We start from the raw sequence: 72089 nt of genomic DNA on the forward strand, positions 1-72089 counted from the left end.
AAGGAAATCAATAAAAACATGTTAGGTGATGAGAAGAAACATAGTCAAAGTATTCACTGGGACTTGCTGGTTAGGATGAGTGATTCTGTAGGATAATATAGTGGTCATTTTATTCTAGGATTTTAATATTTGGCCTAATACAGGAATGTTTTAAAACAGGATTTTCTGTGAAAATTATACTTCAGACTAAGATTTTGGAAAGAGGAAAAACTTCTTTTTTTTTTTGGTCGTGGTGTTGGGGATTGGACCCAGGGCTTTATGTATGCAAAGGAAGCATCCTACCAACTGAACTATATCCCCAGCCCATAGAAAGGGGAGAAACTGAAAGCTAAGTTACCAATGGGACAGTGACTAATTCAGAAGGGAATGTTGCCATTGCTATTTAATTTACTGAGAGTACCCAAGATGGCAATTTCCATGAAGTTTTGATTTTTACATATATGTACACGTGTCATGAGCAAATATAGATACAGGTATGTGTATATTTTTAAGTTATTTTTAAACCTTTGAGATGATTTTAGACTCATGGAAGAGTTGTAAAAATATTAGAGTTCCCAGATACTCTTCACCCACCTTATGTTGGCATCTTAAATAACCACAGAACATTTGTCAAAATCAAGACATTAACCTTGCTACAAAGCTATTAACTAGAGAGTTAAAAGTAGTGATTTTATGAGTGTTTTTACCAAAGCCCCCTTACTGTTCCAGGATGGGTTCCGGGGTCTCACAGCACACCTGGTGTAGTGTATTTCTGGTGTTGTTAACCTTGACCACTATGCTAAGGCGGTGTCTGTTAGAATTCTCTACTGTAAACTTACTGTATTTTCCTTTGTAATTACTAAATATTTGCTAGTGATACTTTAAGACTAGGCAGATGTCCTGTGTCTGCTTAAACTTTTGTCCGCTCCTTCTCCTTACTATCCATTGACAGATCTTGCTTGTAGCACTTACTACTGTGGTGTTCTAATAGTGCTTTTCTATTTCTCTTATTTCTCCTATATTTAACAATTAGAATTCTTCTTAAGGAAGAGCTCTCACTTCTGGAGTTATATTTTTAATCATAGTAAGATGTTCAGGATAGATACAAGCTTCGAACTTGAAGATACAAGCCATGTTAAAATAATCATGAATACCAATAAAAATAAGTTGACAACCCATCTTAGGAAATAGAGTGAACTTAAGAAGAAAATAGTATTTATGATTCGTAGAATTGGTTCAATGTTTTTAATATTGACTTCAAACTGAAATCAATTTTTTTAAAAAAATGTCATGTTCAGACATTTTTAAAGTATCTGAATTTATATTATTTGGGGGATTTTTTGTTAAAATCTTGAATAAAGTTACCCAGAACTGGCAAAATAAATAAATAAAAGAGAGCTGGTTGTCTCTGAATGTCTAAATATCAAGGGCATCAGATGCAAAATTAGCATACTGATCATGTTAGTAATCCTTCTGTGTGCAGCAAAAGTCACCACAGTCAAATGTTTTCTAGAAAGAGCTTTGAATCTAGAATTCATACCCTGGACATCTCAAATCATCACTAGTGAGCTCACTGTAGCACCCAAGTGACATGTACTCTCTCTTAATAAGGGTCTTAACTGCTAACTTGTTTTCTTTCTACTTATCTCACAACTTGAAAAATCTTATTCTTTGTACATAAAATGATATTGATTTTACAACACTTTACTCTTATAAATTACAGTGTACAGGGCTGGAGCTGTGGCTTGGTGGCAGAGCGCTTGCCTAGCATGTGTGAGGCATTGGGTTCGATCCTTAGCACCACATAATAAACAAATAAAATAAAGGCATTCTGTCCATCTATAACTATGAAAATATTTTTAAATAAATAAATTTCGATGTACATTCAAATTATAATTGGTTAACAAAATTCCAACATATAAAACATGTGGGGAGATTCTTCACCCCATGGTCTATCTCAGGGATTACTTATATTTGGAACTGACTGCTCAGTTATTTATAATAAACTTGTGCTTGTGACACACGTTGATGTGATGGAGACCTACTCAGTGACATGACAACTGATCACACCCAAGTTCAGGAATCCCCAAAATGAGGTTGACGTAAGCATCCGGTGTCTTCCAATGTCTAAGGGTAACACAGAAATCAAATCCGATTTTTTAACTATAGTTTTACCTACCTCCTATTACTCAACCCCAACTTCTAGCATATGCTGAATCTGTAGATACTGTATTTCCATACTGGGTACTTATCAAAAAGGCTTTGTGCTGTTTCGTCTTTTGTGACTCATAGAGTCAGAACAGAACAAAAGAGAACAACATCTGTGTGGTTAGTTCAAGAACTATAGAAATTTTGAGAAGTCTCATCAGAAACTGGAAGATACATTGGTATAATGCTTTTCTTTTTCTTACTGTGTCTGAAAAAAAAATCAATAGCCTTTTTAGAAATTATATGAAAATTGGCCAAGTTGCCCCCTGAGACAAGATCTTGAAGTTGGAGATGATCAAGGCTCTGAACCTGAGCCAGGATGCAGGTGGGAGCTACAGGGTGGAGATATGTGGGAAGAGGCAGGGGTGGTGACCCTCCCATATCTACCTAAAGATCCACCCCCCATGTTGCTTCCTGTCCTCCCAGCACTAGGTTCCTCTGGTCTAAGGTTTTATGCTGGACTGAAAATACCTCTACAAATGGACCCAAAGAAATACTCCTTAATTGGAAACAGAGAGTGCCACCTGGTCCCATCAGTTCCTTACACATTAGAGAAGTGGAAAGAGAGAGAGAGAGAGAGAGAGAGAGACAGAGAGAGAGAGAGAGAGAGACAGAGAGAGGAGAGATGAGGTATCCCGGAAGGGTGTGTATAATATGAGTGGTGAAATTTAGGGCAATGTTTGTGTGCTCTTGAACAAATACATCCCAAAGCAGGAGTTAACAGAAGCTACTGCAATCCTATAGTCCTACAGTCCTATGAATGTCTCAGATGGCTGAGGAATGAAAGACTGGGTCTTTCCACAGGCTACTCGCAGGGTGGGAGGTGTCCAAAAGAAAGGGGAACATGAAATGCGTTTTGGAGGACAGATCTTATATATCAGTTGCAAAAGTACGTATTCCTGTTTCTCCCTGTCTTTCCATTTTATTCCTCTCATTATCATGTATGAAATATGTTATTATGGTTAAATTTAACCATTGGTTCATAGGCTGCAGATTATCAATTTGGAATCACTCCAAAAATCCAGTGGAAATTGACTCCCTGGGAGAGCGTGAATTTGGATGGCTGTGGACTCCAGGACTCATGTCCAGGTGGAACAGCTGATGATGACCCTGCTCCTGGCACCTGTGTTGCCACCTAGCCAAGGGCTGACCAGGGCTGCATCATATGACTTGAAAGGTTTTTATAGGAAAAAAAAGATCAGAAACATTTATCAATAATAGTTGCTTTACTCCCTGCTTTCCCTTTTTTATAGCTTTCAGGTTAGAAACATGCTACATGTAGACCATGTCTTTATTTATTAAGATGGATTAAAGCAAAGGTAGTCACCTTCCCTTCCCCCTCTCCTTGCTCATAGAAATGCAAGCCCCACACATGGAGAGTTTTCTTTGCTTTCTTTCACTAAATAAAATATGGTACTTGTAGGCTGGGATTGTGGCTCAGGGTTAGAGCTCTTACCTAGCACGTGTGAGGCACTGGGTTCGATCCTCAGCACCACATAAAAATAAATAAAATAAAGGTATTGTGTCCATCTAAAAGTGAAAAAAAATTTTAAATATGATACTTGCTTCTCTCCATTTGTTATTTTTTTTACTTTATTATAAATTATAGATATTCCTCCATTCAATAGATACTTAACTATCTTTTCTCCTAATTTCTTTATGCAAAAATATGAAAGCCGGGCACGGTGGCACACACCTGTAATCCCAGAGGCTCAGGAGGCTGAGGCAGGAGGATCACAAGTTCAAAGCCAGCCTCAGCAACAGAGAGGCACTTAGCAACTCAGTGAGACCCTGTCTCTAAATAAAATACAAAATAGGGCTGGGGATGTGGCTCAGTGGTTGAGTGCTCCTGAGTTCAATCCAAAAAAAAAAAAAAATGAAATCATCTGTGTAATTTTACATTTAGGAGATCATATTATACATGCACATGTGAGGGCACCTTTTTCTTTTTAGTAGAGTTGTTTGTTTCTCTCCCTTTTTTCCCTTTCAGCCTTCTCATTTCCTCTCCTTCCTATATCCAGTGCCCCTGAGTTTCACAAATGACCATGTTCTCTGTACATAGCTGCATCCCATATCCCATAGAGGATTTGGGTACTGCTGATGGCAAATAATACACAGTACTTTGCATCTTTTTAATCTTTCAAGACCCTGTGGAAACTCTTCCAAATCAACAGTGTCCTCTAACTTCTTTTAATGAGCCTAATAATATTCTAGAATATTGATGGGCCACAATTCATGGATGCTTTCTAGGGTTTCCCCCCACTTACGGTTTGGATGTGAGGTGTCCCCCAAAAGCTCACGTGTGAGTCAATGCAAGAAGGTTTGGAGGAGAAATGATTGGATTATGAGAACCTTAACCCAATCAGTGAACCAGTACCCTGATGGGATTAACTGAGTGGTGACTGAAGGTGGGTAGGGTGGGGCTGGAGGAGGTGGGTCCCTGGAGGTATGTCTTTGGCATATAATTTGTATCTGGTGAGTGGAGTCTCTCTCTGCTTTTCTGATCATCATGTGAGTTGTTTTCTTCTGCCATGTTGTTCTGCCTCACCTCAAGCCCAGAGGAATGGAGCCGGCGGTCTATGGACAGAGACCTCTGAAAGTGTGAGCCCCTAAATAAATTTTTCCTCCCTTAAACTTGTTCTTGTCAGGTCTTTTCGTCATAGCAGTGAAAAAGCTGAGGAACGCACCCCCTCACTGAAATATCCATACATCTCAGTCACTTGAATTTCTGTTTCGGTGGTGTAGATTCCCAGGAGGGGGGTTGGGTGGGTCACAGGATATGTGTTTCAGATTGAAAACACCCTGCCAGATTATGTTCTGAAACAATGACCATAATTGACTTCACTTTTCCACTAGCAGCAAAAGAGAAAAACCCTCTCTTCTCCCTATCCAGCCAGCTCACTAAGCAGAGATTTCCAGGCTCCCAATGTGGTTAGTAGCATGAGCATAAAGTCATTTACTTTTAATGTAACTTGTGTGTTCAGCAAGTCTTGCTCGTTTGAATTTAGATTTGAATTTGAATTTGCTTTCTGTGAACTGCCCACACACAAGGGATGAGAAAGGAGACCATCATGGGAGTCATGGACAGATTATTGATGGATTCTACACACAGGTCTGAGGCAACGTGTTGGAAAACTCAAAGGAATTAGGAGATCTCTTAGAAAATTTTAAATGATCCAAATTAACCCAAGAAGAAGTGGAAAACATGAATAGACCAATTAATAGAAAAAAATGGAAAGGCAAACAAACATATTTTTGAAAAAGGCAGCAGAACCAGGTATTTTCACAGATAAGTTCTACCCAAACTTTAAAGAATATTTTTATGATATTTAAATCATTCCAGCTCATATATAAAGATGGATTCCTCCTTAATTTTGTGAAGTCTACCTGTTTTAAAGATAGGATGCAAAATCCATTCTATATATTAATATCACATAAATTCATAAGGAATAATCAAAACATTACTGAATAACATCCAGAAATCTATCACAGGATAATTCACTATGGTCAAACGATGTTATCCAGACATGAAAAGTTGTTCACATTAGGAGTTCTATTCTCTTAATGCATTAGATCAATAAATTAAAGAACAAAAACTCCATGATCATGTTAAAGATACTGAAAAATTATTTGACAAAACCCCGCAATGGGGTTGGGTTTGTAGCTCAGTGGTGGAACGCTTTCCTAGCACGTGTGAGGCACTGAGTTCAATCCTCAGCACCATATAAAAACAAATAAATAAAATCAAGGCACTGTGTCCATCTACAACTAAAAAAATAATAATAACTTTAAATTAAATAGAAGTTATGAAACTATTTGTGATGCAATCTGCTACCAAAATTTCTTAGAACACATCACCCCAAATGGTAAAACTAAGCCAAATAAATTAATTGGAACCCTACTCCAATGCTTACCGTCACTATTGTAATTTGATGTCTTCCTTAGATGTCTGTTTAATAAATGCAATGTGAACAAGAAAAAAGTTGGTAAATTTTTGTGTACTTATGTTCTTAGAAAACTCAAGAATCCCTCTAGGGGAAAAAAAAATCTTCTGGAACATTCAAGAATCAATAGCTTTTACTCATATTAAATAAGCAAAACAGGAACCCAGCAGCTATAAAAGAAAAGATAAACACCTTTGATTATATAAAAATTTCAACTTTTGGTAGCACAAAATAGACTAGAGCGAAGCCAGAATAAAAATAAACTTGGAGGGGAGAGAAACTTACAACAAAGATGACCAATAAAGTATTGATATCTACAATTGCATAGTAAACTCCATATTGTTCATTAGACTTCATGTGCGTTCTTATACATTTCAAGAAAAACAACGCAGTGACAAGGCATTGAAAGTCACACCTTGATGAGATAAGGAACTAGGTCACTCACCACAGATAACAGAGTTCCCCCCAAAATGGTTACTTTTAGAAAAAAAAAAAAAAACAATGAATTGTACTAGATTAACAATTAGGTTGCGATTCTGCTTTCAGCACGCTTTTGAAAAATGATTATACAAGGGAGAAAGATATGTGCTTTCTTTTAAACCCCATTACCACCTACAATCATAGGTCAGAAAATTCTAGTCTTGCATCTTGCCAGGCTACCTTCATCTGTCCTTTATTCTTCTCTAGACCCCTGCTATGCCCAGTGGCCCTAATAGACAGTTCACCTGGATTTTGGACATAGATTTAGATGGTGCTTGTTCTTTTGCCCACAGGACTCACCCACAGGACTGAGCTGTTTGGATGGAGTCAGGAACTGGGGTCAGGACAGTCCATTAGGCTCTGAACAGGATGCTCCCCATGACAGCTACTCCACCAGGTGAGATCTGGCCGTCCAGCCATTTACCCTGCCCTGGTCCAGCCCAGACCCCACTCCCTCCCATTACCTATTGGTCCACACGGAGCAGTTATACAACTCCTACAGTGACCCAGGGAGAGAAAAACAGCAATGAAGTAATAAAAGCCCACCAGTATCTGAGCTGCACCGAAGCCCATGTTGGCAGCCCCCATTGCCCATGAATCATCTCCTTCCTTGAAGTTGTGTGGGTGGATCTTCTGCAGAAAGCACAGTGACCCAGAGTGACAGCTGAGGTGGTGTGCAGAAATAATCCGGGAGTTGATGAGGTATGGATGAGGGAGGCCTCCACAGCACCTCTTCCCCAGAGAGAAGGTTGTTAGGGCAGCAAGATGGCGAGCTCCCAGGGAAACTGGCAAAAACAACCTGATGCATTCCAAGAGTGAGTGGGCTTACGGGTAACTGGGGTCAGGGAGAGGTAGTCTTTCAAAAACCAGAGGGAGAGATGAGTCATGTCAATCATAATTTAAAACCTGCAAGAAGGAAATCACCTGATCTATTTAAACTCAAAGGTTGTTAGTTTCAGTCCTTCTATCAAGACAAAAAGGTGAAAGGACAGGTGAGAAGAAGGGGATTTCAGCACAGGAATGGAAACTGAGAGGGGCAGAAATGTTTTCTTCTATTCGCCCCGGATCCTAGCTCCCATCCATGCTCCTCTGGAGAAGCGGATTGGTTTTATGATTTTCTGAGAGTTCCTGGGGTGTCCACCAAACATTTAGGCAACAGTATCCAAGGACACAGCATCATGTTAAGCAGGGGACACACCAGACAGAGTCTCTGCATGAAGCAATTGGAAGGCAATGAAGAGCAGCGCTAACCAGTGGCTTTGCTGTGGAGTCTCCCGACTCACAGTTGAGGTCTGTGGACAAGCAGCCTCCACATCCGTATGAGACAGGCCCCATCTCCAGCCCTACCTAGACCCATTGAATCCAAATCTGCATCTCTGTTGAGATTCCCAGGGGATTTGTGGACACATTAAGTTTGAGAAAGGCTCACACAGGCAATGAGGCAGAAGGGAGAGACTGTCTGGAGTTGAGTTCGCTGTAGAAAGCTTCACTAACAAAAGGGTGGGCCTTTCTCTCCCTCACACTTGACCTTCCTATTGTGGAAAACCCGTGGTTAGTTGCAAGTCACACACTTCCATTCCACTAAGGTGACCAGGGACATCACTTTTGCTTTAGAGAATAGCATCAAAGGGAAATTTTGACTCACGAAATTAAGAGAGAAAAAAACAACTCTCACACTAAGAACAGCCTCAATCCCTCAGCAAGGAACGGCTCTCTGGGTCCAGAAGGGGACACTCCTACATGCACATACATGGAATGACGAACATGAGCCAGATGCCACCCCCAGTTCCATTTCCCCACCCAGGGAACACCTCTCGCTGAATCAGGTTTCCACGGGTGACATCACTGCTGACTTAGATGGGGAGGGTTTTATTTTTACACTGGTCTCTGAAGCACACAGCTGTATTTACTCCATGGAATTGTGGAAGATGTTCATGGCATGGCCCACAGGTGCCATCATGTGCTTCATGAGACTCTGGTGACAGCTGTGTAGAAGAACGGGAACAAGAGGAAGAAGTCGAAGATAACTCTGCTGTGCTCCAGGAGCCCTGGAGGCTGGTCTGTGGGCCCTTAGCCCACCAACATGGCACCCTCTAGAAAGGAATCTAAGAGAAGGTTCTTTCCAAATTTATTTATACTCTTTTTTTTTTTCAAAATGGTCTTGTGTCAAATATCTCAGGATGGACTTCATCACTTCCATTTCCTCTCAAAGAAGCCTGGCAGAAGATATCTTTCTCAAATACATTCTACTGGCAATTACCTTTCCTGATATGGGGAGTCCCAAGACTTGGAAATTGTGTTTCCTTTTGGCATCAGCTGCTGGAAAGCTCAGAGCCAAGTTATTGGAAAGTTTCCATCTAGAAAATGCTCAGAACCGTGGAGCACACCCTCTTTGGCCCATGTCCACGGCACCTACTTCTTCATTTCCTCGTCTGCTTGTTTTAAATGTTTTTTTTTTTTTCCAGCGCTTCTCTATTTGTAAATCTCATTAAATCTTTTTTCCAGACAAAGATGCTAAAACGTTGAGTGACTTTCCCAGGTCACAGCTTAACCGTGAGAAATTTAGGCTGCTCCACCTGTCTTGAAAGCCTGTGTTCCCATGCCACCTCCCTGGTCCTGTGCGAGCTCATGAAAGACTGGGTGTGTGGGAGACACTGGGTTTCAGAGGAAATGACCATCACAGAACAACAACGATCCCACTTAATCATTCTCTTCCTACGCCTGTTTTTTGCTACCTACCCTCCTCCACACATACCATGTAGGATCTCTGCCGTACTTTCCAAAATTCTTCATCAGCTCCCCAAATCCAAGATCCTGACCCACAAGCCCAATGTGTGAACTTCTAGATAACCAGGTATAACAGAAATAATGCACCAAGCAGTCAGTACAGATGCCCACTATTATGTGACCGAAAGCCACAGGTGGCCAAAGGTGATCATTCCAGTGTATCCCGGTCTGCCTGTAACAGACCCCCAACCACTGAACTTGACTGGGTATGGCGCGTTACCCACAAGTGTCCCATTGCAACCCTGGAGTGAAGCTGTCATCCCCAGCTGTCACATCAGCTCCAGAAAGCTGGCCCACTGTCAGTCTCCACCCCACCCCAGCCCCATTTACATTCCAAGCAGGAAGAAAAATGAAATAAACTAGGATCCCTCCAGGATTGACTCCCAGGATCATAGACTACACCAAGAAATAAACCACTTTTTTTTTTCTAGTTCAACATTATAGTCATCCACAGAGTTCAGGGTGTATGTGAGGCACTGTGCCAGGTTCTGGGAATGGAGTAGGCGGGTGGATCCCAACATGAGGAAGCATCAGTCCTTTGAGACGCTCACAGCTTGTGCAATGGAGCTGGGAAAACAAGCAACTCAGAGACGTAAATGAGGAAAGAAACAATATGAGGAAAGAAAAATTTCCCAGGATGTCCCACCAGGCTTCCATTTAAGTCTCACAGGCCTGTCCTGTGCTGCATGACCACCTCTAGCTGCAAGGGAGGCTATAAGGAAGGAGGAGAGATGGGTTTAGGATCATCAGCTGGTGTGAGCTGCCACATCAAGGAGGCCACCTGATTTGAGTGCAAGATGCAGAAAACAGGCAGCAAGACCTGGGTGGAGAGCCACAGTGGAAGAGACAGAGCCAGACAGTAAGTGGTGCTCACTGTCTTTCCCTGCAGACTCCCCTTCAGAGCTGAAGGGCTCCTTCCTCCCTGATACTGGGAATACTGCTGACACCTGAACCACTATTGGCCTTCTTTGGGAATTGCAGCAACTAGAAAGCATCACTTTGTCCAAAATGGCGCTCCCTTCCAAGGGTAGCCCTTGTCCATTGTGCATCTCTGCATAATTCTTCAGGCCCATCTCAGCTCCAGGACTCCCCATAAAATGGGCAGAGGCATGGAGACTGTATGAGATTTCACAGAGCCCAACTTTCCCCTCTTCCAAGTCCTGCTTCCTTCCCTTTCTTCCTTCCCACCACCCTAGAGCACTCTTAATAAACACCCTCCAGGATCGACTCCCAGGACCATAGACTACACCAAGAAATAAACCACTTTTTTTTTTCCTTGTTCAACATTGTAGGCATCCACAGAGTTCAGGGTGCATGTGAGGCACTGTGCCAGGTTCTGGGAATGGAGTGGGCGGGTGGATCCCAACATGAGGAAGCATCAGTCCTTTGAGACGCTCACAGCTTGTGCAATGGAGCTGGGAAAACAAGCAACTCAGAGACACAAAATACAGCGGGGGAAAACAAGGCATTATAAGTGGTTTGGATCAGGAGTAGGGAGAGATTAGAGAACCCAGAGTGTTGGGAGTCTCCCTGAGAACTCCCCAGGCCTTTCAAACATGGCGGTGGGCAAATTGCCAGTAGGCAGCTAGAACTCCCCGGGGCCTTTCAGATAAGGAGCCCTTAATGCAACATGGCGGCGGGCAAGTTGCCAGTGGGTGGATAATAAGTTGTTTTGAAAACCTTCTAATTGGTCCTCCTGTCTTCCGCGCTCCTCGTGGACAGTTCGTGCCCCCGATGAATCTTATGCAGGGTGGACGTGCGTGCACAGTAGGTGATGACCTGACCTTTACTATGATTGGCCCCGGGAGCTTCCTGGTCTAAGATAACTGACTCTCACTTTCTATATAAGCTAGAACCAGCTTGCAGTAAAGTGCTTCATCTTTGTCACTGCTATCTGTGTGTGTGCATTTTAATCTCTGACGACGAACCTTGGCCTTTCACAGAGGACTCCATGGAAGAAGAAAGCTTGGACAGGGCCTCTAAAAGATAACTGGGCAGAGCCCCTGGCAGAGAAGCATTGAGGCAGGTCCAGTGTGAACAATTACAGAAGCCAGGTTGACGGATATATATCCAGAGCATGGCAATAGATCCAGTGAGAAGTGAAATTAGATTGACTGCAAGTTAAGAAGATTTGCTTCCATGTCAGAGAGTCCTGAGCTCAGCTCCCAGCTCTGTCCTCTCTGAGGCAGGGACGTTGGGCATGTTACCTAACCTCTCAAAGCCACAGTTTTATCATCTATAAAATAAGATTACAACTTCCCCTCCCTCTAAAGGGTCACTGTGGGGACTGAAACGCTAAAATAGATAAGCCATTGGAAGGGCAGGAGGCACAGCTGATTCTCTACAGAAGCAGAAATATGGAGGAAGGCTACTTTTTCAGTGGTTCTCAAAGTGACGTCCCCAGACCAATCACATCTTATTAACTGGGCTGCAGATACTTGGGCCCCGCCATAGACTTACTGAAGCAGAAGTTCTGGGAGTGACACCCTGCAATATGTTAACAAGTCCTCCAGGGGAATCTGAGATGCATTAAAACTCGAAAACCACTGGTTTAAGTCAACAGGAGACTTTATTTTGAGGATGCAGGGGTCTTTGTGGAATTCAAAGACAGAGGTGGAATAGCTTCAAAAATGGGCAGTTGATAAGAGGGAGGCCTCGAGAATCAGGAGTCTTCTCTCTCCTCCTCTCATCTCTTCTTTTACCAGACACCTCTCTTTCCATAGCTACAAATAAGCTCTTTCTGTTTCCTATTTCTGCAAGCCGAGGATTGTCCGAGCAAGTGGCTGAAGTCTGTCTGTCTCAGCTCCAGTTATCCTGGAAGAGGCTCATTGGGACAGCTGGAGGCAACTGTCCCACGTGAACTGATACAAGTGATCTGGGGGCCGAGAGAGTCGGCCTGAGCATAGGTGCTCTTCCCTGAACCACATGGAAGGAAGCCAGAGTCCTCCAAGCTGGGGAAAGACGTCAAGCCGAGCATGAAACCCTGAGTTACTCACCTTGAGTCCAGGCCCTGAGACAAAGGTTCTCACAGTGCCACCCCAGACCAGCAGCATCAGCAAAAGGTCATTAGGGATGTCCTCTTCCCCGCCGCCACAGACCTTCTCTGGGAAACTCTCTAGAAACTCTCTGGGTAGCCTTATCCATCTGTGCTCCAGCAAGGACAAGTCTGAGACCCACTCTCAGGGAAGGCTGGAAATAGCTCAGAAACCCATTGGATGAGCGGGACAAATCATCTCTGTATTCTTGCCCTCTTGTACTCCACTTCCTTAAAGTCATAATGAAATAAGCAAAAGAGAGACATCAGAAGAAAACACATCCAGGGTGGAGGCTCCCCTTAGCTTTGCTTACACACGTATTCAGTAAGAGGGAACTCCCCAAATTCCACAGACTGTTGGAGCTGGGACAGAGCCCCATCTTTCCTCTTGGCTTTTGACAAAACAGAGACCATAGCCAACGGTCTCATTCATTGGCAACACCAAAGCTCACGGCTTCCTGCTTCAATCCACCGATAAAAATAATAATGATAATAATAATAATACAACTTTTTCTAGGTCAAAGAGAAAACTGAGGAAATAGATTAAAATTAAGTTACAGGAGACCTGCTTGAAAAAAGCCATTGAGACCCAGCCAGTGGAACCAAGTAGCAGAGGCCTTGTCACTACAGTGTCACTTTGCGGAATCCCAAACTCAAAATGACCAACCCTGATGTCCACAGTCAAGCCTCAAATTCCACGATTATAATTATTAAGTGTTTTCATGCTCACCACAAACCAGGTAAACCTAAAACCACTGCCACTTCAAACTTAGAACGTACAAGGCGTTAACAAGAAAGGGAAGAGGAAGAGAGGAAGGAAACATTTTGAAGAGTCATTACAACAACAATAACCAAAAAAATTAAAAAAAGAACCCTGTAACTCCCCAAAATCTTAGGTTTATGTGGCTCTTGGAAGCACGCAAAAGTGCTATTTTTTGAAAAATAGCCCAAACCTTGAAAATACAGGTGTAGAAACTATCTATTTTAAAATCTGAGTTTCTACAAAACTACCAAAAGAAAGGGAGACCCTGAGCACCAGCAATATCAGCCTTGGTAAAAGGAAGTGGTAAGTCTAGGCCCAATTCGGGTGGATCAGCCTGGCTTGTGTGGGATGCAGAAAAAGGTCAGCAGACTCCAAAAAAAAAAAAAGTAATAATTAACAAGAATAAAAAGAAGAAACAAGACTAAACCAAAATGCAGAGATCTTTGCAGAACTCTCAGCTCCGGGTTTCACTAAGTTGTGATTTGGAGGAATGGTCCAGGATAGCTGTTCAGGTTGAGCCCTAAGCAAGTATACCACCTCTGCCAATGGGCGAGGCTGACTGCAATGTAGCTGACATTCTGCCCATGAAGCCATGTTCAGATCAGCCCAAGGTGGCGCCGCATGTGCCTAATCTCTCAGGGTCAGCAACAGCCTTGGGTTATAAATAACAGACTGAGCCTGCCGGATCTTTTTCTTTGGTGTGTGTGTGTGTGTGTGTGTGTGTGTGTGTGTATTCATATTAACTGTGGGCAACCTCTACGTTTTACAGAATGGCTTGAGTCTTTTTCAAATGATATCTTTTTTTTTTTTTTCCTCCACCTAGTCCCAAACTCCAGAGAGTCATTGCCTTGATACCCAGAGAGTGCAATGTGAGAATCTCCCATCCTAGAAAGGCACAGGGATAGATCTCTGCTACCAAGAGGTAGCCATGACAGTGCAGTGCCTCTGTGACCTCTGGAAGCAGAGTCATAATCTTCCTGTGATTTTAATTTTTTCATTTGGTTTTGAAACTGCTTTTCTCAAGGGTGCTGGAAATTTCAATGACATGTCTGGGGACTCACTTTCTTACTCCATTTCTTGGTATCTCCATGCTTGATGTGACAGGAAAAGTCCAGACCCCTTCCCTTTGAGAACCCTTCTCTCCTATCAGTTCTTTAAACGGTCCAAATTAACCAAACAGAAATAGCAGTGATGCCCCCGTGGCCACAACGAACAGGAAGGAAGTGCTGCCGGCCCCAGAAGGAGAAGCCTGTTTCCAACCAAGTTTGAAAATTTGGAAGTCACTCCGGTGGGCAGCATGTGTTGGTGAGACTGGTACCACGTGTGCTTAGCCCCCAAAAGTGTGGCCTGGGACTGCGTTCACCATCTACCCCATTCCCCACCACCACTACCACTGCTGCTGTCCTGCTCCAGGGCACCATGGTGGCTGGGGTTTGGGGCTAACTTCAGGCTCTGCTCAGAGTGGCCATGTTGGGGGAGAGCTATGCCGTCCTCAGAGACCAGACACCGTTGTGTCGTTCCACAATGTCAGAATTTACTGAAGAGCCACACATTCTCAAGCTACCTCACTTTCCGGGATTGCAATTCATGGAGTACCTGTGTGTGGGTCACTAGGCAGAGGCGAGCCAGGCAACCATCAATTCTTTGATTCCATTCTAATCTTACTTTTTCACATCGAGAGCACTTATACCACACAAGTCTGCGGCACACAATGTTATACAGAGGTTGCAGAAAGACTAAGCAAGGGTTTAGGTGGCCACAAGGCTACAGGATGCTGTGCCAAGAGCAAAGGCGGAAAGCAGAGAGGAATGCAGAGTCACCGTAGGTGGTCAGATGAAGGTTTGAACAGAGGAGTTCTGCAGAGTTGCCAAGTGAGGGTCCAGAGGGAGGGCGGTTTCAGCCAAAATGTCAGCTGGAAGTGGGCTGTGAATCTTCATCCCAGATGATTTGTGTTGAGCCGAAGCCTGGGGACAGAGTCAGGGGTTCAACACAGTGACAGTTTTCCTAGTCAGGGTGCTGCTATGTCTATCCCTGGAAGGGCCCCTTCTTTGGGGGTCTTAGGTGAGGGGGTTACATCTGGTGAGCTTGAGAAGCTTCTGTGTCTGTTATCTCCCATGTGATTTGAGAGGCCCGTGTGTCCAGGTGCTCCCGATTTAATTTGATAAACTGGCACCAATAGGCTGCTTATCCATTTGTGCCTTGTGGGGGTGCTGGGCAGAGGGTGATTGCTTACTTGTGAAAACAAGGTGTAGAATCATGATTCTACCTTGGCACTTGTTTACTCAAAAGGCAGTAACTCATGGCAACAACCGCTTTATAAAATGGAGTAACTGAGGGTTGGACACAGCCTCAAAACTGCTGTTCTATACATCCTGGAGTAACTCAGAGCAGGGTGCAGCCTGGGATCTTCTTGAAATATCCATCCCTCAGCTACCCAGGGCTGCTCCCCAGTAAAGGGCGAGACCCTTCCCTGCGGCCTCTTTGCCGAGGGTCCTGACAGACTCCTCGCTCCCTGTTCCAGCCACACGGGTCTCCTTGCTGTTTGTGTGTGTGCGTGTCCGGATGTTTACTTCGACACACAAGTGCCCGATTAGGGCCTCTTCACACTTCCTAGATATTGCCAAATTTTCTTTAAATGGATTCGCCAACTTAAATCCCTACCCACATGATGGAAGAGGGTGAGTTTTTCCACATTCTCTCCAACTCTCAGTAGGGCTGGACTTTTTCATGTTAACTCATCCTGTAGGTGGGAAATGTTAGCCCAACATTTTCTTGATTGTGAGGGAGGATTAGCCTGGTTTTATATTTATTGGCCATTTGCATTTCCTCTTCTGGAAATCTGCTGGTGGGGAAGAGAGGAAATTGAGATAATTTGATTTAAAAAAAAAAAAAAGTATATTCAGTTTTTGTATTTATCATCTAGAAAGGCATTCATTTGGCCCACAACTCTGCCATAGGCTCTAACTGCGCTCCCTGTTCCTGGGCACCTGGAACATAGAGGAGCCCCAGGGGGTCACTTCTGATTTCCATCTTTTCCATCATTTAATTGTCTTTTCTCTTCTGTTGTGGCTGCTGATACAGTGTTACTGGTACTTTTTCTTATTTGGGTTTTTGTTGTTGTTGTTGTTTTCTTTTTTAATGTCCTTGGTCTTGCTAGAAGTAAGACTGAGTCGCCTCAGGCCACTGAATAGGTTAGGAAAAAAAAGTTTCAGTTTTCAGAATCTAAAAGATCTCAAATTCGTGAACTGTACATTAGGGAATCTGTACTTTCATTTTTCCTTCAGTTCTAAATATCTTTGTCATTTTTTTGTTCTGCTTTCATTTTGAACTCAGAAGCTATTTAGAAATTTATTTTTTTAGTTTCCCAAAGCATGTTCTTTGGCTTTTTTTATAATTTATATAAGGATGACTTTTAATTTAGTAAATTGTGGTCAGGGAGCTGGGGATGGGGCTCAGTGGGCGAATCTGAATTTACTGGGATGCAAAAAAAAAAAAAAAAAATTGGTGGTCGGAAAGTGTGGCCTGTAGGATACAGTTTCTTTAAATTTTTCTATTAACTCTATCATGAATTCAACTTTTGCAAAATTCCATATATACATTCTCTGTTTCAGAACAGCTCAGCCGATAAGCCAGGAATGGGCTGTGGGTGCATTGGATGTTCTCAGCCCTCAGGACAGCTTTGGGTGCTTACTGTGAGCACCCTCATCTGATGTCACTCAGGGGGCAGCCCCCGCTCAGGATGATCACCTGGAAGAGCTCGGGACAGTAAGCACAGTGAGTTTATCCAGCCCCGGCTGCTCAAGGGTAATGCAGAAAGCCCAGGAGATCTCTCTGGGGGGACATCACATCACCCGCCTGCTGCTGAGCTCCCGCCGCCTGTCCAGGACAAGGTTCTGGAGAATTGCAGGAGAACTCTGTTTATGTTCCAGGTGCCCAGGAACAGGGGCGCAGTCAAAGCAGAGTAGGGGGCCAACGAGGCTCATTCAGAGACAGACACAGCTCCCGATGGCAGCGCCAACTCTGCTTTACATATTTCAGTTATTCTGTCCATCTGTGGCTCATGTGCCCCTTTAGTGGCATCCAAACCCAGGTGCAGGGGTGACTATTCTAAGAACATATGCAATGGCTTGAAAAGTAGAGCTGCATCTGTTTAGAAACTCAATATGAAACCTTTGATGATTTTTACATCCATTTATATTTTGACATTAGAAGAAATTTCAACATTGCATTTGTCAGTGAAAGGAAACCGTTTGAGCTGTCAAATATCATTTCAACTGTTGCTTTTGCATGGATGATTATAAACTTTTTGCTTTAATTTTATCACCTTTGATTATTTTCAATGAAAATCTTGATCTGGAAAGTGCACAGCAATTTCAAGCATAATATATGATGGTTTTAAATCCCAGAGCCTGGGGAGGCTGAGGCAGGAGGATTCAAGTTCAAAGCCAGCCTCAGCAACTTAGCGAGGCCCTGAGCAACTCAGGGAGACTCACTCTCTAAATAAAATATAAAAAGGGTTGGGGGTGTGGTCAGGGGTTAAACACCCCTGGATTTAATTTCTGGTACAAAAAAAAAAAAAAGTTTTATGTCTATGAGAGCAAGCTCATTTCTTATTTAAAATAGAAAATATTTTATCTGTAAAATTTGTAAAAGGTTAGTATTTAATACTTTATGCTATCATACATTTTTTATTTCTTACGGCTGGTTTGGACGGGGTTTGTCCCTCACTGGTCCTCAGTGTGGCAGTCTGGAGGTGGAGGAGACTTTAAGAGGTGTGGCCTAGTGGAAGGTGGATGGGTCATGGGGGCACTGACTGCAGAAGGTTCTAATGCTGTTCCCACGCAGGGAGTTAGTTCTTATGAGAAGGGATTGTCTTACAGTAAGGCTACCCTATGTACTGCATCCTTGCTACATGTGGCCATTTCTCATTCCTCTTTGCCATGATGTGATAAAATCAAGAGGGTCCTCACCAGAGGCCAAACGGATGGGCCTGCCCAATCATGAACTTTTGGCCTCCCAAACAATGAGCTAAATAAATTTCTTATCTTTATAAAGTAGCCAGTCTCAGGTATTTTGTTATAGCAACACTAAAACACTTCATTTTTACTACGTCAAAAAATGAAAGTATATGTTCCTTTAATGTTATAAGTTTTCCTCTTTTCCAAAGTAAGACTTGGATTTTTTTCTTTTTTTTTTTAGTTATATATGACAGTAGAGTGTATTTTGACGTATCATACATACCTGAAGTATAACTTCCCATTATTGTGGTTGCATATGAAGTTTCACTGGTCTGTATTCATATATGAACATAGGAAAGTTATGCCTGATTCATTCTACTGTCTTTCCTGTTCCCATTCCCCCGTACAATCTGGTGAACCTCCACTCCTCTCTCCCACCCTGGCCTGTTGTGTGTTAGCATCTGCATATCAGAAAGAACATTCAGCCTTTGGTTTTGGGGGATTGGCTTATTTCACTTAGCATGATAGTCTCCAGTTCTATCCATATACCAGCAAATGTAAAGCTTGGGTCTTAAATTCCATTTTGGTAATATGCCTCAGCATTATTTTAGTTATTTCTCTCTAAAATATCTCTCTCCATCCCTTAATTTTCAATCTTTCTATGTGGTTTTGTTACAGAAATTCTTAAATTTTTAAACAATGTCTGAAAATCTGTTTTTCAACAAATAATTTTAATCCATTTTTTATTTTTTCATGATTATTGATATAATCACATTTACTTTAGCCATCTCATTTTGTTTACTATTTTTTTCTTTATTCCTTTCTTAAATCTCTTCCCCTATTATATTTTGAGTTCTTCATATATTTTAGATATTATTGCTTTGTTGGGTATGTTTTGCAATTATTTTCTCCATTATGTAGCTTGTTTTTTCATCTCAAGAGAGTCCTTTGCAGACCAAAATTTTTAATTTCTATAAAAAACAACTTATCTAATTTTTCTTTCTTTTTTTTTTTTTTTTTTTTGCTTTGAACGCAGGGACACTTAACCACTAAGCCACATCCCCAGCCCTTTTTTTGTATTTTATTATTTTATTTAGAGACAGGGTCTCACTGTATTGCTTAGTGCCTCAATAAATTGTTGAAGCTAACTTTGAACTCGTGATCCTCCAAAGCCGCTGGGATTACAGGTGTGCACCACTACGCCCAGCTCAGATTTTCTTTGATGGGCCATTCTTTTGGAGGAAAATCTAAGCATTCTTTGCCTAGAACTAGATTCCAAAGAGGTTCACTCTTTTTTAAAACTTTGTTGTTTTATGCTTAACATTAAAATGTTTGTGCAGGTCTATTTCCGAATTTTCTATTCTGTTCTATCTATCCTGATGACTCCATCTCCACTAATACCACATAGGGGAGAATACTGTAGCTATATAAATCTTGAAGTCTGGTAGACTAATTTATCCTACTTTTCAAAAATTGGACAGCTAGTCAGACACAGTGGTGCATGCCTGTCATCCCAGTCGCTCAGGAGGCTGAGACAGGAGGATCACAAGTTCAAAACCAGCCTTATCACAAGTTCAAAACCAGCCTTATCACAAGTTCAAAACCAGCCTTATCAAAAGTGAGGCACTAAGCAACTCAGTGAGACCCCAACTCTAAATAAAATACAAAATAGGGCTGGGGATGTGGCTCAGTGGTCAAGTGCCCCTGAGATCAATCCCTGGTACCCAACGCCCTAAAAAAAAAAAATGGATAGCTATTCTGTTTTTTTTTTTTTCCTTTCCACATAAATTATACAATAATCTTTACAAGTAATATTTCTAAGATTTTTGAAAAGAATCATATTTAAAATACATGTCAGTTTGAGAATAAACAATCTTTCTCCTAGATTGAGTTTTCTAATCTAGGAATAAGGTAAGTTTCTCCATTCATTTAGAGCTTCTTTGATTTCTTTCATCCTCATTTTGATAGATTTCAGCATATGTATCCTGTAGGAGTTTGTTAGACAGAAACCCTGCTGCAGTTTGGGTCTGAAATGTCTCCCAAAAGTTCATGTGTGAGTTGCCAGCCTGTGATGCTATCGGGAGGGGTGGAATCTTTAAAAGTTGAAGCCTAAAAGAAAAAAGTTAGGTAACTGGGGGTGTGTCCTTGAAGGGGATATCAAGGCCGCAGACACACACCCTCTGCTTTCAGGCCGCCTTGAGGTGAAGAGCTGTGCTTCATCTTGTGCTTCTCTAACTTGATGTTCTGTCTTGCTGCAGGTCCGTTGTGATGGGATCAAGTGACTGTGTTCCAAAACTTCTGAAACTGTGAGCCAAAATGAATCTTTCCTCTTTTCCTTCTTTGAGTTTGATTTTCTCAGGTATTTTGTCATAGCCACAGAAAGCTGGCGAACATATACCTAGATATTTTCTCTCAGCAATTTTGTGTTTTTAATTTCAGTATCCATGTATTCATTTTCTTTGTCTGGTATCCTGCAACCTTGTTGAACTCATTTAATATTTCTAGGAACTTTATTTATAGATTCTTTGGAATTTTCTACACAGACAATTTTGTCATCTACAAACAGGGATAGTTTTTTAAAAATTTTTGATCTGTTTTAATTTCCCTCTCTTGCCTTATTTCACTAGATAGAAGATTCAGTATAGTGCTGAATAAGGCATTGTCTTGTTCCTGATTTTAGGCAGAAAGCATTAAGTTACTCACCAGTAAATGTAGTTCTAGCTGCAGGGTTTTGTTTTTTGTTTTTTTTTTTTAATAGTAGCTCTTTGTCTGTTGAGGAAGTTTACATCTATTCCTAGTTTTGTGAGAACCTTTTTCCACTAATGCATGCTGAATTTAGTTAAATGCTTTATTCTTCATCATTTGATATGACTTTTCTTCTTTATTCTGTTATATGCTAGAGTGATGAATTTCAAACACTGGGTCAGCCTTGCATCTTTGGAATGAACCACACTTGATCATGGTGTGCAATTGTTTTTAAATATTGCTACATTCTCTTTGTTAAAATTGTATTACGGATTTTATGTCCATATTCATGAGGAATATTGGTCTGTCATTATCTTTTATTGTACTGACTTCCTCTGGTTTGGGTATTAATGTAATTCTAGCTATAGAAAATTGTAAATGCTACCTCCTTTTTTTTATTTCCTGAGAGGGAATATTTTTAATTCTCATAAAACCATATGGACTTGCAGATTTCTTTTTGGAAGAATTTTTTAAATTATGATTCAATATCCTTAATAGTTTCAGAGAAGAATCAAATTGTCTATGTCATATTGGGTGATTAAGGTAATTTGAGTTTTTTCAAAGAAATGATTTATTTCATCGAAGTTGTTAAATTCGTATGTGTAGAGTTTTTCATAATACTTATTTTCCCTTTGATTTCTGCAGGGTCTATAGTGATATTCCCTATTTAGTTCCTGATATTGATAATTTACGATTGCTTTTTCTATTTAATAGGATTTTTAAAAATATTTTTTTAGCTGTTGATAGACCTTTATTTTATTTATTTGTATGTGGTGCCGAGAATCAAACCCAGTGCCTCATGCACGCTAGGCAAGCGCTCTATCACTGAGCCACAACCCAGCCCCCCCTTTTTTTAACAGTTTTAATGGAAGTTGTCGATGATTCCGATCTTTTAGAAGAACCAGCTTTTGTCTCATTGATTTTTTTTTCTCTTTTCAACTTTAATTTTCTCCTATTTTTACTAATTTGTTATTACTTTGCTGTTGTTGACCTCTTCTTTTTCTAACTCTTGAAAGAGTTGAGATCATTGATTTTCGTTGTTTTTGACTTATAGAGACAGTCCATTGAACTCCTGGTTGTGGAGGTCGGAAGTCCAAGACTGGGTGGTGTCATTCATCTGGCCTTTGGTGCGGACCTCATGGCAGGTGGCATCACAAGGGCAGAACGTATGCAAGAGGGAGAGGTCACACAGTGAGACAGGAAGCCAGAGAGCAACTGAGGTCCCCTGAGAACTAGATCAATCCCTTCCAAAGGTGCACCCTCCGTGACCTCTCTCCCTCCCTCTGGGTCCCACCTCCTAAAGATCTTACCCATGATTTTTAATGGTCGTTTTATTTTTCCCATATTTTTATTAGTGCATGTTAATTGTACATCATTACGGGATTCGTCGTTACACATTTACACGTGCACACAATAGAACAATGTAATGTGAATATTTTATGCTATGAATTTCTCTCTCGGCATTGCATTACCAGTGTCCCATGGATTTTGGTATCTTGCGTTTTCTTTTTCATTTGATTCAGTGTGGTTTTTTTTTTTTTTTTTTTAAATTCCCCTTGAAATTTCCTTTTTGGTGCATGGATTAATTAGAAGCACATCGTTTATTTCTGAAATGTTTGTTGATATTTCTGTTACCTTTCCATTGCTGATTTTTATTTTAACTCCATTGTGATCTGAGAACACCCTTTATTAATTCAACTCTTTTTAAAGTGTTAAGGTTTGTTTTATAGCCTAAAACCTAGCTTGGTATGAGCCCTGTGGATGCATAAAAAGAATGGTGTGTTCTACTCTTGTGGTTTAGATCCCATTGGTCATGGTGTTATCAGATTCTTCTTCAACCTTATGATTTCATATCTAATTGTCGTATCAGTTTTCAAGAGAACGATTTTGAAGTCTCCACTGTAGTTTTATCTTTCTTCTGTGCTTCAATCTTTCCAAGATTTCCATGTCCTCTTGGTAGAGTGAACTTTTATCCATTTGTAAGGTCCCTCTCAGTCCCTGTGAATTGTGTTTTGCTCTGAACTTTTTCTGATCTTAAGTCAGACATTGGCATTCCTTTTGATGGACATTTGCGTGATATATCTCTTTCCACTGACCAAGTGGAGGTAAGAGCTCCCGCTAGGTTTCTGCTCGACTTTCCTGGAGGGAGGTGAGAGTGCCTTGTGCCTCACACACCCTCTGCTAATGCCACAAGGCTGCTGGTTGGTGGCAAAAATGCTGCCTCCCCCCCAACCGTGCTTGGATCCCATCCTTGGGGAAGGGAGGACAGCGTGGTTACTGCTGGCTAAGAGCCGGGGTCCAGATTTGCCACCCTGTCACCACTGACTGCGAGGAGGAGGAGGTGAGCCTCATTGCACCTGGTGGGGGTGAAAGACAGCTTCTGTCTGTAAAGCCCCTGTTCCATCTTTGGCCCACTGAAAGAATCATGTTGATTCTCTTTGCTTACTATTTCTGGGAGTTGATGTTGTATTCTAGATGTAAATCCTTGGCTGGAAATATCTTCTGACCTGTGACTTGCTTTTCCTTCTCTTATTTTGGGTGTACTTGTCTTGGGATGAACAGAAGTTCAAAATTTTAATAAATTATATCTTATTTTAAAAAAAAAAAAAGAATAAGAGAGGCAGCACTAGTACAGATCCTATAGATATAGATACAAAAGGCATAATAAGGGAATACCACAATTTTAAAATAGAAATTAATTAAATAAGTTATATGAAGCAAATTTCCTGAGAACACAAGCAACCAAAGCTCAGTCCAAAAGAAATAAACCGAATAGCCCAATATCTCTAACATAAACTGTGGCTAAAAACTCTCCCACAGAGCAAACTATAGAGGCAGATGGATTCCCTGGTACATTTTATTAGGCATATAAGTAGGAAATTATGCTACTTATTCATGAAGTCGTCCATAAAGTTGATGAGTAGGGAATACTTTCTAACTCATTCTATGAGACTCACATTACCCTGACGTCAAAATCACACAAAATCAAACAGGGAAACAACAGGTCAATCCCTCGTGTACAATGAAGTACAATGTGGCCCTATGCATGCAGCAGGACTTCACTGTCCTGCAAGTAAAATAATCTAGCATTTTTGGCCCACCCCTCCAGTTCTGCGGGGCTACCTCTTTCATCAGAAAATATCCTTTACGAGAACAGGCAGTCTCAAGAGCCCTCTCCTCACAACACTCCCCTCAGTCCTCACCCTGCGCTGGCCCGTCACTGTAACCGAGATGACGTTAATTTCACGAATTATCTTATAGCAAGAAGAGAAATAGATTTTTGTATGAGAGAAAAAGGAGGGAAATTGTAGATTTTGTTCAAGATAGGGCTGAGGGGAAATGGCAGAATTTTTAATCTGACAAGAACATAGAATCAAAAAGTGTGTATGGAACAGTGTCCTTGGTGCTCACAAATACAACTATATCATTATTTAAAAAAAAATAAAATAAAATAAAAGCAGCAAGTTTCCGAAGTTTGTTGGCAATGCTTTACCAAATGTGTAATAAATACTGGTTCCTCATTCTTGAGGTTGGATATGATAACTTCCTTTTTTCATCTGATTATGTTTGGTGAAACAAATCAGAGGCTGATGTCTAAATACATTCTACTTCAGGTGGATGACCTTACTATAGGCTCATCACAGGAGCGGGGACAGCTGAGGATGCCAAAGTCCTATCGTACAATCTATCTTTAATGCTGATTTCTGCCATGCACTTCTGGGCCTTAACATCAAAGCCATGGGAGGTCAGAGGAGGTGACTCATTTTTTTGCTTGAAATGAGTTTGCAGGTTTCCAATGAGGAAGGCAGAACGTGCATTTCCCTTGTCTGGTGTGTAAAGTCTATGTAATTTAGGACTTAGGACTCGCATAGATTTGAAATATTACGAATTGGAGCTGGAGTGTTTGAAAACAATACTGGGAGTGTTATAAGCCACGGAATACCAAAAGAAGATGAACTGGGTGCGGTGGCACATGCCTGTAATCCCAGCAACTCGGGAAGCTGAGGCAGGAGGATCCCAAGTTCCAAGCCAGCCTCAGTAATATAGTGAGACTCTCTCAGAATAAAAAACAAAAACAGGCTGGGGATGTGGCTCAGTGGTAAAACACCCCTGGGTTCCAATCCTGGTGCCAAAAAAAGAAAGTGAAATCCCATTAAGTTTATACACAAAAACTCTCCCTTCCTCTGTTTTCCTGTGGAACGTGGATGATGTTCGTGGATAGGGCATAATGAACGGAGCTGGAGAAAATACTGTCAACTAGACACCTAAAAATATTTGTGAGAATTAACTCCTCCTTGGAATGAGAACCCATCCTAATTCCATGGTGACTCACGAGGTATGGATCCCAAGAAACCATGAACCAGGAAAGTCCTTATCTTCTCTATTACCACCCAGGACTCCAGGGAACCCTGACATGCTAACCCATTTGCCTTTTCTTTTTAATCTACTAGCTTAGAAGGCTCTGGAATCAGAGATTCTGTCTTACTCATCTCTGTAACTTTAGCACCTGACCCTTCAGATCTGCTGAACTGTTACCGTGCATGTTTTCTCTCTTTGAGAGTGTGAGCTCCAGGTATTGATCACATTATTCCATTTACTGGTTGAGTATCTGTCTCTCCCATGGAACTGTGAAATTCCTAAAGGAAGAATTCATGTCTGATTTATCTCAGTACACCCATGTCATCAGTACTCAAAAGCAACACCTAACTCATAGTAAGTGCTGTTTGCTGAATGAGTGAACGAAGGAAAGAAAATGAGACCCGGGGGCTATGTCCCTGCAGCCTCAAGCCTACCTCCTGGGACATCTAAACTTGTGCATGAAGTGATCCTCATACTTCCATGTGTATCAGAATCATATGAGGTCCGTGCTCATTGCAATAAGATAGGGCTGGGCCTTAGATTTTTTTTTTTTTTTTTTTTTTAACCCAGTTCCCCAGCTGATTCCAATACCCAGCAAAATCGTAGAACCAATGCTCCCGGGAAGTGCTTCTCAACCTTCATCCGTTCACCCTATCTTAGGAGATGAGACTGTTCTACACACTGGGGGTCAATTAGATGAAGCTCTGTGCTGGACACTCAGCCTCTAGCCTTCCTTGAATCATTCTGCTCACTGGGAACAGCGTGTGGAAAGTTTTGCAAAAACTTGATATTATTCTCTAAACCAGCAGCTTCAACATCAACCAAGAGCACATTAAAAATGCAAAACATGGTCTGGGGGTGTAGCTCGGTGGTAGAACACTTGTTTACCAAGTATGAGGCTTGGCATTGCACCACAAATAAATAACATAAAATTGCAGGTCTTTGGCCCCTCCCCAAAACCATGGAAGCAGAATCAGCTTTCCAACAAGATGTCCAGGGGCGTCCTGGGACATTCATGGAGAAGCACTGGTTTTCAACAACCTTAACCTTAAGACTCTGGCTCCTCTCTGACCTAAATAAAACTTTTGCATGTTCAGGAAAAAAGCGGGACTCCTCCCTGGCTGCAGTTGACTCAGAGCTACAGGGGAAGTGGGGCTGGAATCCGTTGAGCTCAGCTGCCCACAGCTATTTACATTTTTTTTAGATTTTTTTTTTTAAGTTGTAGATGGACACAATACCTTTATTTTATTTACTTATTTTTATGTGGTGCTGAGGATCAAACCTAGAACTTCACACGTGTGAGGCAAGTGCTCTACCACTGAGCCACAACCACAGCCCTGCTATTTACATTTGAAGGTGTGTGTGTGTGTGTGTGTGTGTGCAGTAAAGTGTGTGTGCACCTCCTGTCAGAGCACCACAGAGCCAGAATGCAATAAATGCAGTCTTAGATGTTCACACACACACACACATACACACACAAAAGTCTTTCTACTTCACTTCTGCTTGAGTTTCTGTTGTACCAGGCACCATTGAGGCCTCAGAAATACGGACATGAAATGCTTTAGACCCTCACTCTTCCTTCTCATTGCCCCCTCCATTCCCCCATATTGTGCCTTATCACCAGACTAAACTCCTTAAAATGCATATTTCATTGTCACTCCTCCATACCAGACCATCCTGTGCTGCCAACCTCCTTCCTCTGGCCTTATCTCCCAGAATTTTCCTACATAAACCTGCCAATCCTGTGGTTAGTCATTTACTGCAGTCCACCTCCAAGTGCTAACACGTTGCTGCAGGAATCTGATTCAGCAGGTCTTAGGGTCTTACTTAGGTCTGTATTTTAGTCAAGCTCCTTGACCAGGGCTCATGAACAGCCCTGACTGACAGGCATTCGGAAATGAGACCAGAGATTGAACCCCTGTCCTCTAAAAAAATCACTGCCCGGCAATTCAGGATGCAAAGGTGATAAGGGTGAGAGGTGTGTTACTCAGCAGGGCTGGTTCCAGATGTGGAAGGTTTTGATCAAGAGAATACAGATCTGCTCTCTAGTCCTGCAAAAGCGGTCTGGAGGTTTTGCAGAGGATGTGTGATGTATGAAGATGTGGATGGGTCGGGGAGCCAGATGCAAGAAGGCTCGCAGCAGAAACCACATGGGAGTTCAATGCAGTGTAATAGAAATCTGCCACAGCTTGGCTCTGCTGCTGGTGCCTCTGCAGCCTCCACCAAGTTCTGCCATTTCTCAAACCTCAGTCTTTTCCACTTTAACATGGGTGGGCTGACCCACATCACCAAAAAGATTTCTTTCAGGTCTATACTCCCATGAAATATTGAGATTCAGTCTGCTTTATTTTTTTTATTGTGGTAAAATATACATGACCTAAAATTTACTATTTTAACCATTTTTAAATGCACATATCTGTGGCACTAAGTACATTCAAATTGTCATGCAATCATCCCTGCCACCCATCTCCAGATTGCTTCATTCTGCAAAACTGAAACTGTACCCATTAAACACCGACTGCCCATTCCCCATCTCTGTCCCCTGGCCACTACCACTCGACTTCGCCTCTATGAATTTGATTACTCTAGGTGCCTCCTATAAGTGAAATTTCACAGTATTTCTTTTTCTTTGTCCCCCCCCCCTTTAGAATAGCCATCTTAATGGTTATAAAATGCAAATGGTTTTGATTTGCATTTCCCTAATGATTTAAGATACTCAAGCAGCTTTTTACGGGCATTATTGTCCATTTTATTCTTTGGAGAAATACCTAATGAAGTCCTTTGTTCACTTTTGAGTCAAGTTTTTTGTTGTTGCTGTTGAATTGTGGGAGCTCTTTGTATATTTTGGCTATTTGTCCCTTATCAGATATATGATTTGCAAATATTTTCTTCCCTCTCATGGTTGCCTTCCCTCTCATGGTTCTGATTTCAATGAAGTGTAATTTGTCCATTTTACATTTTGTTTCTGTGTTTTTTTTTTTTCGTGTCATATTCAAGAAATCAATTCACTATCATGAAGCTTTCCCCAGAGACATTTGTAATTAGAGCTCTTAGACCATTTTGAGTAAATGTTTGTATATGAGTTAAGAGTTCAACTTCCTTTTTTTTCTACTTTGTATGTGGATACCCATACAAAGATTGTCCTTTTCCTGTGGAGTAGTCTTGGCACCCTTGTCAAAAATCATTTGACTGCATATGCAAAGGTTTATTTCTGGGATTTCTATCCTAGTCCATTGGCCTCTCTGTCTGTCTTTATGCCAGTATCACAATGTTTGGATTATCTTAGCTTTGAAGGAAGTTTTGAAATCAGGAATTGTGAGTCCTCCAATTGGTTTTGTTTTTGTTGTTTGTTTATTTGTTTGTTTGTTGACAAACTCAACCACTAAGCCACATGCCCATCCCTTTTTTTTTTTTTTTTTTTTTTTTTTGAGACAGGGTCTTGCTTAGGGCCTTGCTAAATTGCTGAGGCTGGCTTTGAGCTTGGAATTCTCCTGCCTTAGCCTCCCAAGTTGCTGGGATTACAGGCACAGTCACCACACATGGCTAACTTTGTTTTTTCTCAAGATTGTTTTAACAATCCAAGTTCCCTTGAGATTCCACATGAATCTTAGGAAAGCCTTTTCTATTTCTGTAAGAAAAAATAATAATAATAATAATAATAATGTTAGGATTTTGACATGAGTTGTATTGAGTATGTAATGGGGTAGTATTGACATCTAAACAATATCAAGTCTTCCAATCCACAAATGCAGCATCTTTCCCTTTATGCAGGTCTTTAATTTCTTTCAGCAACTTTTGTAGTTTTCAACATATAAGTCTTTTACCTCCTTGGTTAAGTTTAAGTATTTTATTCTTTTTGGTGCTATTGTAAGTTGAATTTTTAAATTTCATTTGGGGGTTGTTCTTTGTTTGAGTGTAGAGGAATGCAACTCATTTTGTGTGCTGATTTTATATCCAACACTTTGCCAAATTCATTTATTATCCCAAGAGACATTTTTGGTGAAATCTACACAAAAGATCAGGTCATCTGCAAAGAGAAATCATCTTACTTCTTCCCTTCTAGTTTAATGTCTTTTATTTTCTTGCCTAATTGCTCTGTTAGGACTTCTAGGACAGTATCCAGTGAAAGTGGGCATTTTTGTTATCTTCCTAATCTTGGAGGAAAAACTTTTAGTCTTTCATGATCTGTAAATTTTTTCATATATGTTTTCAAAGTTAAAGAACTTCAGAAGTTAAGGAAGGAACCATTTTATTAACCTAATTAACAACAATGTTGAAAAATCAGAGAGAAAAAAACAGTAGGTAAGGACTGCCTGGCGTATTTTGTGCAGGTATGTGGGTCTCCTACACTCTTCATTTTTCGTAGGTGTTAATAGTGACAAAAGAAAGAATAAAAGACGAATCAGAATATAAGAAAAGCAAAGCATCTTAATCAAAACTGACTGACCAGCACTGAATAAAATGACTTCGCCTTCACTCAATGAACAATCTCCCAAGAAAACTCAGCCTTGATTATAAGCTAAAACCAAAAAACCAGCACCTCACACCAAAGCCTTGAAAAGTTGAAGAAGGAATTTGGGAACCTGTCTTGCATATTGTCCCAGAAAGGGTCTCCTTCTGAAGTCCTGGCCTCTCAAGAGACATGCAAAGTGCCCTTGCCACTTCTGTTGAAAGATAGATAGTTTGTCTAAAAATACACAAGAGGGAACCGAAACATTTCAGAGATGGCAGAACTTGGGAGTAAGAAATCAAAAGAGGAAGGCAATATTATAGTTACAAACAAAAAGAGGAATGGAAATTAAATTATCTTACAAAGAAAGTCCAGAAGCTGATCCTCTTCCCTGACTCCTCCATCAAGAAAGGGAAGAAAACAGTTAATAGGAAATAGCTGCGAGAAAAATGATTCTCGGCACACTTTTCAGTTGAGAATTCAAGCAATCTGCAAGGAAGGGTTGTGTTGTTCTTTTGTTTTGTTTTGTTTTGTTTTGAGATGGGCTTTCATTATTTTTCTCCAGTTGGCCTTGACCTCATGATCCTCCTGCCTCAGCTTCCCAAGGAGCTGAGATGCATGAACCACAGTGTCAGACTGGGTGATTTCTTGACTAAAGGTGCATTAGAGCTGACAAGAGTTTTCTTCAAAACTTCTTTATCCCTCCCTTCCGTCTCAGAGGGGGACAGTGAGCTGAAGGGTCTCTGAAGTCTCCCAGGGTCACAGAGCTAACAAGGATCAGAGATAAGGATAGAAAAGTCCTCTTCTAATATCTGTCCTGTGCTCTGTTCCCTGGACTCATATCAAGATGATGGATTCTTTATACTGAATTGATGACACTCCCTTGAGCTTTGCTTAGTACCAGGTTTATATCTAAATCTGTGGCTCTCAGAGCAGGTGCCCAAGCAGCAGCAGCAGCAGCGGCAGCAGCATTTCCTGGGAATTTATTGGATGTGCACATTTCAGCCCCACCCCAGAATGAGAAGCTTTGAGGTTGTGATGCACTTTGCTGTGAGAACCACTGGTCCAAAAAAAAAATAATGTTTTACTCACTATGATAAGTAGGAATAATATGAATATGTATTTCACAGTTTACAAGATCTTGTATCCTGCTATTTTTAGTTGATGGGGTGAGTCCCCTCAAAATCTCTGTGAGCATAGAAAGTCAGTTGTCGGGGGTAGAGAGAGAAGAGGGGAGGGGAGGGGGGAGGGGAGATAGTAGAGGATAGGAAAGGCAGCAGAATACAACAGTCACCAGAATGGCAATATGTAAATCAATGGATGTGTAACTGATGTGATTCTGCAATCTGTATATGGGGTAAAAATGGGAGTTCATATCCCACTTGAATCAAAGTGTGAAATATGATATATCAAGAACTATGTAATGTTTTGAACAACCAACAATAAAAATTAATTTAAAAAAACAAATAAATAAAAAAATAGAGACGCCGGGCGCAGTGGCCCACGTCTGTAATCCCAGCTGCTTGGGAGACTGAGGCAGCAGGATTGCAAGTTGTCGGCAAATGAGCAAGGCCCAAGGTAACTTAGCAAGATCCTGTCTCAAATTAAAAAAAAAAAATTAAAGGGATGGAGAGGTGGCTCAGTGGTTCAATGTGCTGCTGGGTTCAATCCCCAGTACCGAAAAAAAATAAAATAAAATGGAGGGAAAAAAAAAAAAAGAAAGTCAGTTGTTGATATGCCTATCTTCTGGGCTCAAAGATAGGGTTCAGGGAAGGTAACTGGGGTACCTGGAAGGTCCAGACACCACAGGGCCCAAACTGCAACTGAGTCTTCTGCCTTGAAAACTAGCACAGTGACCCCAAGTCATATCATTTCTAGAAAAAATGGTGCCAATTATGGAAACTTTTTCAGAGTATTCTAAGCAATATAGACAGCGAGTCTTTTTGTTTGTTTGTTTTAGATTCCACATCTGAAAGAAAACATTGTGCTACTTGACTTTCTGAGTCTGACTAACTTTTCTTTACGTTATCATTTCCGGTTATATTCATTTTCGTGCATGACGTATTTCATTCCTGTTTATGGTTTTATTACAGATATATGTGTATCACATTTGTGATACGTATGTCACATTTTTCTTTTTTCATCCATTAATGGGGACCTAGTGTATTCCATAACTTGGCTCTTATGAATCGTGCCACAATAAACACAGGTATGCGGGTACCTCTGTAGTGTCTGACTTCAACTCCTTTGGGGAAATACTGAGGATTACTATAGCAAGATCATATAGCAGTTTTATTTTTAGTTCCTTGAGAAACCTATACACTGATTTCCATGGTGGCTCTTCAAGTTTACATTCCCATGAAAGTGTATAAGGGTTCCTTTTCCCCTACACTCTCCTCAGCATTTATTATTCTTCATAATATTGATGATGGCCCTTCTCACTGGGGTGAGATGAACTCTCAGTGTAGTTCTCATTTGCATTTTCCTGATGGCTAAAGATTTAAACTATTGTTTATATTAATACTGCACATTTGTACATTTTGGATAAATCTCTGTTCAGTTCATTTGCCCACTTATTGATTGGTATTATTATTATTATTATTATTATTATTATTATTATTATCATCATGTTGGGGAAATATTAGAGAAGAGGAAGGGAATTGTGAGGAGATTAAGAGAGGGTAGAGGGAAATGGATGTGATCAAACTATATGTATATTCAAACACACCACAATAAAATCCATCATTCTGTATAATCCATATGCACTAATTAAAAAAAAAAAAAGACGGCTAGGTTAATTGTGTAGTTGTACAGACAAAGAAATAGTAATAATACTAAGGGCTCCCATTTTATTTATTTATTCATTTATTTTTATTCTATTTTTTTAGTTGTCCGTGGACCTTTGTGTATTTATTTGTGGTGCCTCACACATGCTAGACAAGTGCTCTACCACTAAGTCAGTCCCCAACCCCCAGGGCTCCCATTTTCTAAGTCCTTGTATGTGATCCTGTCAGGCAGGAAGCTGAGTCTCAGAGAAACAAAGATGCCTGCCCAGGGCCACCTGCGGGGCCTGGTGGAAATGGGGTCAGAATGTGGGCTGACTGGCTTCAGGACCTGTCTGCCTAGGGAAGACGCGTAGTTTGCACTTGGTCATCCAGACCATTATGGGGCAAAACTTGGCCATTACCCAGTGCTTTTCACTGTCCACCTAGCACCCTTTCTACTAAAGAAAATGCCATTTCTCTAGACCATCCCCTGGAAAGCATGGGAAAATACAGACTGGTCCTCCTCAAGAGTTGAAGATTCTGCAGTCTAGGGTAGAGCCCATGAATTGGCATTTCTAATAATATCCCAAGTAATGCTCATGCTGCTAGTCTTTGGACTCCAACTTTGAAGAGCAAAACTCTACACACCCACACTGAAGATTAATGAAGTTGATGTGATATATAAGAACCCAAATTCTGAGCCTGGTATCTCCACTCCCAATCAGTAGCATACATAGAATTCCAACCACTTGCCCTTTAGCTTCTCATCCACAGCCTTATTTCCTTTCCCTTCCACTGCCTTCTCTCCAGCTACTTCAAACCAGGTCACTCCCATCGGCCTCCCAACTCATTACCCAGTCAGTTTCTTTGGCTACCATTAATACAACCCACCCCCACCACGTTTGCTTAGCAAAGTTTCAATTCCTTAAGGTGAGTTTGGGCATTTAAACCCTGCTGTTCTTCTTCATTGTGTAAAACTCCTGAGTTTATCAGTTGAGGTCTTCCATGACCTCTGTGTATCAAACCAGCATCTTAGCCTTTTCCTCAACAATACGCTTTCACCATATACTTGATCCTATCACTCTTGGCTCATGCAATTTTCTCTGTGTAGGACGTGCTCCCTCAGCATCTCCACAGATTTATATCTTTCAAGGTTCTCAAATGCCCTTCCTTTCTTGGAGAATATCATGAAAACACCCATCAATAGCTCCTCCTTTCTGCGGAGCCTCCAGAGCCAGAGGTCTACGTTTGTGATCATTATCTTATGTTGCTTTGGTATACATTTCTCCAGCTTAGCACATTGTTACCCCCTTAGGTACAAACACCTGATTGTGTTGTGCATCTTTTTATTTTATTAGCAGGGTCTTCAGAACTCTTTAGGCTCCTAATCAGCATTTTACAGATGAATACCTACATCCTGTTTCCAGCCATATTCATTCATATTTGAAGTGAAGTGTTAACTTCCCCTAATATCGATCTAAGGATTAAATAATAAAAGTCAGTGCAAATCCATTAACAAACCTGGAAGGCAATTTAATGAAAAATTAGAATATCTTGTGGCTCAGTGGTAGAGCGCTCGCCTAGCACATGGAAAGCACTGGGTTCGATCCTCAGCACCACATAAATGAAATAAAGATATTGTGTCCACCTACAACTAAGAAATAAATATTTTTTAAAAATTGAAAGGGCTAGTCATTACACCTTGCCCATTCAAGTCATTCTAACTTTAAAGTCAGGTAAATCTTGGCCAAGTTAATGAATCAAGGGGAATGATGACAAACTATAGTCCCCAGCTAGTCCTGCATTCTCCAGAGCCCTCCAGTAATAAAATAGACTTTATGATAATACCTCATGCATAGTAAAATTCTGGGTTCTCTTGGCAGTGAAACAAAATATAAGAGAAGTCTGAGATGCCCTTGTGTCTGGCTGCCACAGTCTTCTGAGAATGACAGGCCATATGCAGCCATTAAAATTGTGTTTAATTTACAACATGGAAAAACTTAGTTTTCTTTAGTGGAAAAACTTGGTTTTCCTTATTAGAAAAACAAGACAAGTACAAAAACTTATATATGATATGACTACAATTCTATATACACAATTTTAAAATCAAATCAAATCTGTAAGTTGAGGGAAAATGGAGCAGGAGTCACAAAATTGGGCTCACAAATGATGGATGATTGTGTTTCCCTTTATTTTTATTTTCTAAAATGTTTGGATGTTCTATGATAGACGTGTTATTTTAATTGAAGTGGTGTTCACATAACGAAGTGCATTCACAATGGTGTGCTCTACCTCTAACACATTTCCATCACTCCAAAACAAAGCCCTACACCCATCAATCAGCCTCTCCCCATTCTTCCTTCTCCCAACCCCTGTAAATACCAATCAGCCTTCATCACTGTGGGTTTACCTTTTCTAAATATTCCATATAAATGGAGCTTTTACATTTGGCTTCTTTCACTTAGCAAGTTTTAAAGGCTTATCCCCTTCTCAGCATGTATCAGTACTTAATTTCTTTTTATGCATAAGTATATGTGGAGACCACAATTGACTTATGTGTTCCTCATTGAAGGGCATTTGGGTTATTTCTACCTTTTGGCTATTGTGAATAGTGCTACTATGAATATTCATATACAAGGATATGATGACCTGTTTTCAGTTCTTAGAGGTTTATATTGGAACTAGAAATGCAGAGTCATATAATAATTCTATGTTTTAGCTTTTTATAGGTACTGTCAAACTGTTTCAAGTCTGCTGCATCATTTTACATTCCCACCAGCAATGTAATAGAGTTCCAATTTCTTCAAGTCCTATCAACATTTTTTATTTTCCATTAAAAATATTATGGTCATCCTAATGGTGTAAAGTGTATCTTGTGGTTTTGACTTGCATTTCCTAATGACTAATGATATTGGCTTGCATTTTCCTGTGCTTATTGATCATTTCTTACTTGGAGACATGTCTTTTTAAGTGTTTTAACCATTTTTAAACTGCTTTGTCTTTGTTGAGATATAGTCATTCTTTTGTTTGTTTGTTTGTTTGTTTGTTGCAGTACTGGGGTTCAAACCCATGACCTCAAGCTTACTAATCAAGTATGAGACTCTACTCACTGAGTTATATCCCCAGACCTAGACCTTCTTTATATATTCTGGATATTAGGACCTTATCAGTTATATGATTTGCAAATATTTTCCTTATCCTATAGATTATCGTTCCACTTTACTGATAGTGCCCTTTAGAACACAAAAGTTTTTAATTTTGATAAAACTACAATTTAATTTTTTGATACGTATGGATTTGATGTCATATTTAACAATTAATAGATAAATCAAAGATGATGAAGATTTACCTTCATATTATCATCTGAGAGTTTTAAAATCTTAACTTTCATATTTAGGTCACTGATCCACTTTTAGACAATTTTTGTAGATAATGTGAGAAAGAGGTCCAACCAACTTGACTCTTTCCATGTATACATCCAGTTATACCAGCACAATTTATTAAAGAGTCTATCCTTTCCCCACCTAATAGTCTTGACAGCCTTGTTGAACATTCAGTAGCAAAGAATGCATGAGTTTATTTCTGAACTCTCAATTCTATCCCATTGATCTGTTTGTATGCTAGTCCCACACTATTTTGGTTATTGTATATTTGTAATGTATTTTGAAACCAAGTTTTTTAATCCATGAATATTGGCTGCCTTTGCTTTATTTAGATATTCTTTATATTCTTTTATAATTTTTGTAGTTTTAGTAAACAAGCCTTTCATTGGTTAAGTTTACTTGTAGGTATTTTATTATGTGATGCTATTATAAATTAAACTATTTTCCAAATTTTCGTGTTGGATTGTTCATTTCTGATGTATAGAAATGCAACCAATTCTGTGTGTCAATCTTGTACTCTGCAACTTTGCCAAATTTTTTATATTAATCCTGGTAAGGATTTCAATGGATTATTTGGCATTTTCTACATATATAAGATCATGTCATCTTGGAATATAGTTTTGTTTCTTGCTTTTTTCATCTTGATGTCTTTTATTTCCTTTTCTTACCTAATTCCAATAGCTAGAACTTCTAGTTTGATGTTAAATAGCAGTTATGAAAATGAGCATCCTTGTCTTATAACTGGTCTTAGAAATCATTCAGTCTTTCACTACTGAGCATGTTATTAACTGTGGTGTTTTGACAAATGCTATTATGTTCAGGAAGTTCCTTTCTGTTCCATTTTTTTTCAAATATCTTTTGTCTTGAGGTATATTGTATTTTTTTCCCCTGTGTCAACTAAGATGCGGAGGTGAATTATTTTATTTTGCCTTTTTTCTGTTAACGTGGTATATTGCATTGCTTGGTCTTTTTATGTCAACTCATCTACATTCTCTGAATAAATCTCACTTGGTCGTGGTGTATAATCCTTGTAATGTATTGTTGGATTCTGTTTGTAATAACTTGTTGAGAATTTTTGCATCTATCATGAGAGATATTGGTCTCCAACATTTTCATGATGTCACCTTGGCTTTACTCTCATGGCAAGACTGGCTTTATAGAATAAGTGAGGAAGTGTTCCCTTTTCCTCTATTTTTGGTAAAACTGTCAGAAGTATTGATGCTAAATTTTTAAAAAATGTTTAGAAAACTTACCAGTAAGGCCATCTGACCCAGAATGTGTGTGCGTATGTGTGTGTGTGTACACACATACACAGAGGTTTGTTTTGTTTTGTTTTTGTTTTTTGGTGGAGGGATATTTTTCATTACTGGCTCCATCTATTTTTTTTTAATAGATCTTTTTGGATTTTCTACTTCTATTTCTTCTTGAGTCAATTTTTTTTTTGCAATTGTTAGAGTTTCTAGAAATTTGTTCACTTCCTTCTAGGTGATCTCATTTGTTGGTGTACAGTTATTCATGATATTTTCTTATGATTTTTTTATGTCTGTAAAGTTGGCAGTAATAGCCCCCACTTTCATGTGATTTTCATTATTTGCATCTTCTCTTTTTTCTTAATCATTTTAGATGAAGGTTTGTCAAACGGTTGATTGTTCAGAAAATCAAATTTTGCTTTCAACATGCGTTACTTTGAAACAGTACTGTGTGCCTGAGCTGCACTGCAGATGGGTTGTCCACCCGACTCTAGTTCTTCCCCCACCACCCCAAATGTTTATGGTTCCTGCAACATCATGTAGCAGCATCGTGTATGGTTCCCCAACCAACCATGGTTGATTGGTTCATCTCAAGATCTCCGCCACCTGTTGCCCACCCAGAGCGAGGCCAGAAATGCCCACCCATCAGAATCTCTGCCACATCCAGCTCTGTGGGCTTCTTTTCATGCCACCTATGTGTGCAAAAAGCATAACCTGAATTTCCTGATGTTGGCCAGAGCACTATGCCCTCCCTGGGACACCTCAGAAGCCACAACAACAGGTAGAAAACTTCATCCTGCAGGCACTAGGAAACCTCATCCTGCAGGCACTCTGCAAGCCTTGGGGCAGGGAGGCCAGCAAGGTGTGACTGAGTTTCTCATTCCCCAACTTGCCACTGCCATGTCCTGGGGGCATCTGTGAATTCCTTCTAAGGGCTCTACCCTCTCCCCAATCCTCCTTGCTACAGCAGGAGACATCATACTGAGATCCGAGGTTAGTCATAGAGCATCTGAACCCCAGAACACAGAATTAACTCCTTAATACAGGCTTGAAACAAATCCTCTTCAGTCACTTGAGAGAGCTTTTCAGCAAGAAAACGTGGTAAAGATCCTGAGTTCTTTTTTTTTTCCCTCCCCAAAGTTTACGCGACCTGAAAATATGGAAACATCTGATCAACTACCTTTACGTTCTTAGTTAATAAAGACTTGACTATTTTGATGACCTTTTATTTCTATTTTTAATCATTTGGATGCCTTAGTGAACTCCCAAGATGGGGAAAACATCAGGCCTCCCTCCCTACTCGACATTTTCTTTCTTTGAGTCGCTGCCTTTATTCTGGTTACTTTATGCTGCTTTGTCACTTAAAACGAAAATAGTTTGTTATTTTTATGATGAAGACATAAACTAAAGCAGATAGGAATTGGAAAACTACTTTTTCTGTGGGTACCCTATTAGTCCCTGATCGTGTTTAACTAAAACCAAAGGTACAGAATCCTAGAACTCACTAATCTATTTTTGTAATCACAGGAAACATGTAAACCAGAGAAACCACAATGAACCAAAAGCAACTGTGAAGACAAGAGGCAAGAATATATATATATATATAATATATATACACATACATACATACCCACACATATATATATGTCCACTGCAGAGGACACAGACTGTTACCAGGGCGTCATCAAAGTACCATCAGGCCACTGATGGACCTTTCTGCCTTCTTGTCTCACCACGGATTCTCTCCATCCCTGCTTTCCCCACATTTGCATGGGGTTCAGCCACAGGAGGTGCTGGCAGAGATCAGAGGGTGGGAGCAAAAGGCTAGAGCGACTTTCAGGACCCTTTTTTCCTCTGTTGTCCTGTTCTGCAAAGTTCTAATGAGAACTCGGGTGATACTGGCTATTTTTGGTTTGGGGACTCTTCAAGTTCTCAGAAGGAAAAAAAAAAATTGCTTTGCCTCAACCCTGATAATTTCTCAGTTGGAATAGACAAAAGACAGTTAACCAAGAGGGAGGAAAAAAGAAGTATATTAACATGGATATTTCATATCTAGGTAGCATACATCCAGGGAATGAATGATTCTCAAGCAGGCGGCTTTGGATTTCAGCTTATAAAGCATCTTCAATGAAGAACAGTAAAATTTAAGAGAAATGACAAGACAAAGGAAAAGGAATTTGAGTTTCTAAGGGTGGAAAGTTGTGGGAAGGCAAATAAATGGCAGATAAAGATTGGTTAGAAAAGCATGTTAATGCAAATTCTTCTGGTACCGTTTCCCTGTTGATAAGGATCTGAAGTTGTCTCTGGTGGTTAACCTTTGCTCTCTCTGGTAGAAGGGGTGTGGGACACTTTCTGCCTTTATAAAATCTATGTATTATTTTAGAGGGAAGGCAGAGAACTTTTCTGCATCTGCTCCTTCCAAATTACTTTCAGCTCATCGATCCTAATGCCAAAGAAGAATATTTTGGGGTGCACATTCTGGACTCCCACAAACCATAGGAGTCTTAGTTTCTGATGTTGCTAGACTCTGGACACCTCACCACCCCGTTGGATCTCTCAACCCTGGTTGCCCTTCTGTAAGTACTTTCCAATTTATACAATCTCTTGCAAATTTCAGCCACAGGTATCACTAGTTTCCTGAGGTCAGATAGGATTTAAATCCTGGCTCTGCTGTCACCTACTTCAGCACCTCTCCTTAATGACAAAATGACAGGACTAGACCCAGTGATCTCTAGTATGCCGATAGAAATGTAAAGTGGTCCTAATTGGAGGCAGCAAACTTCTTGGGTCTTGACCTTCCCTATCTTGGGTTGAATAAAAAAAAAAAACAAAACTGGTGGCAAGATCCTGGATCAGGAGATTCCAGACATAGCAGGACACCCTGTTCCTGAACAAGGAAGGAAAGGAGTGCCTTCTAAAGAAAACTCTGAGGCCATCCTTGCTTAGCACAAAAACCTAGTCTTACACGGTACCCATGGTATCCCCGGTTAAACTTACTCATTTCTAGAAAGGATACCTGGACTGCACTGAGGGTCTCTTGCTATTGTTATCCTGGACTGGCTGTATCCTTCAACTCTCCCCTCTGCACACGGCTCAGGTGAAGCTGTTTGTCCCTCATTGAGTGCCTACTGTGTGCCAGATACTATACTAGCTGTTTTATGTTCATTTAGCCCTTACAGGCTTCAGAGATCTTATGATTCTCGGGGAAGTGGAAGCTTAGAAATTTGCGAAGGACATAGCATGAGGTCCTCACCCCAGGGCCTGCTGAATTCTAGAGAGTTCCAGGGACTGGCTCAGATGATCCCACCTAAGACCTATTGGACCTTCGGGATCGTTCTTACACTGTAGAATTTTGTTTTCTCTTAACAAAATATCTTTCAGAGGAGTGGGACCTATAATAAGTGAGACTATTCTTGCTGAGGATGTCCCTGACCCCACAGATCATTTAGCTATCACTTTCATTAAATGTTTGATCTAATTAAAGTTTTAGAACAGATCCTAAATTCACAGTACTGAAACCAGTGCACACGGTCACAGTAAAACCCCATCGCGTTTCCTGCACCACAGCAAACAGCCCCCTTGCATTTATCCTCTAGGAAATGCTCAGTTCTGCTGTTTTTATGTCATGCAAATGATCACAAGTAGCAGGGCAGCAAGTGGAAAAGTTCCAGATGCAGAGACCCATCAGATAAAGAAGCCAGTATCGTTAGATGTCAGAACAGATGTACAGGGACTCCCTGACTCACAATCAAGGTTGCACAAGCAAGATTTCAAAATCAATCCTCCTCTGGAGACCTCAGCCCAGTAGTGTTCAACGTTCCTGTCTGGAAAAGAAGAACTGTATCTTCTTGATGCTTTTTTTTTTAATCTTCACCATCACTTGCCCTTATATCTCCGCCTTCTCTTTCTGCAGGAAACTTTATTTCCTACTTCTGCACACCAAGTTTCTACCTCCAGATCCGTCTGGTGCACTTGCTGAGAAGCCTGAAACACTGGGGCCACCTGGAAGAAGCCATCCACTGGTGAGTCGCCGGGGATTTTTCCACTACTTTAGGAACCAGAGACTCAAAGCTGGAAGTGCAGGGTGCAGGTTTACCTGAGGGGCTGCATTAGCAGATGTTAAGAAGATCCTGATGACAGTGAGGAAATGCAGGATGGCACACGTTGTGACTTTCCCTGGGACTTAGGTGATGGCAAAAAGTGGACAACAAAGAAGTAAGAACAGCTGCTCTGTTCAACCACCCTCCAAGCTCCCATGGGCTCTTTCTGTGCCTCTGAGCATGCAGGGGCTTCCAGAGCTGGAACTTTCTATCTTGAAATCTTTCCCTCTTTTCCCTGTAGGGGACAATTCAGACTCTGGACCAAAATGTACCTCTTGCCTCCACTCAGGAGGTCCACTGAGACTGAAGGGAGAAATTTCTTTTTTTCTGAGAGGTGGCTGCTCCCTATCAGTTCTGGATGATCTGTCCTCATTCTTGAAATGACACCTAGGACAGGGCCACTATAGTAGGAGCCCGGTGCTAGCTAGCTGTGCTGAAGTTTAAGTTCATGAGTCTGCACACAGTAATTAACACAGCACCTGCAGCTTCAGGGGCACTGAAGTTGGAATTCTTTAGTGGGTGCATTTTTTTCCCAACTTAGATCTTATTTAGTTTCTCCAATTTTCAATACTTTGACTTGGTGGTGTGAACTGTGGCAGTCACAGGAGAGAGGGAAAGATTGGGTTTATGGATAGATGAAAACAAATGTGTAGTCACTGCCAGGAAAAAAAAAAAATCAAGTCCTAGGGCTGTAGGTCCTTCTTGTTTTTGTTATTATCATTACCAAGAGTTTCATGTGCTCAAGCAGTGAATGTTGACTAGTACCTCTTTTTGATAGATGAAATCATAAGAGCTTGACATGGAAGCATAATCCAGTCATTGACCCTGAGAGGCATACAATGTGTGGAAGATCATGTGACATGTGCCTATTTGGCTGTGTAAGGTGGTTTGACAGAGCGTGCACATTAGGCTTCACAGAGAGGGGAAATTGGAGCAGGAGGTATTAAAGGATGAATAGGTGCTCACTGACATTTTAGAATGCAGAGGAACAAGTACATACAAAACCACTGATGCATGAAGGAGATAGTGAGCTTGGGAGTAAATGGAGAGAAGAAGGCTGTAGCTAAAGGACATTTTATTGGGAACCTGAGAAGTGACTGGAGATGAAGCTAAGAAACTAGCTTAAAAAGGCCCTGCTGAGCCGTCTGGCTGTTGTCTTTAAGATTCTGCCATATACAGGTCATGGGGTTCCTGGAGGTTTTAGGCTGAGAAGCTCATGATGCAATTTCAGCTTTAGAGAAGACATATTGAAAAGGAACATGGCTACGGACCAGCCAGGAGCAAAGGAAAGACCACAACAAAGCAAGGGCTGAGGAGTTGATGAGACAAGAAACCGACATTTGAAAGAGATGCAGAGGGGAGAAATCTGAGAGGTCTTTGTTGACTTTTATGACAATAATAACTCAGAGCCTCTCTCTCCCCTAGAGCCTATGCTAAATCTTCACTTATCTCTAATGGTCTTCGTAGCAACTCAATGCTTTATATGCAAGGCAACTAATACTTGAAAACTGTCACTGACCTCAAATCACACAACTTAGACATTGGAGGGAAGATTCCGATCCAGGTCCATTTGGCTGCAAAGATCTGACCCCAAGTTTTCTGAAGAGGAAGGGTTCCAGGGTAATGCCAAGTGTTGTTTCTTAGACAACAAAGTAACAATTAAGATAAGGATCCCACAACCTGGAGCAAATTTCAGGGAATGCTTAGTTTGTGGCTGGTTGAATGTGTGGTACCTGCTTGAGGCCTGTATTGCTCACTGATGAATCTCCAGTGCCTAAAACAAGACTATGAATCATAGCGGGCACTCCATAAACATTGGTGAAGCAAATAAATCCATGGGGAGATAAGCAGAGGACAATAAAAAGTTTGACTCTGAGATTCAGGGAAAAGGTGCAACTTGAAGAAGGGATTTTGAGAAGCATTAGCACACAGGGCGGTCAGACACTGAGATTGACTGAGATGATTCAGGAAGAACTTTGGAGCAAAAATAAAAGGCAAATGATAAGAAATGAAAGCCAAGAAATCATAAGAGCTTGACATGGAAGCATGATCCAGTCATTGACCTTGAGAGGCATACAATGTGTAGAAGATCATGTGACATGTGCTTATTTGGCATAAGGGCTTCAGTACATGAGGGCTCATATGGTGTGGGCAGGGGGGAGAGATGCCAACAAAGACATTAATAAGAGGTTGTCAGAAAAGAGCTTCCTCCTAGAAGCAAAGAGCTTTAAGTGGAGAACGTTAGCAAAAGATCAATTGCTCTATGAAGATGAAATTGGAACAAAGTTAAGGCATTTGAAAATTGGGTTGTCATAGCAACCTCAGCAAGAAAAGTGGAGGTAAAAAGTTGCTTTTGGCTGCAAGTAATAGAAAATGCAATTCACGATGGCTTTTTCTTTCCCATCAAATGATGATGTTAGAAAATGAGCAGTTCTCATCTGCTGGGACTTTTCATCGCTTCTCTCTAGTTCTCTGGGTTTCTTGTTCATGGTCCCAAGCATCAAGCCCAGATAAGACAAGCTGCAAAAGTCAAAGAGCAGGAAGTGTTTCTTCTGTGTCTCTCTTACCTTTCCAGAAGATTCACTTGTCCAAGGCTGGATCACAAGCCTGTGTGCTACCTGCAGAGGAGCTAAAGAAAGTTAAGCATGCAGAAGTTTTAGTTAAGCAGGAATGATGCTGGTTTGGGGGAGACAAAGGCATTGGAAATGGCTGTTGGGTGGACAAACCAGTGTCTGATAAAAAGAATAAAAGGGAAATGGGGCACTTGCTTTCAAGGAGATGGTTGTGAAGGAGAGACACCAAAGACCAGAAAGTTGCTTCAGTTGCAAGGCTGTTTGGACCATGGATGGTGACATGTTTGTTATGCGGTCCTCATTTCATTCTCTTTTACAGAACAGGGGAAAATGGAAGACAGGGACACGTTACCCCAGTTCATCCACAATATATTGTCCACATCTCATTCTTTGTTTATAAGAAGTAATAAAGGAAGCAATGAAGAATCCACCACCACATATGACTATGACTACAGCAGTCCCTGTTACAAACCCGACGTGAAGCACATTGGAGCCCTGCTCCTGCCCCCGCTCTACTCTCTGGTGTTCATCTTTGGTTTCGTGGGCAACCTGCTGGTAGTTCTCACCCTGATCAACTGCAAAAAGCTAAAGAGCATGACTGACATCTACCTGCTCAATTTGGCCATCTCCGACCTGCTTTTCCTTCTCACTCTCCCATTCTGGGCTCACTATGCTGCAAATGAATGGATCTTTGGAGATGTCATGTGTAAGTCACTCACGGGGATGTATCAAATTGGTTATTTTGGAGGAATCTTTTTCATCATCCTCCTGACAATTGATAGGTACCTGGCCATTGTCCACGCTGTGTTTGCTTTAAAAGCAAGGACTGTCACCTTCGGGGTGGTGACAAGTGTCATCACCTGGGTGGCGGCCGTGTTTGCCTCTGTCCCAGGAATCATCTTTACTAGATTCCAAGAAGAAAATTCTCATCACTCCTGTGGCCCATATTTTCCATTAAAATGGAAGAACTTTCATACAATAATGAGGAATGTCTTGAGCCTGGTGCTGCCCCTGCTTGTCATGGTCATCTGCTACTCGGGGATCCTGAGAACCCTGCTTCGGTGTCGGAATGAGAGGAAGAGACACAAGGCTGTGAGGCTCATCTTCACCATCATGATTGTCTACTTTCTTTTCTGGGCTCCCTACAACATCGTCCTCCTCCTGACCACTTTCCAGGAACTCTTTGGCCTGAGTAACTGTGAGAGCACCAGTCAGCTGGACCGAGCCATGCAGGTGACAGAGACTCTCGGGATGACGCACTGTTGCATCAACCCTGTCATCTACGCCTTTGTCGGGGAGAAGTTCAGAAGGTATCTCTCGGTGTTCTTCCGGAAGCACATCGCCAAGCATCTCTGCAAACAGTGTCCAGTTTTCTACAGGGAGACAGCAGATCGAGTGAGCTCCACATACACCCCTTCCACTGGGGAGCAGGATGTCTCAGTTGGCTTGTAAAATGAGTGACAATTTGCTTTTTGTACTTTAAGGGAGATGACAATCCATATGTACTCAAGCCTCTGCTGAAGAAGAAAGATCTATAAAATCTATAAAATCAGGCACCCAGGAACCTCAGGGCCGTGCCAGGAGAGACTCATGTCACTCTCTGTATCTCTAATGCATGCTCAGGGAATATTCCAGAACAACTGGGGCTGCTGTTCCTGCCTCCTGGTGCCTTCCTTCCCCCGCAGTCCTTATCATGTCACTCTTGACTGTACAATTGTCCCTACTCCAAAAGACAGTTTGTGAAGGTCCAGAGGAGCAGACCAAGGGAGCATGTGAAGGAAACTGCACACACACATGCCCCTCGACGGTCACAGGAGAGAAACAGCCAATGGTGGGGACACGGAGTCATGTCCTCGAGGCAAGGAGACTGGAGACAGGAGTGACAGAGGCTCCTGCATTGAAAATCACACGTCTTGGCCTGCGACTCTCAGTGTCTAAATTGCCAGGCCGGGTAAGCCTAGAGGAGGAAGGTTCTAGATGGGTTGGGAACAAATGTTTCCTAGTCTACCTTCCAGAGCTTTATTTTTTGATACAGGCATAGAGTTCAGACATTTTTTTTTTAAAATAGAAAAATAAAATAAGCCTGAAAATTGTAACTTGCATGAAGAAGTGTTCTTTAAAGAGTTGCTCATTTAATTATTGTATTAATTAAAGAGACAACTCTGGCTTTGAGCTTAAAAGCTTGGAGCCTGACGTGTGCTTGGGAGCCTGGGGACCTGACGCAGCTGCCTGAGAGAATGTGTTCTCCCCAAATGTATTTTTCTGTCATTACAAAGTCATGGATTTAAACATTTTCAAGTGCTTCAATGCCCTGCAGATGGCCTTGCTGATGACGAGTGGTCCCCTGTGGGCCAGAGGGAACTCCTAAGTCAAGCTGGCTTCTGATCCGACGTCTTAGAGTCTACTTGTAATGGAGGGAGTTGGAGAAGCTCGCTCGCTCAGCAAGCAAGGACCTTCCTCTTTGTTGGGCCACATTAAGGAAGCTCTTAGCTGTCACCTGGTGCATTTCTGATCTGATGGAAGCAAGAAACACTGGGAATTAGGCAGCTTGGGGGCTGGAAGTTACTAATGTGTAACTTCATTTAACCACATGGCCAGAGGTTTCTGGAAGTTGGGGCAGTGGGGGATGTCACCTTCAGATATCCTAACAAATGCATATGATTTGATTTTGATGATGATGAAATGTAAATATTGGAAAATAAATCAGTGTTTTAACTATATTGTTTAAAAATATATATATTTTTTAAAAGCCATTGTCTGTTGTGTTGGACTGTGGTATGGGAGACTGTGTTCTGTTCACAACTTTACGCTTGTGCTGTAGACACACACCTTGCTGTGTGACTTGCAGCCTGTCCTGTGGGCCACACAGCCCCATCCTGTCCACAGCCAATGGGCCACTGGAATGGGAGCACCAGTGACGCCTCATGCAAGCAGAGCCTCTTCTCAGCCACTAGAAGGCCTAAAGCCCAGCCCCGTTCACACTGTGAGCCCCGTGTCCCGGGGGGACCCTCTCAGTGGGCAGTTAGAGGTAAACAGAGATGAGGTGAGGAAAGCTCACCACGACAAACCCCAGGTGTCTCAAGACAGTCTTGGTGGAGGAGGAGGCTCACCATAGCCTACCCCATACCATCCCCTTGGCTGTGATGCCCAAAGCAGGTCTAGGAAGGGCTGGTCATTTTGCAGAGAGGCCCTGAAGCTGTCGGGGAGGGAGGGCTTACTCACCAAGACCCCATCCTTCCTCTTTTGCTTTTGCTCATAATTTAAACTTCCCTGACAAATTGAAACAGTGTCAGGTGAGATTGGCCCACAAGAAAGCCCACCTGGCACCACTCCAGGAAGCACACCACAAGAGAAGAGTCTGGTCTGCCGAGCGTCTGCTTTTGCAAGGCAGCTCAGAATGGAGGGAGATTGGGCCCGGGTTTGGGGAGGGATGGAGGTTGGAAATTTCTTCAGGTGTGGTCACTTTGGCACTGTGTTTGTAGGTTGCGAAAGTGCATGTCCGGGGTTTGCAAACAGTTGTGTAATGTCATGGGTGAATCCAGACTGGGGGGCCTGCTGAGACCCAAGCCCAAGATCAGGTATTTATAAGGCCTCTTCCTGCCACCGTCTAGGTACTCCCCAGCACAGCGGCCTCACAAGCAAAGATCAGGGCATTGAATAAAGTCTCATGTTGTACTGTCTCCTATAAAACATCCTAACGTCATCCATTCACGATATGAAATCATTGTATTTCTCTCCAATCGGTTTCAGCCCTGGGGTCAACTGGATTCTGAAGGGCTTCACCTGGGCTAAGGGTGTGTCCTGTCCTTTCTGCACCAGCCCCTGGCTAGTGGCCTACGTCAGGGAGTCCTTCTGTGCTCCCTCTTCTGGACAAGTATTGAGAGGAGGGGGAGATAGTTGGGAAAAGGGTGAAGGCATCCTTACCCAGTCGACCCCTGCCATAGTCCACCAGGAAGGCAGGCATAATTGTGTGCTCCCTTCAAAGGGCCTAGAGCTGGTGGGGCTCCCCATGGTCACTTCGTAGACACACAGGGTCTCTCTTCAACTAGACTTCTTCCTGCCTACTATTTCTTGGGCGCTGGGTTCGCCTCACACAGACCTTGGGATCCAGCATAACGGCTCTTGCCCAGTTTCCTCTTGTCAGGGGACTCGGGCAAGTGCAGCCTAGGGACACTCTTGCAGCATAACTGACATGTCATCTCCACCCACCACCTTCCTCCAATCTCTAGTCCTCTGGTCAGCTGAAGGCCGCCTCGTGAGGGACCCCCGGGAAAGGAGTGCTGGCCTTCCTTTTGGCACACCCCCATTCCTCACGCTCTTCTCTCAGATCCACCCTGGGCCTTGAGGAAAGAGACTCCACTGTGTTCTCCATCAATACCACATCGGCAACCCTTCCCCCCAGTGGACTCCTTATGAAGGCTGGGGTGGAAGGGGACGATGTGCTGGGTGGAGGCACAGGGCTGGTTATGTCACCTCTTAGTAAGCCCTGAAGAGGTGTTTGACCTCAGGTGTCAGTGGTTTTCTCTAGAACAATAGGGCACACCTCTTTACCCTCATCCTTAAGCCATACTTGCCAGTACTGGGGCGACCAAAAGAGCCCTACCTAATATCCTGTTATGCATAGAGCTAAATACAGAGCTGCAGGTGTGGCCTGACCCACTTAAGATGACATCGGGTCTGTGTGCACCTTAATCAGCATGTTGGACTTCGGTGTTGCCACGCCTCAGACCACATGAGCTCCTGAAAGAAATACCCCCGATGTGTAGGGCACACTTCTAAGCTGAGTCAAGGGGATTATTCCACCATGCCTGGACATATCTAAGCACACGGACAGCCTGCTGGTGCCTACTGGGTTGGATATTTTTCATGGGGTGTGTCAGGGATGTGGCACGTGGGCGAGGAAGAGGGTTATCCTGAGAAGGGTCGAGAGGGGACAAAGGCAGGAATGAAAGAGCAGCATGGTCACCTCCCAACCTCCCACCATGACAGGCATCTGAGACAGAAGGTGGCGAGGTCATCTCCACATAGGACGCTAGGAGTCCCAGGACCCAAGCCTCATTGCTAAGGCAAAGGTGGCTTTGGGGGCACTGGGAGTTTCCTCCTTGACAGGACGTCAGAGCACTGGGGGTGGCTACAGTACAGCATTGTTCATATTAGTGGACAACACCAAGAGCCTGGTGGTGTATTAATAGGGCACCGTTAAACATAGTCAACGGGGTGACGTGGAAAGATAGAAACCCTACAGGAAAGGACGGATCTGGGATCTTGTCGAGTCAGAGTTAAATAATAGCTGGATTTAATCTGTATGAAGTCACAGAGAGACTTACTTCCAGGCAAGGCCAAGGGCGCCTTTCTGGGTGGTAGGGAAGTATAGTCCTCAAGGTGGTGGTGCCAGGAGTGTGTGCAAATTCAAACTCACCAAGCTGTACAACCCAAACCAGCGCCCTAGGCTGCCTGTGCAACCTCGATAAAAATAGAAAGTAAAGAGCTATGATTTTAATAAAGATGCCTGTATTGTCATCTTGAGCAAAATAAAAAACCAAAAAGCCTCAGCGCATAGAGTGGTACACGTGTGAGAACAATCGAAAGGCGTGCGTGAGAAAAGGCAGGAATTGAAACACATCAGTAAAAGGGATTGCCTTGAGATTGTGAGAATATGCCTGATTTTTCCCTACTTTCTGTTTTTTCCCAATTTCGTGCCATGAGCATATGTTGGTTTTATAATTAGATCTTTGTTTTTCAGATAAAAGACCATCTGCTATCTTTATAGTCCATCTCACCATCAAGCCAATCCTGATCTGGAGTCAACTCAAGCCCCAAGCATTTTCCAAAGAGCTGCCATAAAGCAGGATTTTAAGTCACTGTACTTCTGTCATTGACCCTTCCAACTCAAGAAGAAGCAACGTTCTTCCCCATCTGTTGATGATGCTTTGAGCATATGGCCTAGAGGTGGTGTGAGCAAGGGAAAAAGCAACCTCTGGAACATCAGTGCAAGAGATGGAGCTGCTGTTTGAAAACTAGCCCCAAAGCAGAGGTGGTGTGAGACACTTTCCAACGTGGGCATCAAGTCTGGAGTAGGAAACTGATCAAAGGATTATTTCTCATGGGGTCCGAACACCATACATCAGAGACTGAGAGCCATGCAAACCGAGAAGAGAGAACAGAGAAGCAGAGACGAGAAACCAAGTCACAGAGTGATCAGGAGCTAGCTCGTTATTTTCCGTCCAGAGCAGAGTTTCATTTATTAATTACTAAAGAATTTCTCATGGGTCCTCACTTAGTGGTGCATCCTTGGAATGGACCCCCACCCCAGAGGTAACTGGAACAGCTCTTTGGACAGACACTGCAAGGAGGGTGAACACCCTGCTGAGTTGTACTTCCTAGTTTCAGCCCATGAATCCTCACCCCTTTTCCCAAACTGCGTGGAATTATGTACTATTTAAGTACAAGCTGACCCTGGGTCTAGAACGTCAAACGGGAGGGGTGAGGAAATGGAAACTCACAGAGGGGAAGTAAGGAGTCAAAGTCATCCCCCAGGCACTGAGCGACCCCGAACTTCCTCCATGACTTCACAGTGCCCTCTGGGGGTGAGCAGGCCCTCACATCCTCAGCCACCCTGATGGCAGTCACCAGGGACACGGGTCTACACAGCGACAGTAAGAACCAACAACAGTCACAAACAGAAACATAACATTTGGCCAAGAGTTTCGCCCAAGAGCCAGACCCGTGAACACACAGGCCATCCTTCAAAGAGCCCAAACCAGAGCTGTGTTACTTAATGTGGTATAAATTTTTATGTCCGTTTATTGGTATCCTGGGTGGCCAACGCTTTCTGAAGCGCCCTTTGTATGTCTCTGTTTGAACAGTCCACTGAGGGCAGGGGTCTGAAGAGGATGGACATCCCTGTAACATTTGATCTTGACCACAGACATAGAGAATAGGCTTATGGGTTGTTGGTTGTCTGTTTGTTTTTAACCCTATTTCACAGATAAGGAAACAAGGTACAGCGAGAATCAGTGACTTTGTCTAGAGTTAAGTAATAAATAATGAAGCCAGGATGGATCCCTACAGCATAGCCACACTGTTGCCTTTTGAATCACATGCATGGGATGAACTTGGACGAATGCCCCCTAATTCACTGTCCTCCTGCTGGGTACCGAGTCGTGAGCACTGTCGTAATCGTCATACACCCCATGCCGGGTGGTTCTCCAGGGCTGAGCTGTTTCTGTACTTTTCTGACTTTTTCTGAGTAGTCATTTTTTTCTATTCTCCAAGAACTGACCGCCTTTCAGTTTCTAGTTTGCTGATACTCATCTGCTCCAGGCACGGTCTCCAGGAAACTCATTTTATTAGGGAAAAACAAAGGTTCTCAAAATTTATTTAAAAAATAAACTCTAAGAAAGGATCACTGAAGGAGTATCTAAGAACTCGGTGTTAATTGTGAGTTTGGTATCTACTAAATGCCTGCTGTGGGTGCCTCTTATAATCTTCCCAACAAACCCACTGAAGGGCTGCTCTTATTCAGCCCACTACACAGAGGAGAAAGCTGAGAGTAGAGTCGGGCTTCAAGCTTGACAGTCTGACCCCAGGGGCCACTTGCTCAGTCTGGGTACTAGGCTACCTCCACAGGTTTGGGAGCTTATTATTTTGCTTTTTTGGAGTCTCCTTGGCCTTCTTGTGGATCATGAGCCATAGCTTCTTATTTCATCTCTGAAGTAATGGAAGCCCAGGAGTGCTCTTGAGGCTCAGCTCTGTTGTCATTAGTTTGAGGTTTGGAGATAAGTCACCAAACACCAAGAGAACTTGACAGGACTGCACACAGTGTTAGCACAGAATCCTGGACATGACCACATTAATTTCTCTCCAAATAAATTATGTCCTTGGGTGAGGAACTCAGCCACCTGTCAATCTGCCTGGGTGCGGGCAATCATAAATGCTCACTGGATTGGAGGGTCATGCAAAGAAATGCATGAGGATATGCGCCATGGGATACTCAGGGAAACATGGGAAAGGCGCCTTGTTCCCAGGTGAACCTATGGTTAAGACCCTCTAGACAACCAGCTATTTTAGTTTACAAAGAAAAACAGGGTGGTGAGCCCATGTGAGTGAGCTATGGTGGGACAGGGGATGGAACGAGAGTGGGCAAAAGGGGCACATGTAAAAAAAGTAGGGTTCCCCTTTGAAATATATATATAAAGTTGGCTTTAATCGGGAGCAACTATTAAAAGAGTCTGGCTTTCTCATCCATTCAGCCTTACCACAGCAAGGCCCTGTGGTCTTCTGTAAATCATTTGCATCTTGGACACCAATTTCTTTTATTCAAACATGGGCTTTTGATTAGATGGCTATGTCTTCCTCTCGCTCTAATATCCCTTAATTCTTTCTGGTTTCTAACAGACTCTGTGTAGTGGGATGAGCAGAGAACAAAAGTGAAATAAATCATGGAATGGGAGAAGCTGGCAAATAAATAAAGCCAGAGCTCTTCTCTGTAGTCTATTTTAAATGAAACTTAGAAGGAAAAAAAAAAAAAGAAAAAAAGAAGAACTGTTCTCTGTTTCTTTTCCCCTGCAATACACTTATTCATTAATCTCCGCCCCCCTTTAAGAGAAACTGTGCATTTCCTACTTCTAAACTGGCTGTATACTCAATTTGCACAGCTCAGTTAGCCAGAGGAGCTGAGACATCCGTTTCCCCCTACAAGAAACTCTGGTAAGTCATCTCTCAGCCTCTGGGTCTCTTAGCTCAGCTTCTGTGATGAGTAAAACCTTTACAGGAAACGCAGAGAAGACATCTGGCAGCACCAGGTGCCCAGAGAACTATCTTAAAATATGATCTTTAATAGAAGGAAAGAATTGGGATGTAGGACAAGGGCCAGAGTAAGATAGCATCAAAGATACAAAAACATGATTACGATTGAAAGACTGAAGAGGGAGTAATATTACTTTTAAAACAAGTGAATCCTCACCTCTGAGAAAGAAAGACTTCCAGAGAGAGGAGTCTGTTGAAATCTCAGCAGGGACTCTCCTGAGTTAAGGAGAACTGAAACTACTCCTGTGGGTGCCATTGAGCATGTGCGCCCCCCCACAAGCTAAATCCCGTACTACCCCACCCCACCCCATCTGCCCAAAAAAGGGAAGCCTCAAAAATTGTCCAATTTAATATCAAATTACAAACATCAAATAAAGTTTCCTTCTAGTGTGTCAGTTCCATTTAGGATACAATTCCTTTTCTGGCTCAGAGTTAAAGTGAGATTTCTCTGGGTGTTTCTTTAAGCCACCTCATGTGAGGTCCAGGGAGTTCATGAATAACCAGGATTAATTAGAGAGGATTTTCAGCTCAAGGGGTGGAATTTGAATACACTGACCAAGCCAGCTAGTTGTAAAGCCAAACTGCCTCAAACCAAGGACATCCACCTTTGGAAGAAGATGAAGTGTTTTCTTTTGGGTCATTTCTTTGTGTTTGTATGACAGCTCTTAGATGTGACAACTCAGAAACTACCAACACAAACTCCAGAGAAAAATGTTAGGATGGCAGCTTGGTTTGATCACTGGTGTTGGCTTCTGTCACCTTCTTGGGGACTTGGGCATCAACCCATTCCACTCTGACAATGGGTCACCAGTGGAGGGTCCGGTTCTTTAATTCTTTTGCCAAGAAGGTAGCATGGTGGTTGGGTGACATAGTGGTTGCAGTGCAGTTCCTTCCTTGCTGTGTGGCTTTGGGCAAATTACTCATTCTTCCTGTGCTTGGGGGGTCCTGTCTGCAAAATGCGAACAATATTACCTGCCTCATAATGTTGCCCAGAGGATTAAATGAACAACTGGGTATGAAGCTCAGCATGGTGATTGGCCTCGAGTACATACCTGGGGACCTGGTGATTCTTACTGGATCACTGGTGGTGTGTGTTTTTCATGAGTTAAATAACTCTGGGGAGCAGCCAGTTCCATATAGATTACAAAACAGTGACTTACACTGTGCCTGATTCTGTTTCTCAAAATTGCTATCCTCACTACATTCACCGCACATTGCCATAGAAAGCAAACTTTTCCTTGATGAGATGGTGCTTTTGCGAATTTCAGCTCCATCTGGTGGGTAGGGAGGAAAGCAGCAAAACTTACCTTCCCAGAAAAGTGGATTGTTTGGAAACAAGAAGGAAGTTCCGTTAAATGTAGAAATCTATGCATCAAAGGAAAGACCTGTTAAAGTAGAAAAGAGTGTGCACTCAGAACAGACCACTAACTACACTCAGCTTCATGAAATATCACTTTTTGTCTATTCACAGGATCAAACAAGATGGATTATCAAGTGTCAAGTCCCAGCTCTTACATCGATTATGAGACGTCAGAACCCTGCGTTAAAATTGACGTGAGGCAAATTGCAGCCAGGCTCCTGCCCCCACTCTACTCTCTGGTGTTCATCTTTGGTGTCGTGGGCAACCTGCTGGTAGTTCTCATCCTGATCAACTGCAAAAGGCTGAAGAGCATGACTGACATCTACTTGCTCAACTTGGCCATCTCTGACCTGCTTTTCCTTCTTACCCTCCCGTTCTGGGCTCACTATGCCGCCGCCCAGTGGGACTTTGGAAATGCAATGTGTCAGCTTTTGACAGCGGTCTATTACATAGGCTTCTTCTCTGGAATCTTCTTCATCATCCTTCTGACAATAGACAGATACCTGGCCATCGTCCATGCTGTGTTTGCTCTCAAGGCCAGGACAGTCACCTTCGGGTTGGTGACAAGTGGGATCACCTGGGTAGCGGCCGTGCTTGCCTCTCTCCCAGGAATGATCTTTACCAAATCTCAAAAAGAAGCTTCCCGTCATACCTGCAGCCCTCATTTTCCAGCCAGTCAATATCATTTCTGGAAGAAATTCCAGACATTAAAGATGGTCACCTTAGGCCTGGTGCTGCCCCTGCTCATCATGGTCATCTGCTACTCGGGGATCCTGAGAACCCTGCTTCGGTGTCGGAGCGAGAAGAGACACAAGGCTGTGAGGCTCATCTTCACCATCATGATTGTCTACTTTCTTTTCTGGGCTCCCTACAACATCGTCCTCCTCCTGACCACCTTCCAGGAATTCTTTGGCCTGAATAATTGCGATAGTTCTAACAGGCTGGACCAAGCCATGCAGGTGACAGAGACTCTCGGGATGACGCACTGTTGCATCAACCCTGTCATCTACGCCTTCGTCGGGGAGAAGTTCAGAAGGTACCTCTCGGTGTTCTTTCAGAAACACATCGCCAAGCACTTTTGCAAACTCTGTCCCAACTTCCAAAAGGAAGTCCCTGAGCGCGTAAGCTCAGTTTATACCCGATCTACTGGGGAGCAGGATATCTCAGTTGGCTTATGAGCTGGACTCAAGCTGGCCTATGGCCTGGTCTGCATTGTGTCTGTGACTCAGTTTTTATACACAGCCTGCGGGGTGGGAGTGATTCTTTTAAAAAAAGAAGTTACTGTCACAGAGAGTCCAAGATTCACCCCCTATTTGACATCTCTTTTAAGTATATTGGATCTTTTAAGCCCATCAGATTTCTAAGCTGAATCCAAATATGTTGATGAAATAGCAACCTTCTCATCTCCCCACCACTTTTATTAGGTTATTGGCAAACTCTTCTTTCACTGAAAAAGTTGCCTATATAAAAGCAATCCTCAGAGAACTGCTGATTCTTCAGTGTATCTGAAAAAAAAAAAAAAATCAAGAAGCGTTTTGTTCAGGTTCCTAGCTTGTGCAAGGCGACATACAGATTGTAAATGTGTTGAAAATAGATCTTTGGTGATGAGAAGGAAAGATAAAAATGTGATCGGTTAAGAAATGGTATCTTCCTTGTGTGATTTCCCCAGAAAGTTCCATAGATTTTCAGGATCAGGTGAGCACCCCGTGGTCTAGAACAGCTGAGAATGCTTCTTTTTTGTGGGGGGTGGGGGGTAGGGGAGGGGTACTGGGGATTGAACCCAGGGGCACTCTACCACTGAACCACATCGCCAGCTCTATTTTGTATCTCATTTAGAGACAGGGTCTCACTGAGTTGCTTAGCGCCTCACTTTTGCTGAGGCTGGCTTTGAACTTGCCATCCTCCTGCTTCAGCCTTCTACGCCACTGGGATTAAAGGGGTGCACCACCATGCCTGGCATGAGAACGCTTCTTCATGAGAAGGAATTTAATTTGGATCATCAGTCGGTGGAGAGGCTGAAACCTGTGCTTCAGGCTGCAGAACTGTGTGTGCAAAGCTTGTGCTTCAGGCTGCAGGATTGTGTGTGCAAAGCCTGGCTATACGAAGACACTGGGTTGGTTGGGAGAGACCCTGGGGAGGAAGGACAGAGTCGGATCACAAGGAGCTTGACACCACTGCTCTATCAGAGTCGTGAGCAGAGCAGAGCTCCCCGGCCTGTCTGTGAGGCAGAAGACTTATTTCATGGCAATGGATGGCCTGGAAAGGTGAGCATTTAGGGCCTGAAGACCAACAAACAGCTGTAAGGTGGGAGGGGAATGGCTTCCACCAAGGATCAGGCCCCGCCCCCACGGGGGGAGAGAAGGTTAGTGCGGCATTTAGGGTATAAAGTTAGCAGAACATGTATGAATTTTGAATTGGAGTTTGGATGGCAAAGAGGAGTCGGGGAGGACCCTGAGGCTTCAAGCCCATCAGAGAAGGCCTTGAAGAGCCATCAAAAACGAAGGGAGAAGGGCTAGGTAGAGAAGAAGGGGCTTTGGCATCAGAGGATGAGTCCCATTTTCTGAGATGAATCTTGCCTTCCCCAGAGGGGCTCCAGGCTGACTTCACTGAAGGCTCCTGTCTGCAGAGCTGTCCTCCTCGTCCCAGCTCGGATCATGGGGTCCTTCCACGAGGCTCAGAAACACCAGATTTGTGAATACCTGAGCTGAGGTCTACAAACACATTGTGGGTCCCACGGGAGTTGTAGGTGAGGATTGCTCATGTAGGTCAGTGGTTGAGCCCTTGCCTGGCATGCATGAAGCCCCAGGTTCCTTCCACAACACCACAAAAACAACAAACAAACAAAAAATCCAGAATGTTATAATCTTACACAAGAAGGCCCAAAGAGGTGAGGGGAAGCTCTCTTGCCCAAGATTCTGTCTGCTCAGAAGAGTGAGCTCTCTGGATTTACCTATCAATATGCAAAGGGGGAAGTAACACATACATTTGGAAACAAGTTGCCCTGAGTTTCAGAAGCCACAAAAGCACAATTTACTAACCTCCATGTTTCAGGCCAAGTGTGGGGGGTGTTGGATACTTCTTTCAGAAGCCTCCAGAAGGACTATACCCAAACACTTAGGGATGCATTCACTTCAAGGGAGGGTTAGGATTTTTGTTTTTGTTTTTGTTTTTACATCCCTGGGGTTGTTTGAACTTCAGAGTTGTTAAGACAATCACAGCAAAGGCTAGGTAAGGAAACATAAGTGGCCAAGAATCACTCAGGGGATTAAAGGGTCAGAATGATAAGAAGTGCTACTGGTTTTTCTCAAGCTTCTGAATGTGAAACTAGGGCATGTGGCTGTCAGCAGGAAATGAACAAATGGAAATGTCTTTCCTTTGTTCCGAAGGTCATTGAAAGTGCATGCGGAGCTACACCCCTCACCCCAAGTCAGTCCAAACATCTGACATCACTGAGGGTCCAAGATTCATCCAATCTCTTTACCTATCCGTATGCAAAGGGGGGAAAGGACACATACAACTTGTTTCCAAATGTAGTTTCTTCCAAACTCCTTGGAAGAAAATATGCCTCTAATAAAAACCACCTTATTAATATAACTGTATTTTTAAAATTTGTTTTAATCAGTTATAAATGACAGTAGAATGCACTTTGATACATCATACAAAATGGAGTGTAATTCCTCATCCTTGTGGTTGTACATGGTGTAGAATCTCACCGGTCACAGAGTTACATATGTACATAGGGTAATAATGCCCGAGAGCGACATGACCTAGAGGGGTGGTTACAAGGGAAGGAATTGATCATTTCAAGACTCCGAGTCAATGATCTGAAAAAAGGAACTCCGATCTCCCAGAGGTTGGTCCCATTCTGCTCAGACTATGAAAAGGAATAGTCCCATGTGTAATGATGATTATCAGAGTATATATCAAAAGAGACTGACTGACGAGGCTAAGATCTTGAAAAGTTCTCATCATCCAAACATCGAGTCTGAGCCTTGCTGTGGAGTATGGAGGTGAAAAGTCTCTAAATGATTTCATAGAAGAGTGAGATAAAGACGGCCGAGATGCTCTCCCAGCAGCTCTGATTTTAAAAGTTGCTTGGAACATGGCAAGAGGCGAGGGCTAAAGTGTCTGCACCAAGGGGGGGAAAAAAAAAAAACTGCTTCATGGAGACATGAAGTCTTCCAATGTTGTAATTCAAGGTGATTTTGAAACAATTGAAATCTGGGATATAGGAGTCTCTCTACCATTAGTTGAAAATATGACTGATTAAACTTTTGATGAAAGTGACTTCAATGATGAGGCAGACTATGCAGCTTTGGGAAGAACTGGATGAATCATATCAGAAAGTAATTGAACTTTTCCCTGTGTGCACTAATGAAGATCCTAACGTGTTCCTCGGCTGCACACATTGATGAAGCCTTAAAACTCAATGACCAGTGATCATATCCATGACCGCCTCCCCGTGATGTATGGTTTGTGTCTCTACCTGTTCTGTTTACTTGGATACATTTGTATAGTTCCTATGATGATCCATAGTTCTAGACTCTGGAAGGGGTCCTACAACAGGACCATAGTGTTATTATTAACATTTGAATAAAAGGCTATTTTTAATAATTTTATGTTAAGCACTCAGAATCATATTAAATTTTCTGTAAAGTTTAAAAAGAATAGCTATGCAGGTACTTAGAAATTGCTCATACAGACTTAAAACACTAGCTATAAATGTTGTAAACTGACTAATATTAATTTGAATCAAGCGACCCTTACTTTCATTAATGACCTTTCTTCAATTTTTCTCTTTTCATGGATCTATTAATATTAGCACTCCTTGAGTTTGAGCTCAACATGACCTTCAGGATTGGCCTCTACTTAACATCCCCAGGGTGAAGCCACCTACCATCAAAAATAAATATAAATTAAAAATAAGCATAATTGTATTCTTGTCCTTTCGGTCAGTGTACATTTAGAGAACAGCACACAGAATTGTCACACTATTTTATAAGTAACACCCTTAGTTTAAATAATACTTCATTTAAATGTGTGTGTGGTGGGGGTTGTTTCCTTTTAAATATTTTTAAAAGTCCCCTTTCTTTATGAAACGATTTACCATGGTAATTTGTATTTAAAGATATTACTTCTATGGGTGGACCTGAAAACTTCTAAATTTCAAACTGAATCCTACTTCTCAAGCAAACGAGTTAGCAGGTCTAAAAAAAGAAACCGGCGGCTGTGAGTCCATTGCCCGTTTGAAAGGAAGACAGATGCAACCTCCAAGTCTCATGATTCACCCATGGTCCTGAGTTGAAGGGCTAAAATAAGTGAGCATGAGACTGGTTTCTGTAACAGCTTCTTTTATGTCGCTTAAAATTCCTCCCAAAGACTTGGCTTTCGTTGCAGCGATGGCAAAGGTTATTACTTTTGAATTTCCGTGCACGTGTTTCTTATCCTGAGAGGGGACAGGTGCTCCAGGTGGCCTGTCTAGGTCACATTCACAGTTTGGAGCGTGCTGGTTTTCAGTGTGCTGCACTTCAGCTTCCGGAGAAGGTCACGGGCAGCAGACACTGGAGTTGGCCATGGTCCTGCTTGGAAGCACGTGAACGGAGCAGGAGATGGCACAGCTGGGTCTGGCCAGGAGCAGCTTCTCCTCCCTGAACCTGAAGAGCTGCCTCCCGTCTTGTAGGTCAGAAGGTGGAATGAGGGGAGGAAGGGTAGTGGGTGGCTGGAGTTAGATGAGAGGGAAAAGGACAGGGAGAAGGGAGGTCCATGCCCCCTTAGAATAGAAACAGCCACTTGGGGAGGTTAGATGGTGCCCGTTCTCATGGCTTCTCTATTTTGCATCTTATTAAATGACTCCAGTGTTGACCTGAAGAAATGCTACCCGGGCTGTGGGCAGTCTTACCCTACCTCTTGAGTTTGAGCTCATTGTGACCTTCAGGGATTGGCCCATCACCCAGGGGCCCCTGTCAAGGAGGGGGACACACACATGGCATGGGAAAAGTCAAAGTAGAGGTGAATGTCCTGAGCGAGGAGAAATAATGTGCAAATTCATAAACTGAGAGTCTGCGTGCATTTGTGTTCCAGGAGTTCTTAGTTTAAATAGTTCTGACTGTCATACACACTGGTACTTCCACAGTTATGATGAAGTTTACAGGCCATTTATTTTCCATCAGAGATACAGATTCTCAAACATGAAAATAACTTTGGAGTATTAACCCTTCTAATGAAAGCATGAGACAGACCACAGGTGACCCTGGGCTAGAGGTGCAGCTGCCAACCAGAGAGCAAACCCTAAGCCTTTTCCCCCTGCTCTTCCTCACAATCCTGTTCATGTCACCATTGCCCTCAGGGATAAGGGGACAACGGAAGCACAATATAAAAGCATTTCCATAGCTCCTTTTTTCTGAAATTAAATTCACTATAAAATTCCTGCTTGTGTTTCTCCCAAAATCTAGTCAAACTTTAATAGATCATATATTTCTTTCATAAATCTTCTATAAACATTATAAGTCTTACTTATATTGGGCTCCATATTGTCACTGCTTAGTTTGATTATAAGTTCTGTGAAATGTGATTCTGTCATGTTTGGGGGACTTGTTTTTGATTCTTGAGGGGATAACCAGATTTTTAAAGCCTGAGTGGAAAGACTTAGGAGTCATTCTCAAAACTAGATTCAAAGATCCTTCAAAGCCATGAAGAACCATGGACTCTGCTGCCCCCCTGAGGCCACATGAGGAAACTCATCAGGGTGCAGGGCTGCAAGCCTTGACCAGAGAATTCCAAGGAGTATTTTTACATTCTGCAGTTTAGCCTTTGCTTCTGCACCATTTCAGTTTGGACAGAGGTGTTTCCACAGCAGCTCAGGGTAGATGATGCAAAGCTCATGAACTGTGAAGAACAAGAGGTGCATCATTTGAGAAGGCAGGTTGATGCGTAGGGTGAAATTAAGGTTCCAGTTGCCCAAGCCAATCTCCACAGTGTACTTAGCCCAAGACCTTGCAAAAAAGGTCAGAAAATGCATTTTTTCATAGTCCATACAAGTTTCTTCTGCATGTCACTCTGTCATCTGTATATCCAAAGTGTTTGAAGTGATCAAATATGATGGGGATGCAGATGGGTTCGTTATTTACACTGTCCTTTCTCCATGACTTTATCTCTCTGTTTTCATAGAGCCCTCTTGTGGAATCCTATACTTTGAAAATGGAAAGTTTGTCAAGGACCAGTCAGCCCAGCCCCCTTGTGCCATAGACGAAGAGTGAAGTTTACCCCAAGGACCAATGACTCTGATGCAGCAGGTCTTGGTGCCAAGCCCTGGCACTTTGGATGGTGTCTCCTAATTCTACATGGGCAGCAAGTGATGAGTAGGGGAGGTGGAAGAGGTTCTAACTCTCTGCTCCTGATAATCACACTCACATAAATTCAGGGAGTTGAGCCCAAAATTCATGAAGGTCATGCTCTGGCCCTGATTGAGTCTTGGCAGCATATTAGAATCACTGGGACACTTTTACAAAGAGTGACACTGGGTCACACCCCGAAAAAATCTGATTTGATCCGTGGGAGCATTTTGGTATAGTCTTGACCGGTAGTTCTATTAGAAACCCAGATAAGATGTGAGAGCAATCCAGCTGCAAGGTGACACACCCTGTTGGTGACCAGGGTTGATTCAACTGATCTGGCTGAGTAGGAGCTTGTCCCCTCCCTCCCTCACTGCTCCATGAGCGTTCTGTGTACTCAGTGGAAGAGGATGACCGTGTCAGATGGAGGAGGACCATTCTTCACTGGAGGATACACAAGTAGCTACACTCCCCAGCTGGAACCTCCAAACCTGCCCCCAAGAAAGTTCCCAGGTGATTCTAAGCATAGCCAAGCTTAAGAGCCACTGCTTAAAGCCAAACTGAGATCAAGGATTGTGACCTCAGCAAAAGCATGCCTGGCTCAGAAGGAGGTGGCATGTGGGCCAGGGAGAGTCTGGATTCATCTCCTCCATTTTTATAACAGAATGGTAACCCCATCTTCTTCAAGCCTGTTTTTTTTTAAAGTTTATGAATCTAGACTTAATTGGCAATTATGAAATATCTGTAATTGAGGCTCCAAGTATTCAGTTTCACTTCTGGTTAGAAATCATGCTTTGGCCCCTCTTCTCCAAACGAAAAATAAATAGAAGCAGGATGTCTGGAGCCTAGGCTGAGCTTGGTGATTTCAAAACCAAGAGAGAACAAGTCTCTTGTGTAGAAAAGGGTCATAGATATTTTACAAATGAATATGGAATTTGCTTATGTTGGCAAAAGAGTTCTCCTCCCACCCAGTTTCTTGTCCCTCCAGTGACACTGGAGCTCTGTCTAATAGAGCATTATTCCTGGAGAACTGGGAGTCTATGCCAGTTCATGCCAGCCCCAGGTCAAGGCCAAGGTAACTCAGCAGAGAATTAAAAGTTAGTGTTAATATAGCAGTTCTCATAGGGCTCAAAGAATGGTCTGAATATGTGTACACGCACACAAAACAGACAAACAGCTCCTACTGCAAAGTAAATATCAGTGAAAATTTACTATTTGGGGTTTAAACCAAGACAACATCCTTTTTGAAACTGCCTACAATTCAACTGCATTGAATGTAATACAATATAACTAATATTAAAAATAGAAAGCAAAGCACTGTGGCCTGTAGTCCTAGCTATTCAGGAGGCTTAGACAAGAGAATCTCTTGAACCCAAGAGGTCAAGGCCAGCCTAAAATAAAGCAATGTAGTGAGGTCCCATCTAAAAATAAATAAATAAATGAAAATCTGATGGGAGCATTTTGGTATAGTCTAGAAAAATTCTTCTACTTAGGTTTACTTTCAGAAGCTAAGATTATTCAAAAAAAATACTTTTTAAGAAAATTATGTTGCCTCCTAACAGTTCCACCAGGACTATGTCAATTGGTCAACTCAATCTTCTTCCTGCTGGACCAAAGAGTGGAAACTCAAAAGTCAGATTGACCTGAGTTCCAACTTGAGGCTACGGGAACTTGGGAAGGGACTTAAAGTCTCCAGGTCTCAGGTTCCTTCTTGGTAATTTGGGATACTGCTAATATTTATGTGATAGGGCTGGGTTGGAATAGACAGCGTCTCGCCCAGTGATGTCCAGTGGAAATTTCCATAGGAATGAACCTGTGCCATATCTGTGTTTTCCAATATGGCAGCCACCAGACTAGTGCAAAATATGGCTAGTGTGACTGAAGAACTGAAGTTTTAATTTTATTTAATTTTAACTCTAATGTGGCCAGCACTACTGAATTCACCTGATATCAATCATATCAATATCACTCAATGTCACTATATGAATTCACCTGATATCAATAGTTCTGGTCAGATTGTATTGGACCATGAAAGTCTGGCATGCAAATAAATAAATGTCAGTGGACTTGGAATCTGGAGTCAGGGCATCCTAGCTTTGAGTTACTATGCAAGTTACTTACTGTCTCTAAGCCTCAGTTTCCTCATCTGTATTTGGGACTAATAATAATCCCTGCCTCAGAGGTCTGTTCAGAGAATAAATGAGAAATTGCATGTTCAGGACTAAACATAGCACCCAGAAGTTTTTGAACCGTTAGCTACTTGAACAATTTACTAGTAATGGATATTTCCCCTTTAGGCTAGAATTGTACTTTCCCAGATTGCTCTTAAATGTGCTGACCAATACGGGTCCCTCTCTGTGGTGGAATGAAACACTAGAAGATTAAACTTGAGTGAAGTCTCCTTGCATGTGAAATCGACAGTGGTCTGGCTACTTGATGGAAAGGACCTCACACTGTGTAGCTCTGTATTCAATCTCCTCAGCTATGTTGCTGCTTTTGAAGGCTTTTAGGATGAATCCACCTGATTGCCATAGTTCTGGTCAGATATCGACTCTATAGCTCAAGGCAAACCAGGAGAGCCAGTGAGACAGCCAACTCCCCACCCATCCCCCTGGATTCCAAGATAAGCTTAGACGCCAGGAAAACAAGTGGGCATGACTATCAGAATCTAGGTAAACAATACACAATGAGGAACCCTGGCAATGCCACATGGGCCGATGGGGCTTACACACAGGAAGGAAGTAGGGTTTCATATCTCTGTACTTCCCAGCCAGATCTGGGACCCTCACCCTTGGGCGTGCCTATGAAAAGAGAAGCAGTCAATAGATCCCAAGTCCACCCTCCTCTCATGGAGTCAGGGAGTCAGAAGCAGGGGAGGCAGTGGAAATGACTCCTTCAGTCCTCCCCTGAGAGGGAGAGGGAACGTGGGCAGAGCTTCTGCCCTCGCAAGCAGAAGCAAAAACCTGGAAGGTGAGAAAGCCAAGGAGCCATCCCCAGTACATTTTAGTTGTGCATTAACCACTGCTCATTCAGCAGTCATTCATTCAGTCAACAAACACTTATGAGGGTCTAATATATGCAAGACACTGACCCATCATAATAAAAAGAATCCCAGTCTTCATGAGATTAGCTATATAGAGAAAAGGATAAACAAACAGACAAACCATAAATCACAGTGATGTTTGATGCAGCTAAATAAGAATCGGTTAGCAGCTACTGAAGGACAGCATAGGAGAAGGAACAATTCTGCAAATGTGCAGAGATAAAGGAGAGCAAGGCATGGTCCAAATGCCTAAAGTGGCTCAGCAAAGATAAGCTGCTGCTGCTGATGGTGGTGGTAGATAGAGTGAGTGATAATAGAGCAATGGATGATGGATAGATAGAATAATGGATGCTAGATAAACTTGGATGGATGGATGGATGAAAGGTGGATAGATGGATGAATGGATGGGTAAATGGATAGAAGGATGGATGAATGGATGGACAGATGGATTGGTGGATTGTCACATTCCTCGTGACTAAAACACTCACGGTCACTCCAGGGGAACTGGGCTGCACGAAATAACCACCAAGAGTCAAAGATACCATTTTCTTTGGGGCTCACAAAAAGAGAGAGAGTGAGTGCATGCTGAACCCTTTTGTTGGAGAGAAGCCATTCAAATGAGGCAAGGAGTCAGGTTTCAGGGGATTGAGTCTAGCTTCATGATGTCTGCTGTCAGCAGATTGACTGACATCTAGGAAGGCCACATCCAAAGGCAGAGCAAGAGAAGAGGACACACAAAGGGCGTTTCCATGGAACATTCTATCCCAAACAGGGCAAAGGGGTACTATCACAAAGGAACAGGTGAGCGTAGCTCAATCCATGAGGCTACATGCCTATGTCTGAAGACACAATCTGCTACTTTGAGGACTGGGGCAATATCCAGGTCACTATGAAAGTGACCGACAGAGCCTCTCTGATCACAGGAAGGAGAATGCAAATTCATTCAGACTGGCTGCCCACAATGGATGGATGGATGGACGGGTGGATGGATGGATGGATAGATGGGTGAAGAGGTGGATGGATGGATGGACGGACAGACAGATGCTGTGAGCATGGATATGAGAAGACAAAAGGGAAAGGAAAAAAAAGAATTAGCTTTCTTTCAAGGGCCATTGCAGTGGTCTTTCTTATCATAAATTCTAAGTGTATGCTACCCAAAATGAATCAGTAAGATTCTCACTTCTAGAAATGATGATCCATCCCAACTGGACCCACTAAGTCAGACAGTGGCCACAGGGCCCTGGAAAGAAAACCCATGTCTGTCGAGGGAGATGACCCCACAGAGCTACCCTAGGTCATGGGTTTCCTGAGTGCAGATGCTTGGCCTTTCTTTCTGTGCTGTGACCAACCTCACCCATCTCCCAGGCTCCCCTTCATTGCTGGGAGAGCCTGAGCCATTCTCCCTACTGCTTGCATTTTGAGTGCCTTGACTAACACAGATACCCTCTTCTCCCTCTTTCAGAGAGAAGCACTTCTCCCCTCCACTTTCCAGCTGCTCCTCACTCATTAGCTTCTTCCAGTGGAGCAGACGGGTTTCCACACACAGATGTGCGAGTACAGGTGTGCCCATCATTTGCACCGTAAGGTGGCTGCCTATCTTTATGGATGTTGCTTTCTTAAGGAACTTATATTTAGTACAAGAGAATATCACTTTGCCCCCCCTCAAAGTGCCACCCCTCTTTAAGAGGTCAAATAATATTCTTTCTCTTCTGTCCATTTCCTCTTACCAAGGAGTAAAACAAAGGATTACAGTGGAAAGTGTCACTATAATTTGCATACATGATTTGCATGAGTTGACAATTATTCATTCTTTCAATAAGTATAAATTGAGAAGCTATACTTGTGCTAGGGCTGTTACAGGAACAAGTTCCTCTATTCAAAGAATGATGTAAGAGTCTAAGGGAAGCCAGAGGACAGACAGGCAATCACAGTGCAGGGGTGTGTGTTTCTTGGCATGTAGGTAGGCTTCCTAGCCCAGGGCTGAGCTATCCAAACCAACTTCTGACCTGGCTCAGCTAAAACCTAAGAACCAAGAGGGGGCCTTCTGGTATCTTTGAGATTATCTTTGACCCCAACAACCTAGTCCTCATTCTCAGCTACGTTTGTTTTAGAACCCAAAGTTCCATTTGACCCTCCCTACACGTCCAATCCAACCCCATGGTTTTTAGTAGCACACAAGACTCACAGGATTGATTTGTCATTCAGTGCTCTCTAGCTAATCCCCACCACCCCCGTTCCCCACCCCACAGTTGATCCTCCTACTGCAGCAGTTCTCAACTAGGGGGAGGCCTTCCACCCATCAAGGAGACACCTGAAGCCATTCTGGTTGTGACAACTGAAAGGTCATCAGCCCTAGTGGGTGAAGGCCGGGGACACTGCCCAACGTCCCACAGCCACGGGGCCATGGTGGAAGCCCTTGGTCTTCAGTTTGCTGAAGCCTCAGCAGGGGGGACTTCTGGGGGAGGACACATCAGGGAGGATGTGGGAGGCTGGGGCAGGCCCCTCGAAAATTTCTGCAGGAGACTCTGGAACACAGGTGTGCGTTCCAGAGCCCAACGGAGGCTTCAGCCCAGGTAGAAGCACTCTGAGTGCAGAAGTCCATGGATTCCAACACAACAAAAGAGTATGGCCTTCAGGAAGCATGAGAGGGTCCAGGCGTGGGCCTGGTGAAAAGAGGAGCAATGGTTTCAGGTGTGGGAAGATGGCTTCAGTTTTCAGAACCAGCTGAGTTAGAGATCTTGAGGGACATCTGGACAGTGCTGGGGAAGCTGGATGTGCTGGTATTGCACTCAGCCCCTGGGGTCTCAGCACCCGAGGTCACGACAGTGGACCCACAGGGGCGGACAAAATGGCTCAGATGGGGGCTGGGGTTGTGTCTCAGTGATAGAGCGCTTGCCTAGCATGTTTGAGGCACTGGGTTCGATCCTCAGTGCTGCATAAAAATAAATTAAATAAAGGTATTGTGTCCACCTACCAACTAAAAAAAATAGACATATATTATTTGTTGGGTGCAGAGCCGGCTGAACTGTGTTGTCTGCAGGGCAGGCTGAACAGATGTTGGCTGCAAGATGCCCACGCACTCAAACCCCCCTCTATCTGGTCCTTTATCACCTGTTGGCCTCAAGTCTGAACATTCAACCCTGCTCAAGGCTGAACACTTAACCCCCCCTTGGGCCAACAAGGCAGCTTGCAGACCCAGAGGCCCCATTAGATTTGGGCTATAAAAACTCCCTCCTGCCAGGCCCCCCCTCTCTTGCTCTCTCTCTCTTGCTCTCTTTGTCTTTCTTGCGTGCGCTCTCTGTCTCTCTCTCCCTCTTCATCTCTCCTCTTCTCTCTTTTTTTCTCTCTCTCTCCTTCTTTCCTTCTTTCTTTTCTCTTTGTTGCACTGCTGCAATAAAGATCTTTTGGTTGCTCCAAGTGTTGTGGTCACTTTTCTTTCATTATTTTTTTTTAAATGGCTCAGGTGGACATTTGACCCAGCTGTCCCTCTCCTTGGACTATTCCCAAAGGACTTAAAAACAGCCTACTACAGGGACACAGCCACAGCAATGTCTATAGCAGCACAATTCACAACAGCTAAACTGTGGAGCCAACTCAGATGCCCTTCAGTGGATGAATGGATTTTAAAAATGTGGCATATATACCCAGTGGAATATTACTCAGCAATAAGAGAATAAAATCATGGCATTTGCAGGTACATGGATGGCGCTGGAGAAGATAATGCTAAGTGAAGTTAGCCAATCCCCAAAAAACAAATGCTGAATGTTTTCTCTGATATAAGGAGGCTGACTCATAGTTGAGTATGGAGGGGGAGCATAGGAGAATAGATGAATTCTAGATAGGTCAGAGGGGTGGGAGGGGAAGGGAGGGGGCAGGGGATTAGCAAGGATGGTGGAATGTGATAGACATCATCATTATTCAAATTACATTATGAAGACATGAATTGAGTGTCAACATACTTTATATACAACCAGAGATATGAAAATTTGTGTTCTGTATGTGTAATAAGAATTGCAATGCATTCTGCTGTCATTTATTTTAATCAATTAAAAAATAAAGTAAAATAAAACTTAAAAAAAGAAAGACAAATAAATAGATACAGAATCATGTCATTGGCAAAAAAAAAAAAAAAAAAGGCTCTGGTGGAACCCTGAGGCCCGCAGGCAGCAAAAAAGAACCCCAAGGAACAAGGAGATGTGTCCAGAAAGGCAGAGGTACCTCTGGGGCATCTTAGAGCCCAGAGAAAAAGGCTGGGGAAGAAGAGGAAGTGTGAGCAAGTCAAAGGCTGCAGAGAGTGAAGCAAGACAAGGGCGGAAAAAACATCCCCAGGCACCGTGTCGCCACCCTAATGGCAAGATCACTTGATAACCCCGTCTTGGCTTCTTCCTTGACAAAGGAACATAACATTGCATTTCCCCCTTTTTCTGGGAAGAAGGCAACTTTTGTCCCCAAGTTCTGGGCTCTCTGGAGGGGTCAGGACCCGCTTTGTAGGTCCTGGTTTACTGGGATGGAAGCACCTTTCTAGGATCCTTTCCAGAGGATGTGGCTGAATCCTTGAGACAGGAAGGAGGTGAAGGTCATGCGCTCTGGGACAGAGATAGGAGGTGGCTCAAGTCAAGTCCTCTGAGGCTTCAGCCTCTGAGGAGTCTCAGGGGCACCGTTGGCAGAGCTGGCAGGAAGGAAGCGGAGCCTTCACAGGTCCCAGCTTATGGGCTCCTAAAGTCCTTGGCCCAGGGCCAGGGAGAACCCTGGACAGCCACCCACACTGAAGATCAAAATTAGGAGGGGCTACAATTTAATTTTATTAAAGGGAATATTTGAAATGAGGATGCTAAGTGGTGTGTTTATCACTCTCGTTTTTTAGCCTCTGTTCATAAAAGAAACATTTCTTAGACATTTCAACATTTATGATACAGATAATATTGAAACAGTGTCTATTCAACCCGACCCGAACCCATGAAAACTGGAGAGAAGACCCTTAGGCTGGGAAGAAGAGGCCGAGGAGAAGCCGGAGGACGGGGCTGGGAACCCCAGTTCGTCCTGACCCTCCTCTTCACACTCTGAGGACAGTGGGCGAGTGATCAGCCAAACAACCTGGTGAAGCAATGGCATGTGGCCGGGTTGAGCCTGAGTCTTCCTCCTCTGGTGTGCATGAGCCCTGTGGTTCCACAGTCTTGTGACACTGTGGCTTTGGAAATTTTAGTTCCCATTTCTTGTTATTCGGGGTAGTCAAGATTCGCAGGAAATTCAGAATCCTCCACTTTCCCAGAGAACGCTGGGACCCTGCCCAGATACCTTCTTGGCCACTGCACCTCCCCACCCTAGTTGCTGTGAACAGAGCTGCTGGGACTCACATCTGGGCCCTCACGGGCACCGTCGCCCACCTTCCCAGGGGATGGCTGGGGAGAACAATGGTGTGGCACAGTGGCCTGGTCACTCTCCAAAAAATCAGCAACCCTGGAGGGCCGTGTCAGTCCCACGGCTCCTCCTGAGGGCTGAGGGCTCAGTTTTGCCACCCTGAGGCCACTCCTCCTGCTGCCTGATCCTGCCTCATTCCACCTACCCCTTACAGGTATGTCTGCCCGAAGCCCTGCCCAGCAAGTTCCCATGCACACCTCTCCCTCTCAGAGCTGGGGATTCCCAGGAACCTGATCCAAAATAATCTATTCTGGGTTTCACTTTTCTTATACCAGAAGTCAGTCACAGATGAGAAGCAATATGATGTCACCACCTTGAGTTCTATTACTTTTCCTTTCCTTGTCCCATCTCTAAGAGACAAGCAAATGGTCCCTCAAGAACCTAAAAAGAGAAGACATTCGGAGAAAAGGCGAGAAGAGCAAGAGGCCCCCACATGCCTGACCTGGCTAAACCCACTCAAGCTTCCAGCCAGGATGACACTCACCCTGGGAAACCAGGTGCCCTGTTGACTGAGCCCAGGACCCTGCATGCTTCCCCAGCTTTGCTCATCTCCCCATGACATACAACCAGCTGTGTTCCTGACCACATCCCTCCAGGATGTCAATGCACTTGGGAGACGTGTCCTTCAGGATCTTAGAGGACTCAAGTGACATATGCAAGGTCAACTGAAGAAGGCTTAATGAAAGGCTGTTTTACAAAGATGTGGACGGGGTGCAGGGATCGCAGTGCAGGTGGAATACCCAGGGCTAATGAGAGCCGGTTGCTAGTCCCACTGTGGGTCTGGGAGAGCCAAGAGGAGGAGCCTTCTGAGACTCTTCATTAGGTCCAGGGGCACATCAGCCACTGAGAGCACTCCAGGAGGGGCCAGGGACTAAATCCCCTGATTTCACCGTCGGCCTAAAACTCCTCACTGGCCAAGCCCAAGTAAACATCGGAAGACACAGGAGCTTGTTCTCAACAAGGCAAGTGTCCCTGGACATGGAGCAGTGGGGACAAGAGTGGAGAGTGGATACAGAAGGACAAAAGAAAGATTAAGACAGTAAAGCACTCAATGCGTGTGACCTGAATAAATGAACTATGGGGTTCTCCAACAAATAGTCATTGAAATACAGCTCTGTGGATATTTACCATTTTAGTCACTGTCTGATGTAGACAATACAAAGCCTACACACATATTTTAAAAAGGCTACTAAATACAACATCAACCATGGGGACAGACAGCAACGTCTTGGGCTCTGTGAGAAAGGAGCTGGAACTGACAGTTCCTGGCCCACAGGTAGCACTTAGGAAAATGTGGACTGCAAGGAACGCATCACACACAGAGGAGGACAGCTAGGCGCCTGGTCCCTTTGCTGTCTAGTCTCTAAGTGGTCAGAGGGACACTCCTCTGAGCATTCAAACCCTGAGACTTGTGGCAAATATGAGGTTCGATTTGATAACAGCGAGACCTTGGGATGCAGCAAAGGCAGTCCTGAGAGGGAAATTTATAGCAAGAAACACCATCATCAAAAGAAAAGAGATCTCAAATAAACAATCTAATTATAATTTCAGGAGCTTTCTAGAAAAAAGACAAAAAAGTGTGCTTAGCAGAAGAAGGAAATAACAAAGGGCAAAGCAGAAATAAACAAAATAGAGACCGTTCCAGGTGCGGTGGCACACGCTTGTAATCCCAATGGCTAGGGAGGCTGAGACAGGAGGATCGTGAGTTCAAAGCCAGCCTCAGCATCTGCAAGGCGCCAAGCAACTCAGTGAGACCCTGTCTCTAAATAAAATACAAAATAGGGCTGGGGATGTGGCTCAGTGACTGAGTGCCCTGGAGTTCAATCCCCAGTACCCACCCCACCCCCCCAAAAAAAGCAATAGAAAATATCATTGAAACTAAAGGTTGGGCTTTTGAAAGATAAACAAAATTGGCAAGACTTTAGCTAGGCAAACCTTTCTCAAACAAATTTTAAAAAAAGAGAAGACTCAGATGATATTAGAAATGAAAGAGGATGGGGCTGGGGTTGTGGCTCAGTGATAGAGTGCTCACCTAACAAGAGCAAGGCCCTGGGTTTGATCCTCAGCACCACATAAAAACTCATCTCCCCATGAATACAACCAGCTATGTAAGTAAAATAAAGTAAGTAAGTAAAATATGTATGTAAGTAAAATAAAGGTATTGTGTCCAACTACAACTAAAAAAATGAAAATTTATTTAAAAAAAAAAAGAAATGAAAGAAGATGTATGGTATCTCAGAAATATGAGAAACTGCTATGAACAGCTATACACACACACACACACACACACACAAATTGTACTACCTAAAAGAAATGGGTAAATTCCTAGAAGCATGCGATCTACCAAGACT

The 72089-nt window shown here is 42.8% G+C and overlaps 2 protein-coding genes and 1 pseudogene across 2 annotated transcripts; all 3 read left to right on the forward strand.

The window, feature by feature from the left end:
* Positions 1 to 41044: 41044 nt before the first annotated feature.
* LOC143409469 (C-C chemokine receptor type 2-like) lies at positions 41045 to 45914 on the forward strand. The gene is made up of 2 exons (XM_076869770.2): positions 41045 to 41127; positions 44098 to 45914. Exon 2 carries the CDS (start codon positions 44109 to 44111, stop codon positions 45228 to 45230), a length of 1122 nt encoding a protein of 373 aa, XP_076725885.2. The 5' UTR covers positions 41045 to 41127; positions 44098 to 44108; the 3' UTR covers positions 45231 to 45914.
* A 6519-nt stretch (positions 45915 to 52433) lies between these two features.
* On the forward strand, positions 52434 to 55614 carry LOC143409475 (C-C chemokine receptor type 5). The gene is made up of 2 exons (XM_076869777.2): positions 52434 to 52487; positions 54058 to 55614. Exon 2 carries the CDS (start codon positions 54069 to 54071, stop codon positions 55122 to 55124), a length of 1056 nt encoding a protein of 351 aa, XP_076725892.1. The 5' UTR covers positions 52434 to 52487; positions 54058 to 54068; the 3' UTR covers positions 55125 to 55614.
* A 2160-nt stretch (positions 55615 to 57774) lies between these two features.
* LOC143399720 (lymphokine-activated killer T-cell-originated protein kinase pseudogene) lies at positions 57775 to 58790 on the forward strand (annotated as a pseudogene).
* Positions 58791 to 72089: the final 13299 nt, after the last annotated feature.

Source organism: Callospermophilus lateralis, chromosome 1, assembly GCF_048772815.1.
Source record: "Callospermophilus lateralis isolate mCalLat2 chromosome 1, mCalLat2.hap1, whole genome shotgun sequence".
Lineage (NCBI taxonomy): Eukaryota > Metazoa > Chordata > Mammalia > Rodentia > Sciuridae > Callospermophilus > Callospermophilus lateralis.

Coding starts and splice junctions, on each gene's coding strand:
- LOC143409469 (XM_076869770.2), top strand. CDS start 44,109: ATGGAAGACAGGGACACGTTACCCCAGTTCATCCACAATATATTGTCC.
- LOC143409475 (XM_076869777.2), top strand. CDS start 54,069: ATGGATTATCAAGTGTCAAGTCCCAGCTCTTACATCGATTATGAGACG.